General features: G+C 37.5%; 2 protein-coding genes across 2 annotated transcripts; both read left to right on the forward strand.

Annotated features, from left to right (window-relative positions):
* The first annotated feature begins 3,447 nt into the window (after positions 1-3,447).
* Positions 3,448-30,435, forward strand: LOC140236965 (delta(24)-sterol reductase-like). The gene is made up of 8 exons (XM_072316911.1): positions 3,448-3,702; positions 6,657-6,918; positions 18,262-18,380; positions 19,085-19,351; positions 20,190-20,330; positions 26,434-26,631; positions 27,872-28,050; positions 30,240-30,435. The coding sequence occupies exons 1-8, from the start codon at positions 3,448-3,450 to the stop codon at positions 30,391-30,393; spliced, it is 1,575 nt and encodes a 524-aa protein (XP_072173012.1). The 3' UTR covers positions 30,394-30,435.
* Positions 30,436-60,633: 30,198 nt separating this feature from the next.
* LOC140237119 (galactosylceramide sulfotransferase-like) lies at positions 60,634-61,602 on the forward strand. Its single transcript, XM_072317061.1, has one exon. It carries the CDS (start codon positions 60,634-60,636, stop codon positions 61,600-61,602), a length of 969 nt encoding a protein of 322 aa, XP_072173162.1.
* The last annotated feature ends 10,487 nt before the right edge of the window (positions 61,603-72,089 follow it).

Raw genomic sequence — 72,089 nt, forward strand, 5'->3', positions numbered from 1 at the left:
ATTCCATTTGCCCAATAGAGGGCGCCAAAGTACCACTAACTTTGCAGGGAATCAGACCAGTGGTGACAAATCGTTCCTACATTACACAAACAATAATATTTTTATTTCATATTTTGGATTGAAAATTTATCCTTTAGTGATCAGGTCGAAAGACCTTTACGTGATTATTGGTATTTTCAGCTATTCCAGTCAGAAGGTTGCCACTTCATAAAGTATTTTGCAAAATGAAGTCACAAAACAATTCTGAAATTATGCGCAGCTTTGTACCCGTCACTCTGTGCAATGTAACATTTTAGCAAAACAATATGTGACATCTCAGAGCAATTCTGACATCGTGCACTGCAATGTAAAATGTAACACATTTGTTTCCAACAAAACAATTGTGACGCCACAAAGCAATTTTGACATTGCGCACTGCTCGTAATTTACCGTCACTATGTAAAATGTATCAATTTCTAACAAAACAATTGTGACGTCATAAAAACAATTTTGACATTGCGCATTGCTTTGCACCGTGCGTTGCGCTTGATGTAATAAACATCACAAAGCAGTTCTGACATCGTGCGCTGCGTGCTACATGTTTCTTACTTGTCTTACGTCAATGTAGGATCCCTCCACAACATCGCATCTACCATACAACTTCTCTCTTTGCATTTCCCCCATTTCCCCTTCATTTTGTTTAAATTTTGGATCCAAAATATTAAACAAATATACTTTGCCTAATTTCGAGTTTCTTGTTCAAACTATAGGCCTCGGTGCCTACAAAAGAACTATTTTTTGAGGGGCTGCGTCCCCAGTGAATAGTTCTTTTGGAGTCACCTGCCCACAGTTTTAACAAGAAACTCTCAAGACAAAGTATATTTGTATAGTATTTTGGATCAAAAATGTATCCTCTAGTGATTGGTTGAAAGAGCTTCACTTGATTATAGATATTTTCAGCTATGTCAGAGTATTGGCATGTTTGACACTCCTTAACGTAGGCCTACTATTTGCAAAATGGCGTCACTCCTTTGACGACATTTTGCAAATAGTATACTAGTTGCAAAATGATGTTACAAAGCAATTCTAAAATTGTGCGAAGCTTTGCACCGTCACTCTGTGAAAATTAATGTAAAAATGTTTAACAGAACGTTATTTTGACCTCACAAAGCAATTCTGACATCGCGCACTGCGTCCTATCGTCACTCTGTGAAATGTAACAATTTGTTTAAAAAAAACAATTGTGACGTCACAAAGCAATTTTGACATTGCGCACTGCTTCGTACCCCGTCCGTCACACATTGATGTGTAACAGTTTCTCACAAAACAATTGTGACGTCACAAAGCAGTTCTGACATCGTGCGCTGCTTAGGGTCCCTTCACAACATTCATCACACGACTTCTCGCCTCGCATTTTCCCCATTTCCCCTTCTTTTGTTTAAAATATTTGATCCAAAATATGAAATAAAATATTTGCCTAATTTCGAGTTTCTGGTTTCCCTTCGGTACCTCCAAAAGATCTATTCACTTCGGGGCTTGGAGTCACCTCTGTAGATAGTAATGGTAATCAAAAACTCTTCAAGGCAAAGTTGTTGTATTTTGTATACAGCTGTACTGTGAAGGTCCTGGCCGAGAGATGGCGTGATTTAAGATTTGTTGGCGCTGCATCAGCTAATAGGTTCGTTGACTAGCGACTTTCACCGTACAAAAGATCTGGCTGCTGTTAGTGTGGCACTACAACTTTATAGTTTCTATTGAACAGTGCACGTTCGCCGGAACTGTTACTGAGATAATAATTCTAGGCGAATTGATATTCCCTTAAACATTTTCCTTCTGCAGGGGCTATTTTAAGCCAAGTACTCTTGCACATGCTGTATATTATTTCCATGTACTTATACTGTGCCTTCGACAAGGGGGCAAATTGAATCAAATCGACACAATTTTACAATAACACATATATCTTTGAACCTATTGTCGTACGTATTTCTTAAATCTCCAGGGGATTGTTTCAATAAGCTTTCAGCATTTCCTGCATTCTCATCAAGCCTACATAAGTCTGAAATAGGGGAAAATTTTCCTTTAATCGATTTCACTCAATAATGCTAACCATGCCATAATCATAGCACAGTAAATTTCAACAATATGGGTTTTATAATATGTCTGTTTAATGATGGTCTACAAAGTATTAAATGACTACCTGAACCCCTCATATTTTTTTTTTTTTTTCGCACGAGAGTTTTTCACCATGACAACGTCACGTAATTGACTTTAGCCTGGGGTTCAGTCACAGAGGGGGAGAAACGATTTGTAGGATAAGACCCGTAGTAATATTGCCTCCACTCCGCTGATTTGAGAGTGAGTGATCCAACCGACAATCCACAATTTTAGGGTCAACACAGATCAAAAATACTCTCTTCTGCTGTCTCTCTCTTTCATATTGATTTTCTTATCTTGGGGGGGGGGGGGAGGGGGGGGAGGGGGGGGGGGGGGGATGGACAAGTTGGTATCAGTATGCCAGCAGAATGTAAATCGTACCAGCCTGTTGAACCAGGGAGGTGGAGAGAGTCTTTTTCCACCTCCCTGATGTGATAGATTAATGCAAAAAAATACATCTTTACTCTCTTACTATGAAATAGCCTTTCGGAAACTACGTTCTTTTGTTAATGTAGGCCTGTTATTCATACGAGCTTGACGGTAGGCCCATACTTATATCCCTTTATAAAAACTGTGCCATATCACGCCCGCACTATCGACTCAGTCAATGGCTTGTGATCTCACGATACTGACACCCATGAATCATACGGCCCACGAACTCGACATCGAAAAAGTACAATTATGCCTAAGTACAGGTACTATACTTGATGAGTTACTGTAGTAGGCAAGCGAGAGTACATCTCATGAATATTCATAACGCCCTGGACGCGCACACAAATCGGATCGAACCACCGATGCAACACTCGCGCACAGTGCGCGGCACTTTGTACTCCACTTCGTCTTCCCGAGGTCGTCGACCGCCCTCATGTGCGTGTGTGTCGTCGTTGATCGTATGATTATGAGCGAATGTACAGTGTGTGTAAGAGTGCGGCTTCCATAATATCCGATCCATAGGTCTGTCTGCTACTGTACTTTACAGTGTATACACTCCGTTCACCGGTAAAAAAGTGTGTCTTGTGTGTGTACTTTTAACAGCTGGCACGCGTGCCGTGCATGGATAATGAACAGATTGTATTTGGTAAACATTTATACCGGTACGGTACGACTACACGTAACAGGATCGATCTACCTTTCACCCGGTACCGTTATACCTTACCCTGGATATTAGGCAGTATCTAGGAGCTACATGTATGGGAGTGAGGCGAGGCAAGCTCCAGCCAAGTTTCGAAACAGCTAGCTCCTTATTTCAACCCTTTTAAACTAGCGGAAGGCGTCCAAAATTTTGCTGAAATTTGGTCATAGCAAAGCGCCATAATGGATATGCGATACGGTCTCGGCACATGGATGTCTGTCCTTGCCGCCACGCCTCTGATCAGTCTGCTGTTGCTCATCCGCTTCAAGGGCCTGGAATATGTGATCGTTCACCAGCGATGGATTTTCGTCTGCCTGTTCCTACTCCCCATGTCTGCGGTTTATGATGTCTATTACTACCTCCGGAACTGGGTGATTTTCAAGCTCAGCAGTGCTCCAAAGATGCATGAGCACCGTGTGCGCGATATTCAGGCTCAGGTAAAAGTAGTTAGGAGTTGCCTGTTCATTATTATGTTGATGATACAAAATGTAGCTACAAAAAATAAATAAATAGGAAGCCTAGGGCCTAAATGAAAATTAAAAAGATTTAACATTGTTAGGTTTGTGCGTGTGTCTGTGTGTCTGAACTCTATAGGCCTAGAGCTTGACGTTTGTATGTAGACACTATTATTGAAAGTAAACACAACTAAGTTCACAACCATAAACGACGTAACGACACGTTAAAGGCAAAAAAAAAAAAACAAAAAAAACATGAATTATGGAAATTCATCACAGTTACTTTAGACCTTTTCTACATTCTAGATCATATCAACTGTAGGCCTATTAGAATTCACGTTGAAGGAAAAAAAAATAACAATAACTTTTCAAAGAATATGTACACCGGTATCGTATTAGAAGGATATTCAATGACACAATAAAACAAAAGGTCACATGATCTCATGGCATGGTCATGATTTATTCCCAGACATGATCGAGAAAGTCCTCGTAACTTGATAATGTTAGACCTTTTGTTTCAGCAAACCATCTTGCCAAATTATTTTGAAATACAAAAACTAGCTGCTGATATTAAAATAGACTCTACAACTTACAAGTAAATTACAACTTAACCCACTTAAAGGGTGTGTACATTTCTGGTTGAAGTGAGGATTTAGCTTTTAATGTTTGGCGAGATATTCAGAAACCTGCCAATGAGATGTCAAAGAGCACGGCATGCAAAATAGGGTTATCAAAAGTTTATTTGATGAAAATCGGTTTTGAAATGGCTGAGATATCCAAAAACAAGGTGAAACAAAAAAAAAAGAGATCCTAATAAAAGGCGTGGCCTGTCGCCTTCATTATTATAACTTTTTTTTTTATATCTCAGCCATTTGAAAACCAATTTTCATCAAATAAACGTTGAATCCTTCTTAAAACTACATGCTCTTTCATATTTCATAAGAGGTTTCTCATTATCTCACTTACACACACATTGTACACGTGTAGGAATGTTCAAAACATGAATCCCCACCTCAACCAGTACTGCACATGTCCAGTCCCTTTAAATTTAATTCCAGTGTTCTATTTGGTAATTAGGGTTTCCACTAACACTACAGTAGATCTAACAGTTACAACCGTACATGTACATGTATAACATTAGACCTAAACTGTCAGTGTATAGTTGTCAGTTGTCTATGTACATATGATGACCCCCCCCCCCAAAAAAAAAAAAAAAAAGTCATGATATATTTATATGTATGAGCATTTTGATAGATGAGTGCATCGTAGTTATCATACAATTGTAATTGGACACTAGCCTAAGACCATATTTCCAAATAAACGCAAGTGGGGTAATCTAGCAAAATTTGCAGGAAAAAAAAAAAATCAGAGAAAAAAGTTGGGGAAAGCAGGTTGTTCGCCTGGGAGGTTCCCCCTCCATCCTTTTTGGGGCAATCAGAATGACAAAATGATGTCAGTAGACTTTGTACACCGCAACCTCGTCACAAAAAACATAAATGCAGTCAGCATTAAAGGTAGGGAATCCCATTTGCATGCCTTAAAGGCATAATTTACCATTTGCAGATGAAACAAAAACCCAGCATTAGTGCTTTAAAATAGTTCTAAAATGTGAGTTAGGGATAGAAACGACCACTGTCAAAATTTGAATCCGTACAATCGATGTTAAGTGTTGTTTAATACACAAAATGTGAACAATAGTTATAATAAAGATGTTTCCAGACTAAACCGTATACAGTTACGGTTTATGAAGAAAAACCCTGATATCTCCTTATACTTTAGATTTCATTGCAAATATTTCATATGGTAGGATGTTTTATGATACAGCAGACCTACACATATGCATCAAATGTGATATCTTGAACATTTTTGAAATCACTGCTCCCAAAGGTAAACTGGACCTTTAAATGAAGAGTTGTATAAACACAGTGGTATGTTGAAGAGAGTATCATTTTAGAAACTCCCATAAAGTATTGAAAGTGGAAGGTAACATTTAGTACATTTTTATTGACCGTTAGATTTTGAATTGAATTTTTTCGGGGCTCACCGTAAATTCCAGTACATTACTAGGCTACCTTTGCAGACCCATGCACTGCATGTGTGTCCATCTTGTATATTTTGTGAATAAAGTTCATCAAAACTTACAAACATTTACATTCTTGCCACACACTCTATATGTTATTACATCAGCTCAGTATACTTTTAGATTTGTGTTTATAGATAAAAAAAAAAATACAGAAGACTGCAACAAAAAGGCTTAAGTGTGGCTGACACACAGAACTACTGAGTAGTTGAGTTTTGTGCATTATTCAAATTGTAGATAACTGTTGACTTCCAAATTTCTAAGCAGTGGCCTAAACAAGTCCACTGAGGTTCATATTTAATGTTTTGCTGCATTTTAGGAGTTCTGTAAAAGGCATCCCCTACCTTCAATACCCAATTCTTACACTATGCTTGAATGATAATGGTTTATGTACATGTACACCTGTAAACTATTCCTAATTAAACTGAAATGCAGATAATTCAAATGAAAGTCATAGACATGCACTGAAATATCTTTGCTCTGGATTTTTTTTTTCCTGTCTATTATTACCAATTAGTACAATGTATTACCCATTTGATTTGCTTTTTAAACAACAGGTGGACTTTTATTTTGCAAGTTTTCCATCACTTTTTTTTTGTGTGTGTTAGAAAAACAAACAAAAAAGTGAGCCATAAGTTTGTGCATATCTTTTGATGAGATGATAATTCATCTTACCCGTTTAGAGTCTCCTTGTCTCGGAGGACCTTAGGATGACCTCTGGAGGACATGGCAGATGAAAACAAGCACTTTAAAAAAAAAAGGTGTCAGTCAGTCAGACTACAGTTTGCAAATTGTTACTTGTTGCCTTGCGTTTGGTTGTTTCATTTTCCACAAATCGAATTTGAACTGAATGCAGGTGAGAAAGTGGAATGCGGACAAAAGCCAGCAGTTGATGTGCACCGGCCGCCCCGGCTGGCAGACAATCAGTCTGAGAGTGGCCAAGTACAAGAAGACACACCGGAAAATCTTCATCAACCTGGTGGACATTCTGGACGTGGACACAGAGCGACAGGTCATGCGGGTGGAGCCCCTCGCAACCATGGGTCAGATCACAGCCACTCTGAACCCCCTGGGATGGACGCTTCCTGTGCTTCCTGAGTTAGACGACTTGACCGTTGGTAAGCTGTTGTTGGAATGAAAGCATTGACTAGAGAGAAATCTTTAAACATAATTTTACATGATGAATTGTGAATTGATGGATCAATGTACGTTTGTAACTGCAGTCTGCATCCAAGCGCATCAGTCTGCATACACTTTTGATTACCGTATAATAATTGGTCTCTGTGTTGTTATTTCACCTTATCCTCACTCTCAGCGGTCCAAAACATCCCCAGCAGCCCATTATTATCATCTGAGGCATTTTAAAAAGTACTCCAGGAGTGCCCCCGATGGTCTGAACCCCTCTGAGCTCTGTATGAATAGACAGTTGGGACCTGGGGCGCTCTAAAGTTATGCCCCTCTCAGGCTTACAACTGTAGGTTCAGGTGCGCTCCTCAAGTGCCCTAAACTCTGTATACATGTGTACATGGTCACCAACGTTTAGAGCATTCTGAAAGTGGTACATGGTGTGGGCTGTGCATTTATAGTTTACACATTTATAGAAGCCCCCAGCACATACACCTGAAGGTCACCACAACATTGTGAGGCCCCTCTCAGCCACTTTGGGTGTGGTGTCGGCAATCAGCAATTCTCTGTGTTCAGTGAACAGACACAGAGGCATATTAAAGGACAAGTTCACCTTCATAGACATGTGGGTTGAGTGAATGCAGCAATATTAGTAGAACACATCAGCGAAAGTTTGGGGAAAATCCGACAATTTGTTCAAAAGTTATGATTTTATGAAGTTTCTGCTCAGTCATGGCTGGATGATAAGACTACTATAGCTTGTGATGTCCCATGTGTACAACGATATAAAGAAAGAATAAAGGAAATTCAACATATTTCCATTTTTCTTGCATAACAAAAGAGCACTCGACGTCTCTCTTTCAGAAGGCAGAGGGAATAATATTACCCTAAACATGGATACGTCAGTAACAAGTCAAAGGAATGTGCACTTTATTCAAAAAGTAAAGTTTTGTGAAATTTTCTTTTTTTATTTTCCTTGTTGTACGCATGTGACATCATACACTGTAGTAGTCTTCTCATCCAGCCGTGATTGGGCAGATACTTGAAAAATTAATAACTTTTGAATAGATTGTCCGATTTTCCTCAAACTTTCTCTGATGTGTTCTACTAACACCGGTATTGCTGCATTCTCTCAATCCTTAAGGTGGACTTGTCCTTTAAAGTGGAAGTGCTTCATGAGCCCTCCTGTGCCCAGCTGCATGTACAATAAATGGGGGGGGGGGGGGGGATAGGTTATTTTCTTCTTTCTTTCCAACTGACCTCACTCGTCCTTGGCCAATACACTGCATGCCTTGCCACTCTGCTGCACTCATCACAGCTCTGTTAATCACGTACAGTGTCTTGCCCTCTGATAAGCAAACATGAATAGCTTTATATTGGCAGGCTCCTTTTTTTTTTTTTTTTCCTGCTATTTTGTATTCCTGTCGTGGTTACATCAGACTTACCCACTCCCACAAACACATTTTACATACATGTACAAATGTACACCTTGTCTACTCCTTTAGTCCATATGGTCCTACAGTACTGTATACACAGATGTGCCATACATAATGTACAATGTATGTATACGAAAGGCACTTGTATTGTACATATTATACTCTGCCTGGATGAAAAAAAAAAAAAGATCTAGGTGAGAATTTACTATGTATGCCAAAATTATTTCTTTTTCTTTTTTTTGGAGGGGGGGGGGGAGCCTACTAAAATTTATGTTGTGCTGGACTGACATCTACAGTGTGTGTAGCATGTGCTAATATATGAAGGTGAAATGATTTTCATTGCAAATGTTTTGTTTTTGTGTTTGTGATTGTGTGATCTTGTATCGTCACTAACAAAAGAATAGTTTCCCTCATTTCAGTCTTGTTTCGCTGATGTGCCTTTTTCAGACACAAATGTCTTTGATAAAATCAGATGATGAGGGGCAGCAAAACTTGAGATCATGACAAATTTTGTGTCAAAAGATGGGTAATTGCTGATTCACACATTTTTGCACATGCATAAGACCTTGCCTAATGGCAAGATAAACCTGTTCTCTACCATTACCGTCCCTTTTTGCTCTGGAATAAGCTGCGGAAAAGTGAAACATTGAGATCACAAGTGACAATCATTCTGACAAATACCTTTCTTTTAAAAACTGCCTGCTTCTCCCAAGCAAAATTGTTTGAGGCATGATTTCTTACAGGCTTTCAAGTGATCCTACTTTTCCTACTTTTTCCTACTTTTTTACTGCTGTTCCTACTTTTCCTACTTTTTTGCTCAAAGTCCTACTTTTTCCTACTTTTTCCTACTTTTTTGGTGAAAAACCCCGCAAAAAAAAAAAATGTGCAAGTCTACTTGAATAGTTTATATTCAGAAATGATGAGTAGACTCTAGTTGCAGATGCTTACTGGTGGGGAGAGCCTCTGTCTTCAACATGAAAGAGGGATTACACAAACCAATCAACCACAAGACTGCTGCCAGCCTCAGCTTTTGCTCCTGTGTAGATGTGATTGAACCCACTGATATTGCAGCCTAGGACTTGGAGCAGTGCTCAACCAGCTCTCATCATTGCTCAAAATTACCAGGTAAGCTTGCCATATACTAGTTCTGAAAAGTAGAATTTGACATGTGACTTCCAAAGAATACAACTGAGGGAAAAATGCCACCTACAGCCAGTTTTAATGAATGTAGAGTTCAAGCAGATCATGTCTCATGCATGTGCTGGCATGCAAATCCTCAGAAACCAGAAATTTCCTTTGCTAAGATATGATTTACCACATCAATCGTAAAGGTCATATTAAAACAAGAAATAACACCTTCAGATCCCCTTTGCCTGAAATCCTTCAATAATATATGTTTTGATAATGATTAACAATGATTGCAATATGACAAACTTAATGTGAAAGTAAGTTTTTCACCACAGAAACTAGATCTGGTTGATGTGAGGATGAGTAATGCCCTAGAAAGCATGGCTTGGTAGGGACCCATTTGCATGAAACTTGCATATTACTGAGGCTAAATCAAAAGCACTCGGGTTACATCAGTTTGATCTTTTGGTAAGAGTTCAAGAAAAGAAAATGTAAGTTGCCAAATCTGTCAAAAGATAACTTGGAAGACTAATAAAGTTTAACATGAGACATATGACTTGTGATATCCACTTGAATCATGGGCAGGTGGTAGATACGACTACTAGAAATCTTCCTTAATTCATCTGAAGTTAAACAGCTGAGGAAGGTTAGTTGCTGAAAAATCAGATGAACAAGAAGAAATGTTTGATTAACAGATCCCACAAATCGTTACCAAGGAGTGAGAACAACAGTAATTTCTAAGCCATCTTGGGAGATAAAGAGCAGAAACCTCTTTATGGACAATCTTAAAAGTTGATGGCTTGTTACATCTTACAAATTGTTTAAGATGTTGAATTGTATCATAGGTAAGACATATATTACCTTGAAGAACTTAGAAGAAAGTAGGAAATGGAGGAACTTCATGGAAAACAAACATAAAAGCAATATTTCGGTATTGATTGATTGAAGTTGAAACCATGGGACGTTGAAGTCCACTTCCTGAAGACACTTACAGAACTATCAGAAATATATAGAGAGAAAAGCCGTCTAAAGCATACCTGAAAGAACCCCAAACAATCAGGAAAGATAATGAATGTACAGTATATTCCACAAATAAGATCAAGTGTGTGAATGTTTTAAATTGAACCGCCAAGAACAGTTTGTTAAGTTTGGAGGAAGCAACTTGCAGAAAAATTAGAAACCATGACGTTTTTTTATTCCGTAGATCTTGCAAATTTTAGTTAAGGCTGAACATCTTTTTATTACCCAGCTAGTTTGAACAAGATGCGAGAAAATGGTAGAACAGAAATCCCTTATAAGTGGTTAAAGTGTGATGGATCATCTGAAGTAACATACCCAAAATATTGAACAATTTGAAAAAGTGAATGGATGGATATGTATGCCAATTATGTCAACATACAAAACTGTAAGTTGAAGCTGAATACCCAAAGAACAGTGGAGAGTATCAAAATTGAAAGGGCACAAATACACTGTATTTAAGGGGGGTGGGAACTGCATGGTAAATTTACAGATCATCTAGAGTGTATTTGCATGGGCCAAAAAAAAATTGTTAATTGGAATTTGTTGAGAAATCAGAGAAGCTAGCAAGGACTTAAATAATAATGACAATCACCGTTTATTCCCCAGATCTTGCAAAGAGTAGTTTATAAAATTGACAAGCTGAAATACAGAGCCCCAAAATATCTGGAGAATGAAAAGCAGAATCTCAACCTTGTAAAATTTCAAAGGCTGAAGGATATAATATTCTCAAAATTATATGAAGAAGTTTGATTTCAAGAATACTGAATGAGCTTAAAAGTGCCTGGAATGATATTGCAAAATGGAGAAACTTCCTGAAAAAGATCAAATAGCTGTATGTGTATTCCACAGAAAGGGTCATGATGAGCTGAAAAGAAGTTGGATGTAAAGAATTATTAACTATCTGCAGTGAATTTGGCAAAGATTGCAGACAGTAGACAGTCATTGGAAAGTACAGAATGATAAGTTTCTACCATCTTTCTAAATTAACAAATGTAAGTTCATTCAAGAATACATGAAATCTAGCATCTACAGAACACCAAAGAAATGAAAACTGATTTATTTGTTATCCACAGAAAATTATAAAAAAATAGGAGTCACTTTTGCTAGGTCTATAAAGTTGCTAAGACTACGGACAATAAGAAACAAAAAGCAGATGTACATACATGCTCCTCACATTTTTTAAAGTGGAGTCATTTGGTTATCTTAGTCATCTGTTACTCTACATGTGACAATACTATATTTCCCTGATTGATACTGAAATGGAATGTATTTGCTTTTTTTTTTTCTCTCTCTCTCTCTCTTTGGATGTTTTGTGTTCTATTGGTTAAAGTGTTTCAAATTGAGCTTGCCTTATGTTTCCATCTATATCATATGATTATACCAAGATAATCTATATCACTGGAAATTCAGTTGTGGACACTGTGCCATAAACTCACAGTATTTGAGTGTGTAGATTTGTAGTGGACCAGGATTTGCAAAATAAAGATGTTAATGCATTGGTAGATATAATTTCACTTTTAAGGCCTCACTGTCACGAGACAACCCATTCTTCATGCATGTCTTGCCAGAAATGTAGTATGATAACACATGCTCTCAGAGACTAATACTGACTGCTACAAAGTAGTTTAAATTATCCTGTTATTTTAAAATGTTTGAACACATGTTACCTGTTACATGTTACATGTTTGGAATTGAAGGTCTCTTGAAAAGTTAGTCTATTGCTTATCTCATGGTCATTCAGCTGGAACTTGACAACATACTTGCCAAACATCCTTATTTCCAGTCTTAGTCACACTTTAAAATGAAAAATATCTTCACAACTTCAAATGACTGTAGATAAAAGTGCCATCTTTTTTTTAATTGCTTTTGTCAAATATCCTTATTTCCAATCTTTTTCACATTTTGAAATGAAACACATAAAATTATCTTCACAACTTCAAAACATTCAAATTAATGTAGATAAAAGATGTCATCTTTTGATTATGGAAGTGTTTAACGTACCTTTGGCATTAGTGTATAACTTACACATCATGGAATGTTTATGACATATTTTGTGGGATGATATGTTACCGTGCATCACAAAACCAACAATAAGTTGCACGCACTGATTTTGTGTTAGGACTGAAAATAGGTGATATGGGCCAACACAGCCAATCTTGAGTTTTTCATATTTTCTGAAAGACCAAGTCTTCTTCTATATTATACTTAAGTTTGGGATCATAAAACGAAAAGGAAATTGTGTTTGTAGCAAGTTTTTTCTTGAACACTTTTGGGTAGAATAGTGTGATTAGGTGGTTCTCATAGAGTCCTCTTTTCATTTCTTAAAAACCCTGTCCATACTCTTAACTTTCAACTCCAATAACTACAGAAAGGATGATGCTACTGCTTTGAAAACTGGCATAAATCATCCACAGAATGTGTTAATAAAGCATGCACAACGTAATCTGATAATCTCTTCATTGTTGTTGCTCCAGTGGTTAACATCCTGTTATTTATTCCATTCATTGCAGAGCTAGCACAGCTTGATAAAGATTAAGCACTTGGAAAGATGCTATACTACAGAGCCCCTTTTCTCAGTTCACATTTTCCAGAGTGTGTGCTTTCATTCCAATATTAGGATAGGTTAGGAGAGTCCATTTGAATGGAGTTATACATCATTTTAAAGCATAAAGTGTGCTCTTTCAGAATCTGCTCTTAACTAAAATCCATGTCTAGTGAATTTTTGTTGGTGTTATGCAGGGTGTTCATGTCAATCACAGAATGATGTCTTTTCTATGCAAGTAAGTTATCAAGATTTATATTGCCTGTACAGTTGAGCATGCATTTATGTTTGTTTCCTGACATTGTTCTAACGAATGTCTGCCTCTGTTGTATTTTTCAGGCTCTCCCAGGAGCAAAAGTGAGGCTGAGGCAGCAGGGTTGTGAGTACAAATTAAGATTTACATGTAACATCAAGAGTTCTGGTGAGTATCGACGAAAACTACTCCAAAAAGCCTGCACATGTCCTGATTTATTCCTACTTTTTTTCTCTAATGTCCTACTTTTTCCCTCTCATGTCCTACTTTTTCCTACTTTTTTAGAGATTCTGTTCCTACTTTATTCCTACTTTTTTACATTATCCCGCTTGAAAGCCTGTTCTTAACCCTAACTAGGCCGGGCTACTTAGGTAGTTGATAGAGCCGGGGGGGGGCCTCCCAGGCCCCCCCTCCGGATCTCGGCCGTCGACGGCGCGATCGCGACGAAAATTGGCACACACATTGCCTATGATGTAATCTAAAAGACCATGAAGTTAATTTTTCAAAAAATTATCATTTATGCTAAATTATGCTAATTTATGCATAATGATGCATGAAATCAGACTATTTGGTATAAATCACAAAATAAAGCTCAAAACAGGCACATTTTTTGTGTAAATATTCTTTTTAGTGTCCCTAGCAAATGTAATAAAAAAAAAATTGTGATATCAGAAAAAATTTTTAAGTATTTTATTGTTTTTTTGAATTTCTTATGTATTTCTTTGTTTTTTCGACTTTATGTTTTTCATTGTTTTTTCGATGGAATTTGTTCGCGACATCGCTCCAAACAAGAAAATATGTTATTCATTGATTTAAATCAATAAAACACCAAAATAATCATGCTTTTATGAAATTTGCCTGCAAGCACAGTTTGCATTGCAATTGCACACGAATTCACGTTTTTGAGCAATTTTTGGTCTGACATGCATGTACATATCTATGCGTAACTTCGGAACCACGTGCCCGGGCGTCGCAAATTTGGTGTCAAAAGATGCGGGAGACTCGAAAGAAAAAAGTCATGAAACGTCGCGGCGATAGCTTTTTGCGATTGCGATACATCGCGCGGAACGTCGAGGGGGGGGCCTCCGAGGCCCCCCCCCCCCCCCCCCCCCCCCCCCCCCCCCCCCCGGCCTAGTTAGGGTTAACATACACCACAAAGTCCTGCACATTCACGTTACTTGATTTTTGTGAGTTATTTTCTTCTGTGCATATGGTTTTAGATTTCTTGAATCCCCGTCTTGTTCTTCTCCTGGCTTGCTGGCAGTGACGATGATGGGATCAAAGCAGTGAAGCATGCTAAAAATGTCTTTGTGGCGCTTTTGGGATGTACAAGTGCATGAATTGATTAACGATACAATGAATGGCCTTGTATATTACACAATTTGTAGGTCCATGCTATCGTAAAGGGAGGTGCTGATAGTCTTATTATTAGATTTCACAAGTCTTCAGCAAACTTCGCACAAACTACATTTCAGATTACAATGTAAAACAAGATTTTTGTTCGAAAGTTTAAAAAAGGTGAAAATGTATCAGACCTGGGCCCTGTTTTATGAAGAGTTAAAATTGATTTTAAAGTTGACTTCAACTGTAAGTCTATGGCAGACTGTGTGGTAAGGAAATTTAAAATCGATTTTATCTTTTGATAAAACGGGGCCCTGGTGCAAAGAATTAATGATGACAGGAAAAGAAATTGTAGTTGTAGTTGAATGAAAATGGAAAAGTAAATTAGCGAACAATGTGGTGTACAAATCGTCAATGTGTTTGGATGCACTGCCACAGCGCAACAAGCTCTGATGTACCGACTTCATTCCTTATAATAGACTTATTTCAAGCTCAGAATGTATACATGGTACTCCCAAGTACCGTTAACAATGGGTTTATTGATCATTCACCAGCCATTTCCCATTATTGGTGGATTCGATCAATGATGGCATTTGGCATAATATAGCAGCTGATGCTGTTGTTTTTGTTGTGTGTGTGTGTGAGAGAGAGAGTGTGCTTGATATACAGGTAGCCTGTCATTTCCAAACTCAAAAGTACATATTTTTTTTTCTTCTTTTTGTTTTTTACCTTTTAGAATATGGAATGTCTGACATGATCTGGCAGTACGATGTAGATGATTGTAAAGAGGGAGAGAGAGAAAGTACATGTATGCACATGAGAGAGACAGAGACAGGTATAGAGTACATACATGTATTGTATCTAGGCAGAAACAAAGAGATGAAGATAATGTGTTCTGAGTGCAAGCAAGTGTACAATGTAGTGGCTCATGTTGCATGCTACAGTTCTACACCTACAAGTACTTGTACATTGTGTTTATAAGACACTTTTCAAACCTGCAGATACAATCAAGTCACCTTGGCTCATTTATATTAGTCCAGTGATAGAACAAAGATCACTAGTAGTGTTGTTTACTATGTAGGTTTCACCTCCGCCGATAGAGTCTCGTTGAGTTTTTGTGTAAGAAAATGTAAATAGAGTAATAACAACTCAAACAAACAAACAAACAAATGAATGCCCTGTACATGTCCTGTACATTGTAGTAAGGAAGCCTGTAGTCCAACAAGAGGTAGAACTTTCTAATAATCTTGAATATTGTACAAGTATATTAATGTAAGTAATTTCGTTAGAAGTGTTGTCCTATGATATTGGAGCAGCATGCTCAAAATTATGTGCATGGCAGATATATTGGTATTTTGTTTAATTGCTAGGGACTCTTAGGATTAACTAAACCAAGAGGCCTTTTTTTTTTCACTGACCATAGACTTCTCATTGGCTCATGTTTTGTGATTTTCTCTTATAGATTGGTTGGAAGGGCCATGTTGAGGGGAAAATGATATGTGCCCAATTTAAATGTAACAAAATATTCCAGTTATGGGATTACTTTGTTCATGTAGAAGACACAAAGAAATGTATACGCATGTAAAAAATGAAAGTTGTAAAATATTTTTAACTGTGAAAAGTTGCACTATTATGGAAGCACTTTCTTTATTGTCTAAAGAGTTTGACCTGAAGTTGGAATTTTTAAATTAAAATTCAGTCCAAAATCCAAGATGTCAGACATTTGCGATAACAGGTCATTTAGTGTGCACACTAATACAAGTTGACTATTTTACATGTACATGTATTAAGTCAATATGATTAATCATCAATATCGTAGATTGACGTTCAAAACATGGAAAAACAGTAATGCACAATGTTTGTGTTTCCAGCAATCTTCAGTGATGACTGTTAGAAGGATGGAATGTCACATACAGGGTCCAGGGAACATTGTAATGTCACATATCATCTATCAGTGGATATGTTTCTGTGGTTACATGTATATGTTTTTGTATCCAATATTGATGTTCTGACTGATTGCACACGATATTACTGTACACGTATGTGATTGACAATAATGACCTGAAAAACCTTAAACGCACAATTTACCTTTTGCAGATGAAACAAAAACCCAGCATTAGCGCTTTGAAATACATGTAGTTCGAAAATGTGAGTTTGGGATAGAAGCAAACACTTTAAAAATTTGAATCTGTATAATTGATGTTATTAAAGTATTGTTAAATTCACAAAATGTGAACAATAATATAATGAAAATGTTTCCAGACTAAACCGTCTGCAGTTATGGTTTAATGAGAAAAATACTGATATCTCCATATATTTTAGGCTTTATTGCAAAAATTTTATATGGTTACAGTAGGTAGGATGTTTTGTGATACAACAGACCTACACATATGCATCAAATGTGATATCTTGAACATTTTTAAAATCACTGTTCCCAAAGGTAAACAAGACCTTTAAGAGAATAAAGGGCCATTATCCTCAGTCCAAGGTTACACCCAGTATTAATGAATTGCCTGAGAAACTGTCACTGCAGAGCACCATGCTGTGTAATTAGATTGGATTGATAATGAGCTGCAGTATCATGTTGTAGTGTTTGATGCAGATACAGCTCATTGTGTAAATTAGGGAGTTGTTTGCACAGTGTAGATTAGGAGAGACTTAAATGCATTCCTCATAAGGCTGCTGTCATGTCAGTGCACTGGAAATCAACAAGTTACAAAAGTTCACTGAACTTCTCACGAACTTTGGAGACCTGGTATTGATGTTTTTGTGAGCAGAAACGTATTTTGAGGTTTGAGAGAAACTGGCAGAACCTCTTATCTAAAGTTTGCATAAACTTTAGGCTCCCCATAAAGATGTAATTCACCAAAACTAAAAAAAAAAAGAAAAAAAGGAAAAAAAAACAACGATGAAAGTACATATTTTCAGAAGACATTGGAAACTTGTACTTGTATGATTGCTTTGTAGCTTCTGTCATGGAAAGGGCAGAAGACCTGTATTGGGCAGGAAAAAGTATCACATGTATACAACGTACATGCAAGTGTAGCGGTACTGACGGTGTAGGTGCCTTCTAGTAGCACACTTTAAAGGGATGGTTTAGTATTGATGGAGATGAGGATTGGGCTTTTAACTTTATGTGAGATACCAAGAAATCACTTATGAAATAGTACAGAGCATACAGTGTACCATAAAGAGGAATTCATAGTTTATTTGATGAAAATCAGTTTTGGAATGGCTGAGACGTTCAAAAACAAAGTATAAGACAAAACAATCGTATTAGAAAAAAAAGAATCGCCTTGTTTTGGATATCTCAGCCATTTCAAAACCAATTTTCATCAAATAAATGTTGATTTCCTCTTAGAATTACATGCTCTTTCACTTTTCATATTAAAGAAGTTTTTCAATATCTGACACACACACACGCACACACACGCACAAATGTTAGAAACCTCATGTTACGTGTAGGTCTCAACCAAAACTATACAATCTCTTTAATTCATAGGAAGCTGTGACACCAATACTTTCCACCTCTTCTGATTTTTAACTGTCATTGAAGAAATGTTCCTCACCAACTCTTTCCTTGTCATCATTGAATATTGTATCTCTCGTTTGCTAGGTGGACTCATCATGGGTGTAGGTATTGAGAGCTCCTCCCACAAGTATGGCCTCTTTCAGCACGTCTGTGTGAGCTACGAACTGGTGCTGGCAGATGGAAGCGTGGTGCGCTGCTCCAAGGTAATCTTTGAACCTTTAGCATGGGGTGATGGGGCGGGTATCATTACCGCTAGAAACCCAAGTGAAACATACAGAGGGAATTGGGAATGCACAGGACAACACTGTTTACCTCACTCTGACAGAACAAGTGAAGAGTTTGTTTGCAAAAACCGATAAGTCCATTTTTGAAGATTTTGAAGTATGGTCTCTGTAATAAAGTACGAAATAATACCTTTTAAATGATATATTGGTCACTACATATAAAGGTATATTTTTGAAGTTATGGTCAAAAGAAGCAAAAATTTTCTTATTATTCTCTCTGTTTTTCTTGACCTTTAATCACAAATATCTCCGTTTTGCAAATATGGACTTATCGGTTTTTGCAAACAAACTCTTCAAGTGCTAAAGTTCATGTTGTATAGACCTGAATACTTCTGCATCTTTTGGAATGAATATTGAAATGCCTTTACTGTGATATACTGGTTTCATCATGTAGGAATAATCATAAATATTTGCTGAGTGCTTATGCAGTCCTTCCTAATCTCATTTCAGACGTTTTACTTTACCCCAAACCCACTTTTCAGACTTTCTGCAGTTCAAGTGCATTGAAATATTCATAGTTTTGATGCACTTCAGACTTTTTCTTTTCATAAGTTTCAGATTTTTTCAGACTTTTTTCTGAAAGTACACTCACACCCCTGTAATCTGTGACAAATTTGCACCAGGATGAAAACCCTGATCTCTTCTATGCTGTACCATGGTCCTACGGCACCCTTGGCTTTCTGGTGTCTGCCGAGATCAAAATCGTGCCAGCCAAGCAGTTTGTCCGGCTCGAGTATAAACCAGTGCACTGCTTCGACGACATCTACAATGTCTTCGCCGAGGAATCCAGGCGTGGTGAAGTCAACGAGTTCGTCGAGGGCCTGATGTATTCCAAGGATACAGCTGTGATCATGACTGGTAAACTGACAGATGATGCCGAACCAGACAAGGTGAGAACTTTCTTTTTGTATTCAATTCTCTCTCATTGACATATGTTAAGGGTAATATTATTCCCCCTTGTCCTCTGAAAGAGGGAAGTCAAGTGTTCTTTTTTTATGCAAGAAAAGTGAAAATATGTTGAATTTTCTTTATATTTTCTTTTTTTATCGTTGTACATGTACGCATGTGACATCACAAGCTGTAGTAGTCTTCTCATCCAGCAGTGACTGAGCAGAAACTTCACAAATTCACAACTTTTAAATGGATTATCCGATTTTCCTCAAACTCTTGCTGATGTGTTCTATTAATATTGCTGCATTCATTCAATCCACATGTCTATGAAGGTGAACTTGTCCTTTAATGTTTTATTTTTGTGAATTTGGCAAATTAGCTTTCTATCAGGAATTTAAAGATCATGAGAAAACAACATTGCAATTATACATCTTTATGCGAAAATTGCAGCTCATACGTTATGCTGTTTTGAATTCATTGCTGGGCAAGAATGACTGAGGACTTATACGTGAAAAACTTTGAATTATTTTTAGTTAAAAAACACTTTGTACCATACAATAAACAGACAACAGCAAGGGGAAAAAAAAGGAACTTGTTACTTTGATATTTCTTGTCAATGCTGTAGAGGGTCTTTTTAGTGTTTTTGTGCTGTTTCAATTTTTTTTGTGTTCTGCTCTGAAACTTACTCAAAAGCACCAGGATTGAGCTATTGAAAACTTTAAAATATTATCAAATGTATAAAAGACACATACATTTTTCCGTTTGTTTGGTTAGTTTGACATGTTATGTATTTCCATATGTGACCCATTGCTTTTACTTTTCTTTGTTGTAATGAAGATTAACTCCATTGGGAACTTCTGGAAGCCCTGGTTTTTCAAGCATGTTGAGACCTTCCTGAAGACTGGTCCAGCCGTTGAGTACATCCCCCTGCGACATTACTACCATCGACACTCCAGGAGCATTTTCTGGGAGATCCAGGTGAGAAAATGCAGGCATTGGAGACATCAGGGGTCTGTTACAACAATTATTGCAAGTGACAGTAACTGCAGTTGTCCCGGTAACATGAAAAATACTTTAAGCTTATGAATTGTCATCCAACTGTTACATTGTACAGTGCTAAAAGCCAATATTCCACCTTGCTACAGTTGCATGTGTATAAATGATTACCAGTAGTGAAACAGTGATGATATTCATAAATTATGAAATACAGATAAATTACATAAAATAGAAATACATATGTATGTTTCAATTCACTACATAGATGTCATTGTTGAGGTATCATGTACACTCATGATATTAATGAAGACACGCTTAGATAAGCTCTCCTAAGCTGAAAGACTGAAGTTCACAGGCTATTCCAAACATTTGCCATTTGGTGTCCATTATCCATCTTCCAACATGGTGTTTGCAGTGTGCAGTGTGGTTGTGCAGAAGCTTTTTCAGCAATTTCAGCTACTTCTTGAAAGCTGGTGGCTAGATTCTGGCCAGAATTGACAGGAATCATCAATGGGGGAGGGAGAGGATTACTGTAGTTTGTACAAATGGCTGTTGCGCCTCCAGGGGGTTGCTTGGGTGTAGCCCAAATAACCAAACTAATACAAAAAGTGTATGAGAGTGTTGCCCAATGGGCCTGCAGCAATCAATCCCTCGTTCTCAAAATTTTGAAATAGATTTGAAATAATTTGTCTCAGGTGGAGTGCCATGAAGGTAAAGTGTATTGCACAGGTGAACGCAATCTGGAAGTCTTTTCGTTTCTTTGTGAGGATCCTTTTTCTTTACAGTGTTTTGCCTTTCAAAAGAGCATGGCAGCAAAGACTGATGTTTTGTGTCATTGTTTCCTTGGATTTGACTATAACTCAGCCCATGGAGACTATAAACAGAAAAGAAATCAACAACAATGAAACCGTACAAACAAAATCTCTCATGAAAATACAGAGAATTCTAGATAAGATCTGGACTATTAGTTAACCTGTTGAGGTCGGGCTAATTTTGCTACAACGTGCATTTCCCATAGACACTTGCCCCAGTATACTCGGGACTCTTCCTCGACTGGGTAATGAAACATTCCTTCCCCCTTTATTGTGTGTGTGTAGGGGGGGGGGGGGGGAAGGAGGTTAATAGCACAGAATGTGTCGTCCTTGGATGATGAAATTAATAATCAAGGAAGGTAATCATACCCTGGGCGGTGTGTTTTAACTCTTAATGTGCCAGGCCCAAAACCCCTAACGTGCCAGAGGTTTTTACCTAACGCCAGAACGTTTCGAAACTGGACTGACAATGAAATTTAAAACCGCCATATCTTTGAAGCTATTGACTGTTTTGAATTGAGTTCTACACAACATATATCAAGAAATGTTTGCTCTTTCGTGTCATGCAGTCAGTTTGCCTCAATATCTATCTGAATCTGAAATATTGCATAAATATTTGATACATCAAAAAATTTGTTAGAAATTTTTGTGTAGTATGGACAAAAATTGTCAGTCTTGTTTTTTCTTCGATGAAACGCTCCCTTGACTCTGTGAGAAAGTTTTAGAGCAACATTTCCTCTTTCAAATGACAACAAAATTGCCTTCTAGAATTGTATGATTCCAAAGATACTAGCAGTTTATTTTGTCTTAGCAATTTCTCTTTCTGTCTCAGTAATTCATTCCCAAATCTGAGTCCTTTAGTCCCAGATCCTGTACTTGAAACTAAAGTAATTGTCCCGGGCCCTGGAAAAGTGTCTTTTGTCCACCTCAGAAGGAAGAACCTGCTAATCCTCCTTTTGTCTAAGCGGACCGCGGGCGGGAGTACTCTATTGAAATCGGCAGGCCTTTGTCCACGCGCAATTCCTATGCTAGCATGGGGACGATTAGTGACGTTCACCAAAACAAAAGGATGAAAGACTTGACCGACGAACGAAAGCTGACCCTCTTTGAGGGACAAAATCAAAGCAGCTTCCCGCAGGACAGCGTCCAAGCGGAACAATGCGAGTGGAACCGCATAGACAATACACGCAGAGTCAATAGCATACACACGCGTGGTTTACCTATGAGACTTCTGATCCATACACATCTCGCAGAGGGTGCGCCCGCTGCGGATTTTCCCGATGTGAAAAAAAATACATCTAGCTGAAAAATCATGTATTTACTCAAAATTTTCCTATGTAAGCATGCTCATATTTTTAGTGGAAGCGATGGCTATGCTAATCAGCTACCAGTTCATATCATTGGCAGTTGCTTGGTGTAACACATTACGGTACCACAAGAACTTAAATGATCGATGCTTTTCTCGCTGTTCTTAGTCGCCGATCGGCGACCATGGCACGTCAGGACTAAGGTCGCCGTTCGGCGACCATGGCACGCTAAGAGTTAACCCGTTCCATACGGGAACCTGTTGGCCTGTGTGTTAAGTCTATGGGCATTTCAGAATTGAGTATGGGACAGGATAAGTCTGCAAGCACTCTGTCTTGTGTTCTCCTGCGATCACAGTGCTTTTTTTTTTTTACAACAGTGAGGACACTGTAGTGTGAAATGTCCTCCTTGCCAGTCAAAAGGCCATGGAGTGAACATTGTGGTATGTAACTGGTCATTTCGCTGTTGCACGGAAAGAACAGCTGTCTGAAGGACAGACAAGACATGTGGCTGCAGCTGATAGAATGTGGTCAGTGCAGTGGACAGTACAGCAGAAGGGCTATTATAAACACTGGAGAGATTCCAAAGACCCTATTAAATGAGTTACATCACTTCATGGGCAGTCATATGACCCTGTGTCACAAAACCAACATAAAGCGGCCAGACATGGATTTTTAGGTACAGTCAGATTGAGCAGACTTCAAGCGTTAAAATGATGTGTAGCTCAATTTCAAATGGACTCTCCTATTAAAACCTACCTGCAAATGTAGATACTGGAAAGAATGCACACACTCTGGGCAAGTGTGTACCGAGAAAGGAGGCTCTAAAGCATGGGGTCCATTCATGCGCTTTAATCTCACCAAGCCATGCTAGCTGTGCAATGAATTCAAGGGACAAAAAGTAAGATGTGAAATGCCATAGCAACAACAATGAAGGGATTATAGATTAGACTGAAATTAAGCACACTCTATCAATACAATCCAGGACAAATACTGACTGTCAAAGCAGTAGCATTACACCATGTATCTGTTTAAGTTGTTAGAGTTGAGAGTGACAAATGTATACAGGATTTTTTTTTTTTTTTTTTTTTTTTTAGAAATAAAAAGAAGCCTCTATCAAAGACATGTAATCACACTATTCTACAAATTAAGTGTTCTATAAAAACTGCTAAAAAAGTTCCCATTCGTTTTAATGATCCCAAACTTTATCACGAAGAAGAATGAAAATTAATGATCCAAAACTGAATAACATAGAATTGCCCTTTCAGAAAATAGGAAAATAAAGATTGATTAGTTTGACCCATTTTATTCCTCATGTAAAATCAGGACGTGCAACTTTTTGTTGGTGTAGTGATGCACAGTCACATATTATGGTTTGATAGCACCTTCTTCCCAGACTGAAAGAGATTAGATAGCATTCACTTGCAGTATACAGTTCTTGAGATCCTGTATATTCTTCTATCATGGAGGATTCTTCTACTAACCATGCATACAATTGTATAAATCTTAACATTTCCTGAAGACTTGTAACAGATAGTGCAGTCAGATCATTAATGTGCAGAGGACATGTAGCATGGAACCATTGTTTGTCTCTGCAACAGTGATAACACATTCAGCCCCATAAAAATTCTATGTGTGAGTAAAGTTTAATGTGAGAATGTAGCTAAAAACCCAAACTGCCAGTATGCTGTAAAATGATGACGATCTATAAGTAAAGTTCTTTGACACTGGATGAGGATACTCATAAATAAGTTCCACAAATCTGTTGAATGTTTGAACAACAAGCATAATGATTAATTTGTTCCTGCTACACCATTGCTACTGAATACAATCTTAGGCATTTTGTGTCTGCAACCATTTACACAATACACTTACATGTATATTATTTCAAATTGTTAGTGTTCTGTAGAACACTTTTTTGCTCCCTTTTGACAAGTTACCTCTTTTTGTTGTAAACATATTTAATTTTGCACTGAGTGGCTCAAAATATATTTCAGGGCCCTTATATTGGCATTGTGCAAATGGTACAATATATGTTACTTATGTGTGTATTTTCAGCCAATTCACAAAAAGAAAGGATGTGATTGGTAATTTCCATTTGCACAAAAATTTTTTATTTACTGCGTGTTTTGCACTGGTGTCTAAACATGAATTAAACTACCATGTAATGTTTATAGAGGAAACAGACTTGTGATATTAAATATGGTACAATGCTTATCAAATTTTGCCTATAATAAGTATGAAGTGCTAGTACTTTGACACATACAAACAACTACACACACATTGTTCAATATCTGACAAAGCACACAATACAACTCATTCTAAATGTACATAGAAAGTTTTAACAATATTTTTGTGGTTTTAGAATTTGTGCTAGCCAAGAGTAGCGTAAAATTCACGAAAATGAGTGTTTAGCGAATGTCTTTTTACAGTTTCTTGTATGACTTTGAATCATACTTGGTGTATGTTGGAAGAAGTGTATCACATGCATCAATTACACGTAGATGCATTGTGCAGAATTTAGTTGGTCATAAAGGAGGTGGAAGCTACAATGTATTCATACAACAACATGGACATGGATATAATTGCACGAATGATAAATTGTGGTTTTCTAAAAATCATGTTTCTGTTATTTCTCAAATCAGCAAGTGCGGACCCAATCTGCACCATGATAGCTATTCCAGTGTGCATGTTACAGAATGCTGATCCAGTTTGTATGTAACATTCACCTGTAAGTCAACTTCTGTTGACTTTTAAAGAGGAATTTTTACCCCACTTACACTCTATTTCATTCAGAAATAGTAGAACACATCAGTGACATTTTAGGGAAATCAGATGATTCATTCAATTTTTAATGTTTCTTACTTTTCATTTTTTCTTTACTTCTTCTGAAGGCAGGGGGAATATTATTACCCTCAACATGTGTCAGTCATATCAGGTTGAATGAATGTATACTAGTACTTGTCTTATATCATGACATTTTGTCGAACTCTCTTCGTACTTTCTTTGTAGTTTGCCACTATTGTGACATCACAAACTATTGAAGCAGTCTTATCCAGTTATGATTTCTCATTGATCTAACCAAAACTTTACAAATTCATAACTTTTGATTGGCTGATGTTCTTTAACTCTTTATGTGCCATGGTGAAAACCCCCTGTGTGCCACGTTATTCTGAGACACGAAGGTATAGTCATGCTTTGATAAAGAATTTTGTTTTTCCAACTTGTATAACTTCTACAAATTTCTATTAAGCTATTAAGCTATTGAGGAAAGTTAAAGAGGAATGTCAAACTTTACTTCCATCTTCCATATACAATGTATAACAATTCTATTTTCAATATTTCTTTTGCATTACCAGTTGCTACATTACTGTAAAGGCATGACTTTTGCACATAAAATAGTGACAGAAACTTAGAATGTAAACTCAAATCTAGTTGCGAACACCACTTGATAGTCAATCACCGAATAGAATGCAAGCCGTATGTGAGAGGTACAAAAGCGCGAGAAACGCTTTGATTGTACCGCGGGATTAGCGATTTATTGATCGGTTTTGTAGGCTTTGTTTGTTGAGCAGAATATACGAAGTTGGCACACCGTCAACTGAGCCGGACGCGTGAACGTGGCACATAAAGAGTTAAACTTCACTTACTGTAAACACTCATGTACATGTACATATATAAGGTGCAGTTTGACTTTGGACATTGTGCGAAAAAAAAATAAACAAACAAGCAAACAAACACGGACTCAAGCACTTGCATTCGTGTATAAGGCACAGCTCCAACTCTCGATATTTTTCAGGACAGAAAGGGTGCAGTTCATAGGTGAGTGTTTATGTTATATGTTCTACTATTAGCAAATATTTCTGCATAATATACTCAAGCCACGTCTATACATGTGTTGAGTGAATTCCCATTTAGATGGTGATTATAAAATATCTTTTCATTATTTCCCACACCTTGTTCTGTCAGGACATTGTTCCGTTCGGCAACCACCCCATCTTCCGCTATCTCCTGGGCTGGTTGACCCCACCCAAGGTGTCCTTGCTCAAGCTCACCCAGGGAGAGGTCATTCGGGAGCTCTATGAGAAGAAGCATGTGGTGCAGGACATGCTGGTCCCTCTCAAGGACATGAAGAGCTCCCTCTCGTGTTTCCACAAGGAGATGGAGGTGAGCCCCCTGGCCGTCCATTCCCAGTGCCACCATACCAGTAGCCTTTTGTCAAGGCCCTCTCGCTGTACATGTATGGTGAAGAGAGCCCATGTGAGAGGGGTTGCGCGAGGGCCTTTTTAGATCTGCTTTGCATCCTTTTGTTAGCCCTTTGAATTATCAACTGCTGCTCCCCGATTTCGGGAGCAGAAGTCGACCAATCAGCGTGTCTGTCTGCTCGAACCTGATTTGAATACAGTGAATGCATGCCAAAGACCTCCATGGGTGGTCAGTGATGCATGCGAACAGGCTTGACAACACCAAAGCTGAGGATGTGGGGAGCGCGCCATTCCATTGGTCGACCTTAACCCGTTAATATGAATATTCAGTAGGGTTCATGTGTCATGAATAATAATGTGTGAAGCAGATCTCAAAAGGCCCTCGCACTGTCGCGCTCAGCGAGAGGGCCTTGACAAAAGGCTACCATACCAGCCCATTTGTTGTAGTAGCAGTGATAGCGAAATGATGAGACGATTGACAGGTCTTGAAATCACAAAAATGAACAGATACGAACCCCCAGAAAGTCAAGCTCTGAACCGTCTTTTGAATTTCAATTTCATTTTTGTAGCATATACAGTACGCGCAATAGAAAACGCCCGACGAAAGTGCGTCCAAATTTCGTCCCAACGCTTTTAGCGTTGTTGATTTCGCCTGGGACGTTTTCAACGCTTTTTGCGTCCAGACTTCATGGACAGCTGGAAGCTGTGATCATTTGTGTATTTATTTTCTGTGTTACTCTCAGGTTTAACAACAGACCCTTTTGTCCTTTTATTTTGTTTTTCTGTTGTTTGCATTCTAAGTAATAATTTAGCTTACCAGCTAGGGAGAAATATATTTTTAAAACATCTCAGAGGTCAGTATTGTGCAAATGTGGCCTATCACATACTGTAGAATTCTATTTCAGAAGACAATCTACATAATTGTGTACATGATTTTCAGACATGCATGTTTATGGAGCTTTTTTAATTGATTTTATGCTAAATTTTATGCTAAATTCAGCTGTTGTGTAGGAAAAGTAAAATAGAACTTCAGTGAGTTTTTGTCAGAGGGAAGAATTCTGGAAATTATGTAAGGGAGAAACAAGTCTTTCAATGAATTTCTGCAGCTGAGCACAAAGCATATCAGTTTATGTACATGCATCATGTTATCTTCCTACTGTCATGATGGGCATCCCTTTCTCTCTCCCCAAAAAACAATTCAGCTGTATCCCCTGTGGCTGTGTCCATTTGACCTGCCCTCCTTTCCGGGCATGGTTCATCCCCATGGCGACCAGGATGAATTGTACGTGGACATCGGCGCCTACGGCAACCCCAAGAACCCCGCCTACCATCACAGCAACACGACTCGGCGGGTGGAGGAGCATGTGCGGAAAGTCAACGGGTAAGAAAAGAAATGCAACAGCACCTGCAGTCTGAAATTCAGTGGCTTTCATGTTGAGTTGCTTTCTTCAGATTGATCCTTAGCTCTCCACAGTTAAAGGCTTATGGTCCCGGTCGTTTAGTCAAAATGCGTACGCGGGCGCATGCCGCAAGTTTCCTATAAAGACCTACGCTATCGACTCCTCTTTAGCGCTTACGCTTTGGCCCATTTCCCCGAGTCCGAAGAAGTCCGATCCACTGTAGTCAGTGGTCTGGTCACAGTTCGGCTCATGATTCGGCTGAGAGGGATGACAGCTTTAGCAAACATCTTTTGTGATGTCATAATAACAAGCACATATGTACGCACCCTAGCATTACTACAGACTGGGTGATGCACAGAGAAGACAAAGAAGGCAACGTTACTAATAGCAACACCTACGCGCTTTACTCTTGATGACAGCTCAACTTCAGCAAACTACGTATCAATGCTAACGGTGATCGGCAGTATCATCAACAGCGTCCTCTACACTACCGGGACTTTGCGCCTTTAAAGTGTATGCAGCCATTATATTCTATGAACCATATGGACTATTATATCTCATTGATGGCCATGGAAATGTAACAACAAAAGTTCTAGGCTAGAAGAGGATATCTTACATATTTATCTCACCAGCCAGACTGAGAGTTTTGGTTTACTTCAACATAACAGGCATATGAGTCACTGACACAAGCCCTCATGGTTTTTCTTGCCCAACATTTGTGCCTTCTGTAGACACAGTTTCGCAGAGTAGGATATTCAGAATGAAATATTGACTACTTTATAAATTACTTTTAAATAGCTTTTCAATAAATTTGTAGGAATAAAAATCTGGAGGCTTTTAACGGTAAATACCCAGTGTTTTGGGGATGACAAAACATTGAATACCAATTGGGTGTGTGCTTAACTCAGTAAAAAAAAAAATTTTTTAAATCACATTGCTCAAGATGATTTCAATGAAATTGTGAATTGCTGGATGATAACAGGACACAACAAAGCAAAACAAACAAAAAGCAACAAAAAAAGCAAAGCAAGAACAACAAGAAAATCTAACAATAATGATGCTTTTGTGTGGGTCCAAGCAAATATTCTTGAAAACATACAACACAAAGCTTACACTGGTCAAATCTTAAGTAGTTTGATAGGAAGAAAGATAGAATGTATCAACATTATTTAGATGCAATTCAAGTCACATTAAACTTGTCTAATGTCCAGGTGAACCCGATATTGACAGACCTACTTTGTAGTTGTGAAGGGCGACGAGTGTTTCGTAGATAGAGGAGCTAACATCAGGCAGTATGCCAAGTCTATTCAACAGTCCAGACTGGACTGTCAAATGTTTACCTGCTACTCTTGGACACAAATCACTGTGTTTGTCATGATTTGTGTTACATGTGTCAACAAAGAAAACCAACACATAGTCACACATATTGAAGGTGAACTTGTTGCACAGAAATTATTCTGTCAGAAAGAAGTCTTCCTGACAGGTGTTTAAAATGAGACCAAAGTGGCTTTAAAGGGGATGGCTAGTAACTGATCAGTGGGAATCAGTGGGAATGCTGGGGGATGATTGTTTCAATCCCTTGTGGGATTCATTTAACAGTACATTGTATATCTATTGTTGTGTGAAAATTATTTGCTTCAGAATGGTCTCATATTCGAGTAAAGTGCAGTTAAATGTTTCCAGGTTAGCATGCCTGTACAGTGACAGGGCATTAAACTGCACATTACTTGAATGTGAGACCGTTCTGAAGCAAATAATTTTCACACAACAATAGATATATAATGTGCTCTTAAATGAATCCCACAAGAATTGGAACAATCATCCCCCAGCATTCCAACTAATTCCCACTGATCAGTTACTAGCTCTTTTGAATTTATTGAATGTGATACTTTTGTTTCTGCAATAACTTAACTCCACTGATTTTTCTTCTTCACTTTATCAGTACAGCTGTATTATCAAACATTCTCTTGCTGACACCTGTCACCTGTATAATTCCTGCTACGTGGGCCTCTCTTTTCCAATAATTATAATAAAATGATTTTTAACAAAGTTTTGTATGAATGTTTATGTATTTTTGTTTTACATTTTTTGTGTGTGTGTGTAATTGTATTGGAAAAAATGTGATATTAGAAATGACATTTTATATGAATGTGAATTGCTATCCGGACAGATTTCAGATGCTTTATGCCGACAGCTACATGACGCGTGAGGAATTCCGTGAGATGTTTGACCACTCCCTCTACGACAAGTTGCGCAAGGAGCTGGACTGTAAGAGGGCGTTTCCGGAGGTCTATGACAAGATCAACAAGTCTGCCCGCCACTGAGCATGGACACCTTAGTAGAGAGATGCAGAAATTCCTTAACTCCATGACATGCTGTAAATGTTTAGAATTATGGCACAGCTTTAATTGTTTTGTTTTGGACATGCCCTTGTGGGACTAAGAATTCTTGTCTGCATGTCATTTTGACATAAAAACAGAATATAAAAAATTTGAAGCATCCACTGAATGTACTTCAGAAATATTTCAAAAACCTTGACCATGCCAAAGTAATTTTTTGATTCATGATATTTTAGGGAGAGGTATTTTGAATGTTCATTAAAAACTGAATGGTGCCAACAGCCGTAATATCCTGACCTTGAAAAGCATGCTGCTTTAATAGCGAGTATGACTGAAGTATTTCGTCGCTGCAGTGACAAGACCTTGTATCTCAAATGGTGAAAATTACTTTCCTGCATTAATGGTCAGATAATCAGTTAAGCGATGTCCTGTCCAAATCCTAGCTGTCTTACCCCTGAAATGAAGCCACCACATCTTGTCAAGGAAAGGCTATCCCATTCAATATAGTTCTTTGGCTGCCATTTTTTTTTTTCTCTCTCTCTCTCCTGAACATTTGACATTTTGTAGATACGAGGTCTTGCCACCCCAGCAACGAGGTTTCCTTCATGGGGGGTAGAGGGGTTACTTATGCTAATAGCGCCTGTATGACGGTGCTGCAGTTTGACTTGAGTCAAATTATCAGTCGGGTAGTTGTGGATAGTACCACATATTTAATCCATGGGAGATTAGATATCAAAATGTTATTGGATATGAGTTGGCAACATTTGGCAGACGAAGCAAGGCCAGTTAATACACAAAGATTTATCTCAGAGGTATTTTTCGTCTTGATAATATTGAAGTCATATTGTGGATTTGATCTAGTGGGTTTCACCACCTAAATACTGTACAAGCTGTTATTTTTGCGTACAGTTATTTTAGCGAATGAGAAGGTCACAAACATATTCGCAAGATGTGGTTTTTGAGAATTGACACCGAGGCTGTTGTAAATGCACTATTACTGTGGCGCATGGCAGCATTTTCACGTGTTGTGAATTCGCGACCTAGTATGCAGTAGCTGATTCTAAGGCAATGCTTGCATGCTTCAGTGTTCCCTCGCGTACCTTGCTTGAAAGCAAGGTCCCAATAGATGTGCTTGTCAGACTCACTACACAAAATACTCCTGGTGCAATCAGCATAATGAGACCTCAGACGCAGACACACATCAAATGGTGGTGTGGCAAGTCATACACTAATGGTGCTTTCCTGTAACTCTTCGCTGTACTTTTGTGCTTCCCTGTGCAGCCTTTTCTTGTCATGGTTTGCCACCATTCTCACTGAATTTAAATCAGAATTTCTTGCTACAATGTAGTTTGCACAATATGCAAAGGCAGGCTTGATTTGTGATGAAGCGTCCATATGCAGAACTAGAGTGTATGTGTGTAAGAGATATGATGACATATATCAGTGCAAGTCACTTGTTCTTTCTGCGGCTTCCAATTCTTGTTTACATGTATGTTTTATTCATTGAACTGCTTGTAGCTTTGCCCTACATGCTAAGCATGTGTAGGAGAGTATGCGTGCAGATCAATATCAAAGTGACGTAGGGGGGAAAAAAAAAATGGTTGCTTTCCTGAATGTCTTATTGATATATTATTGAAATATGTATGTGATGATGTCAAAGACTTGTCACCTCCGCCAAGGGAAGAGGTTATGTTTTCGTTACCGATGGTTTGTGTATTCGTTTGTTTGTCATGGTGCAAAATAACTCAAAAAGTAGTTAACAGATTTGGATGAAACTAGTAGGAAAGGTTGAGAATGACACAAGTAACAAACGATTAACTTGTGGCAGTGATCCAAGAATTTTGGGGGAATTTGTGAAGGATTTTTGATATTTTGGCAGGTAGGGTCAATGAACTTGGGAGTTCAGGCTGCGCGTATTTGAGGTTTGCATGCGCGCACTACAGTGCGTGCTCTAGTTTCTGCTCAGGCGAGGCGCGCCGTACAGCTGAGGGTTTATGACGTAACAAAGGCTTCTATATTGGGAAATCGGGCGACTTTCAGCACACAATACTATAAGTAAGTACGGGTGGAAATCACTGATATCTCTATGGAAGAACAAGATCAGTGCGGGTGGAAATGGGCTGCATGCTTTTCACATCAGTATGTGTAAAGCACTGTGGTGTCAGTCTCATCATGCCCCAATGAGAAAATATGAAGGAAATGGGCTGCAAGCTTGTCCCATATTTCTTTTTCATTTGCATTTGTTATTCATACGATTGCACACTTTGATGGCAATTTCGGTGGAGGGCGAGATTCATCTATACCAAAAACTGTTCATATCCATAGGCTTTCATAGTTACCAGGTATTTATTGAGGAGCTCAGTTTGATCGTGTATTAAAAACATTAACAGCGCTAACTTATTGAAAACTTCATGCTGAGCTGAATATAATGAATGTGTAGATAGTGGGTCTTTGTTTTTAGCTTTATGCTAATTTGTGTGAAGTGTTCAGTTCACATCACTAACCACCTTGTTCAGCCCAAACAATTTGACTTGTATCTGTTCTAGGCAGGCAGTGTAATTTTGCTGATTGGATAATCATTTGTCCACTTGCAGTGATCTGTCCGTGAAAGTGGCAAGATTTTTTTTGCTTGTATAATTCAGGTGGCAATAGTATGCTCCCATCCGGTTTTGTTTGTATGAAGTGTAAAAGCAATTTTTTTTTTCTTTTTTTGAAAACCTAGATTGGAGCCCCAGCATGGGAGACGTTCCATCTAGGGGCCAGCCCATGCATGCTCACCTCATCTGATGAGTTGAATTCCGGTGAGCGCTACATTTTATGACAAAACAGCCAACTGCATTTCACATGGATTTGGGTGATTAACCATGCATGGTCACAGTGCTCCATTCACCTTTCAGGATACCAACTTTTCACATCAGTATGTGTAAAGCACTGTGGTGTCAGTCTCATCATGCCCCAATGAGAAAATATGAAGGCTCTCCAGATTTGTGAACAATTTTTCTCCTTTCCAAAAGCCTGTTTCCCCACAAATTTTTGCATTATCGCTGTTTAGAATCTGATTGAAGAGTGTGACACACAAGTGTACATAATTACAAAGTGTGTACAAAGTGCAGAACAAAGGAATGCTACCTTTATAGTGACACTTTTTTTTCACTATTCTCTTCTCACATCTCAACCCATCATATAAAAAATCAAATGTATTTCTGTGGCTAGATGCTGTATCGTTTTTATCATTAGTAAGAAATTCTTGATCATTTGAACCCTTTAATATTCATATAGAATTGGATTTCATGAATATAACCTAGATAATATACAGTATGCAGTGAAATTTGGTGTTGCCACCTGATGATGACAAAGTGACATCAAATTTTGGATCTAGAATTATCCTTGTTTTCATTGGTTGAAAGAGCTTCTTGTGATTTGATATGTTTTTGACTGTTTCGGAATGTTGGCATGTTTTACACACCGTGGTACACTGTTTTGAAAATTATGTCACTTATCATTTCAACAGTTTGCAAATAGAACACTATATGTGAAATGATGTCACAAAGGGATTCTGACATCACTCGCTGCTTCGTGCGGTCACTTTGTGAAATGTCACAAAGCAGTAACTGACATTGCGCCCTTCTTCGTACAGTTGCTGTAGGATCCCTCCGCAGCATCACATCCAGCACATGACTTCTGACTTCATTTCTCCCCCTCGTGTTTAAAATTGGTGGTTCAAAACATAGAATGAACATACCCTGCTTCATTTCGAGTTGCTGAATAAAATTATGGACCTCCTGGCCTCCAGTGGTACTATTTTGTAGTCACCTCAGCCCATAGTTTTAACCAGAAACTCTCTAGGCAAAGTATTTTTAAACTCTTTATGTGCCATGGTGGAAACCCCCTGTGTGCCACGTTATTCTGAGACACGAAGGTAGTCATGCTTTGAGAAAGAATTCGGTTTTTCTAATTTGTATAACTTGTACAATTTTCTGTGGACACAATAGTGAGCAAAGTTAAAGAGGAATACCAAACTTTGCTTCGATAAAGATTGTATGACAAATCTTATTTTCAATTTTTCTTTTGAATGACCAGTTGCTACATTACTGTAAAGGCATGACTTTTGCACATAAAACCGTAACAGAAACTTAGAATGTACATGCAAATCTAGTTAGAAACACCACTTGATAGTCAGTCACCACATAGAATGCAAGCCGTATGTGAGAGGAACAAAAGCGCGAGAAATGATTTCATGGTACCGCGGGATTAGTGATTTATCAATCGGTTTAAGCGGCTTTGTGTGTTGAGCAGAATATGCGAAGTTGGCACGCCGTCGACTGAGTCGGACGTGCGAACGTGGCACATAAAGAGTTAAATAATACCTGCAGCCTAATACCCCTAAGACTTGCTAGGTTAAGGGTGAATCTTGATGGTTGACAAGTATAGTTTTGGACTAATAATATCTTACTTTTGGTATTACATGTTTGGGTAGGCTTGTCACAGACATTATAAGATTTTTAAGATAATAAGATAATTTATAGAATGAAATTCACCGCAGTATTTTTTTAGTTTACACTGACTCCGATTTGCCAATCAAATGTTGGCATTAAAGATCAAAAAGATGTTATATAAAATGTTTTTTGATGTCCCAAGTATCTTTCTGAAAGGTAATGTAAGTGTCACATGTCAAAGCATCTAATGATGACTCTGTAATTTTCACTGTGAATGTTATATTTATAACTCGCAAAAACTGAACATTTGATGGCGAGTTATGATGAGAAACACTTGATATAGGTTAAACCTGTCTATGTATGTGTTTATTTCATTGAAAGTATCTGATTTCTTTCACAAATAGAAGAAAATCTGCAGTATTGTAACAATTCCATGTTAAACAATATGTTTATTGTGGTGTCAAGCAAATATGTGTTGATATAAAAATTGGACATAGTGGTTGTGCTGAAAGGAACTAAACCTTTTATATAGATCATCTTAAGCCCGCCGCACACTACACGATTTTGCCCCGATTCAACGGTCTTAAGACCTTAAGACTAGAAGTGTGACGTCACAGTCTTGCCATTTTCTAGTTGTACGACTGGGTCTTAGCGCCAGTCGTAGAGATTTGACATTTTGAATTTCTACGACTGGTCGGTAGGCTTTTAGCCATTCACAATGCAGTAAAATGCAGGCGCACACAGTGCGCACTGCGCGCGCTTTACAGTTGGGTCGTATAGTGTCCGGTGTCCGGTCGTACGACTGGTCTTAAGACCCAGCTTGGCTAAGACTTTAAGACCAGTCTGATCGTGTAGTGTGCGGTGGCCTTTACTTGCCACCAATTTTGGTATAAGGTTCCAGAGCATATGATATTGTATGAGACAAATTTTAGAGCAATAGGAACCAGCAGAACTGTGAGTTAAATACAACAGTAATGCACAAAGCTCTTGAGAATTTCTCTGATCTCTTGAAGTCCATTATAGTAGCCCTTAATGACTGGTGAAGTAACATATCCTCTATGTTACTTTCTGACCATGAATTGAATACTCTTTCTAGTTGCCGTGCTGAAAAAAGCTTTTTGTCAATTTGATGTTGGACTGCCCCTAGCCATTGATCATAAACCATTCATGGTTTCACTTGAAAAGAAAACCATTTAGCTTTCATTTTTTATTTCCTCCTATAGGCTTGTATTCTTGTTACTCTGTATTATTATCATGCAATTCATTGGGTAACTACTTCATTTTGTTGAGTTCGTGTTGGACGTATATAAATATGCAATTTTTGGCATTAACATGCAGTGTTGTGTAAAATTATTTCCCGTTCTTGACTTTCTCAAGGTGAAACGAAACGGGTGTTATCATTTTTTTTTTTTCTTGCAAAACCATTTGTTGGTTTAAATGTTGATATATTACCGAACAGAATTGAATTCTGGGGCTATTGTTTATCGCTTTTTCTGCAAGGGAAGGTCTATTTGTTTGCATTGTCAAGAAGAAATGCACATCTTTGTGCAAAAAAAAAATAAAAAATAAAAAAAAAATAACAAGAAAGAGTCATTGAACATGTACAGATATACATGTACATGGGATAATCCTGATCCAGTCACAAATTAACGTGTCAGCTTTTAACTGGAAAGATGCAGAAAAGGAGCAGTAACATTACGATGTGACGTTCATTTTGGGTAGAGCGTACTATCTTAGAAGACATCTTTGTAGTGTTTGCAGCATGTCCACTCCCTGGCTAATCATTTCTGTGGCTGGTTCGCATCTTTACCCAAAACTTGGCATTATGTACATAAACTTAAGGGTGAAGAAGGGTCATGTGACATTTTTCCTGTTATTGACTTTCGTAATGAAATGAAACAGGAACTAATATCCTTGCACTTCCTACGATATTTCTGTACTTTTCCTTCTTTTTTTTCTGTGTTGTATTCTTCACTTCCTTCATGTAATGATTCTGCAATGTATTATACTTGTAAAGGTAGAAATAATCATGTTTTTGTGATCATGATTGTAGCCCAAGCAGTGCACCGTGTACCTCGTGTGTTTTATTATTATTATTATTATTATTAATCTTTTTTTCTTAGCTTCTGACTTCAGACTTTTAAAGGCAGTACAAATGTCTTCCATGGAAACTTGGGACATATTGTTCAGGGTCAGGCCCTTTGCCCACTAAGAATCGGGCATTCAAACTGCCTAACCTTTAGATATCCATACAGCTAGTGAATTGAACCTCGTATGCTTATAATCCCACATAATTTATTGTTTGATTGATTGATTGATTTGATTTGATTTGATTTGATTTGATTTCTGAATTTCTTTTTCATACATAAATGAAATACAAAGTCAGTTGAATGAACTAATTGAGCACAGTATCATTTGAATATGACAGTTAAAACAGATAAATGATTTATTCAAATATCCAACATTTTTTTTAACACAATTGTTGAACATCCTCCCTTTTTTTTTCTTCTTCTTCTTCTTTTTTTTAAAGTGCAGTTAAGGTGCTCATTGTATAATGTGATTTAAAGCAGACTTAACTGGTTATTGCAAGGACTTGACAACTGAAATGTTAGCACCACGTCACATGCATATATGATGGTAACACACCGTAAATCCTGTTGTTGACTCTCATAACGAAATGAGACAGGTATTGTACCGTAGTGTGACACTGTGTATATTCAGTAATTGTCTTTGTGTGATGAGAATTCTAATTTCATCTGTCATACTCTTCTTGCATAGAAACTGAACTGTGTGTGTACTAAACATTGTCATAACTTGAATAATAGCAAGTAGACCCCCTCAAAAAAAAAAAAAAAATACAAAGTAGGAAAAATTGGAACCCTTTTGAAAGTCACCTTGTGTATCTTTAGTTGAGTTTAGTACATTATCATGTATACATTGTACATTGAATCTACATTGGATTCATTTGATTGTGCAAGTGCATTCATATATTCTTATTCATTTTATGAGGTGTCATTTACATATTGTATTCAAAATCCTGGTGGATTGTCAATTGTAATAGAGCTTTAAAACAATGGCATGCTATTGTCAACTAAGTGGGTGCTCAGTGAAAAAAAAAATAGAAGGTTTTTCACACATAAGGGGAAAAGTTAGATATGGAGAGCAAAGTATCTGTGCAGCATCCTCACCCTACCATCTTTGAGGTTAGATAATCACTTTCCTTGGCCACAAGAATTGTGTTGATGAGAACCTAAAATGACGAAATCAGTGAGTGCAAGAGGAGACCACTTCATTGTACGTTCTGATTTCTGAAGGGAAGCATTCTCATCGTATGCCCAATGTCTGTGGATACTCTCGATTCATCGGCTGAAAATAAGAACTCTGGCTTCATCTTCCATCACTCAATAGTATAGTGGGTGTGAAATAAGTTTATTATGCACATTTTCTACGCTGTTCACAGTATTATCCATCTCTGTCTTCACTTGTATTAACACTGTAAAAGAATTATTTAAGATGTATTGCTTTGCCCTTGGTGGTCTCATTCAGTAGATGTGCTGTATTGACATTGTATTTGTGCTTTGTAATGTGATAACCTGATAAGAAAGATGTGAAGGTATTATAGTCGGTATATGCCTCCCAAACTAAATTGGAACTAGGGGATTTGACCGAGAAATCAAAATGATTCATAACAACCATATAATGGCATTCGTTTGGGCATATTATCATAATTTGTATTATCATAATTTGTGTGATCTCCATTGAAGTTTGACTAGTTTTGTTGAAGTTTTGTTTGTTGAGTGTGTGTGTTTTAACAAGCTCACTCTGAGTGCTACTTGAACATTAATGAGTACTGTTCCCCTCCACATTTTTATGGAAATGGTGTTTGGTATTATTTTATGAAAGATAGTTTCAGACTAGGGAGGTAGGCATCCCTTGTTACACCATGATATGAGGACCGTTTGTCTTGTTAGGGGGAAACTCGTATGACAAGTTATGTTCAAGAAAAACAAAACAAAACAAAATAATGGACAATGATTTGGAAACTGAATATTTATGAAGTGATAACAATGGCATGATTTGAATTAGTGCATCTCATTAATGTAGCAATCAAAGTATAACATTTCATTAATCTCTACAAAGAGCAGCAAAAAGTTTGTGATGTGAATAATACATGTAACTAAATGCTGAGTATTTATTGTACTGTGAAGCATTGGTACATTGTCAATAAATTACACAAAGCTCACAAAAAATGAAGAGTCTTTCTTAAACCCCGTTTAGAGTCCCTCAAAACACGGCACAGCCTTCAGAGGTTGTGCCATGTTCATGCCAGACAACAGGGATTCTGAACGGTCACAGCACAAAGCATCTAGCACGAGTCTGGTGTGAGTCTGGCGTGTTAGATTTGTTTTAAAGAGCTGCAGGCTATAAAAATCAACTATATATGGTAATGCTGGTTGTTTTGTAAGTGTAATAAGTATCATGTCTTTAAAACAAAATCTATTTTAATTCATAATTTGTATGTATGCGTGTGTGTACTATGTGTGTATGCTTGCATGTATTAATGTGTATACTAGTATGTGAATGGCAGTTGAAAGCTTGTATATTTATTAGCTTTTGGACCCACACACCAGGGCCCCGTTTCATAAAAAGTTGATAGCAACTCTTCCTGGAATGACAATTGTCATAGTAACGACAAGAATCCAGCTTCCTGATTGGGTGTTGCTATTGGAAGTTGTCATTCCACCAAAAGTTGTCATGCTAACATCTTTTATGAAATGGGGCCCAGAAACCCATGACTTTTGAAGTATCCACTCAGGATACTTCCCATCGTGGAAGAAGGGGTAGGGGGACGGGGCGGGGGGGGGGGGGGGAGCACTGACATAGACCCAACCAACTTCGGCACTCCCTTCCCCCTCCCCCCATATACATGTACTTTAAAAATGTTCCGCCCTCCCTCCCCCCCCCCCCCATATTGCTTTCAATTTTACTTATTTGAAAGTTTCAAATCAGTACTATCACAACATTTATATTTGATTTATCTTCTTTCTACATGCCGTCACGCCATATGTGTTCATTATTTTGTAAAACCAGTCAGAATGGCCATTAAAGGGGAAATCCAGTCCAAATGTAAGTTAGGCTGATAAGAAAGAGTAAACTATTACGAGTTCAATGGTAACATTTTGATCTAGATCGGATGAAAAATAAGGAAGTTATAACATTTTGAAGCTTGGTCTTTTGGGGGGGAAACAATTCTTGAACAGTCAATATGAATAATTATGCAAATGGCAAAGTGAGCATGTCATTCCCTCACAACTTACCATATAGTTTGTACATAAAATTTTGAAATTTCCAGTTTTTCATTAAAACGCATTTACGCCCGAGGCTCAAATCCTCGTACATCTAACTGATCACTATTCTGAAGTTATTCAACCAGGAATAACGTCATATTTCAGACTTCAATGACAGAAACAATGAATTTTCGTCTTTTTTTTTGTACACGATCAATGGGAAATTGTGAGGGTATGACATGGTTGGCTCACTCATTTGCATATTCATATCCACTGTACAAGAACTGTTTTGCAGAAATTAGCAAAACTTCAAAATGCTATAACTTCTTATTTTTCATCCGATTTCAGTCAAATTTTTACCGTTGAACTCTTAAGATTTTTCTCTTTTTTATCAGACCATGGACCCTTTTGTGGTAGGGTCCATGATCAGACTAACTTATATTTGGACTTGATTTCCTCTTTAAGAGAGCAAACCTTTGTAACGGGGAAACTCGATTTGACTTTTTTTTTTTTTTTGGTGTGTGTGTGTATGTGTGTGTGTGTGTGCGTGTGTGTGTTTGTGTTTTAACCGTATGGCCTTCACTTTTCACATTTAAAGGGCATCCCAAAGTTTGAGCGCTGGAGAGATACAGTGTACATGTACTTCAGTAAGAAGCACAAATAATTAAGATGAATCATCACTATGAAATACGCGGTAGGCCTATATTTCCATATAGTATTCATCAGGGATGTATATTTATATGATGCGTAGAAAGTGTATTTCCGAAGAGATTCTATAGGAATGTAATATTGATTTTTACAATTATGTCCGTGGGAGCTACGAATGCGCAACTTTCATTCACTTTTCAACATGAAAACAAAACAAAACAAAACAATGAATGGGTCGAGCCCAGGTAAAAAGAACCCATAGAACCTCTTTAGGCTGTTGTCCATTTATAGTAGAAATCGCTGATATGTATATTGGTTTCAATGTGGGAAATGATTGTATAATTATGTGAAACCCATAATGTTATAGGAGTCCATAATTATTTGACGGATCCGAAGAAACCTTGAAAAATTAATCTTAGACCATCAGAAACCCACAGGCAACAGGGGAATCCAATAAAACCAAAAAGGATTCCTAATGAACCATTACAAACCCTCATAGGAGAGTGAATCGATGTAGACCTGCAAATTACAATAAATAATAGTTGAACGTACTGGCAACCCAGCACTGTTTATATTAACAGCATTTGACTAACAGGTAGCAAACACAAATAAAGAGTTACCCAGGCTTATGACTACTAATTCAACCTATCAAACCAGTTCATGTATTTCATTCGGTTACAGCTCGTTATTCCGAAGGTTCGTTATTCCGAAGGCTTTTAAGTCCGAAGATTCGTTATTCCGAAGGTTCGTTTTTCCGAATTTCATTTTAGGATTAACAAATCTTCGGAATAACGAAGCTTCGGAATAACGCCACAAATGTTCGGATTAACGAACCTTTTTTTATTTTCGGATTAACGAACCTCTAGGTATAGGGAATTTGTGTGTTTCGGATTAACGAACCTTCGGAATAACGAACCTTCGGAATATCGAACCTTCGGAATAACGAACAGCACCCATTTCATTCATTTATAACTGTGCATAACCAATGACTGCACTGTGTGGTTTGTAGATTAACAAAACATGCCGTAGTTATGGTCTTCGTTAATATCATGGAATTCTTCACAAAATAATATGCAATTGTGACAAAATATAGAAAAATTAGTTTGTGTATATATAAAATATAAACCAATGCCATGGGGGCGCTGTGGCAAATAATGGATAAGACTCCCGACTCCCGTTCGGAGCGGGACCCGAGTTCGAATCCCGCCCAGTGCTTACGTCCTTGGACAAGATGTTTTTACCCACTATGTCCCTCTCGACCACAAGTGTATAAATGGGTACCTGGCAACGCTGGGGTAATAATAATAGCAGGGCCCTCTGGTAGAGCAGTGGCAACACTGAAGAGGCTACCCTGGGTAAATAAGACATTATTGTTATTATTATTATTATCATTGTTATTATTATTATTATTATTATTATTATTATTATTATTATTATTATTATTATTATTATTATTATTATTATATGGGACCAACAGAATCCTACAGATGTTTTGCATGGTGGGAATTCAAATAGAAACCAACGCTATCAATAGTATACAATAGGACAATGAATGCCCAGTTGTTACCAACAAGAGATGAAATGGTGGATATTTGGTTTCCTGTTGGTCCCGACTACACGTACCAAATACATACCGTTTATTGGTCCCTATAGGAAACTTGTATATACGTAGATACCAATAAAGCCAGCGGAAACCATTTTCTTTTTTTCATAGAATTCTTTTATGCCGAATCTGGGAGTTTTGTTTGTTTTGTTTGGGAGTTTTTACAGAAGATGAAAAGAATAATAACGAAGTAATGTTCGTTCATTTTTTGTTTCGTTGACGAGAGATTTAACCAAACTCTGAAGTGATACATCTTTTTATACAAGGCATATGATATTATGATACGCACTTTATATAATAAATTGCAAATAACTATAGATTTAACATAAACTAAACTCGAAAGACACCATGACGTTGTTTTAAGTAAAGCCATGCAACCATCAAACATAGCTTTATTTGATCCGAACACTAAACGCATTGTTACGTCTATTGGTTCTAGGGCAATTACCACCTGGACAATTACTCCAGACCCTTCCCCTGATCCTAACCCTGATCCTTATTCTGAACCTAATACTAACTGTAACCCAAACCCTAACACTAAACCTAACAATAACCAGAATCATGGTATTCTTTACTCTAATCATATCACTAACCAGCATAATATATAGCCGGGAGTAATTGTCCGGGGGGGGGGGGGGGGCGGGCGGTGGTAATTGCCCTTTTACGTATATATTTGTTTGCTATCTATGTTTGGGTTTCAATTCAGGTTTGATCCCAAGCTGAATATTATACAACAGGACCCAGAAGGTCTACAATCATTAACCATTGCCCCTGTCTCGCTGGGTATCCATATAGTAAAGAGAGACGAGTCGTGCTGGATTTGTAACCCAATGGTAACAAGTCGAAGCACAACTTTGAAGCCACCGCCTACTGTATTATCGTGATTATTATACACGAGGACTGACAAATCCAGTTGACGTGTCTGCTGATAGTATCAATATTGTTTGTGACCGAGATTATTACTAGCCCCTCTGCATCATAGCCTGCATAATAGGTAATTAATATAGCGGCTTGTAATACGGAGTACACGTAGTTCCAGAGACCCACAGTGTGTGCACTTATCGTACCCGTAAAGTGGTAAATGTGGAGTTCAAAGTGCATGGTGATAGTAACAATTTTCTGTATAAACCTTTTTTTTTTTCGTTGTTAGAACAATGAGCCCTATGAACGAAATATTTATGTGTATTGTAGTGTACTTGCGACCATAATATATTACGCCTTCCTCCGTTCCTGAATGATCCCCGTCAATAACATGCAGTTTTATTTTCATTTCACATGTTTGTGAGAGTAACGTTAACAGCTACCATTATTATACATACTTACCTCGATATCGAGAATTTGTTCATATTATGATATCTATAATATTAACAGTACACAGATTAGCAGATGGTGCAGCATTTATATATTCTCCTGCAAATTACACCTTGAACACGAATTACGAAATGCTGGAAGAGTACGCATCACTGCCCACTATAGCTATCTGAAGATGCCACATGAGATTTAAACTTCTACACTCAGAGGTATTTCAGTGACATTGTCAAATGTGATTTTACTTATATTGCAATGTATTTCTCAGGCAATATCACTTTCGGAAGAAATGCACATGTCTATGCGTTTTATATTCTTATTTTCTGTTGTAAGTGGTATTTAAAAGGAGATCAAATTTTGTTGAAAAAAAAATATGTAGATACTACTATTTTATTTTTCTGTCACTTTACTGCAAATCTAATTTCCTTCATTACTCAAAGTTCAGGTATCACAAGGGATACGACCAATTTTTGAGTGTGACCATGGTTTCAGATAGCTGAGGTTTTCACGGCAATGGGAAATAATATTCGACATTTTTTTTTTACAGTGCATCATATACAAAGCCACAGTGAAGTGATAGTAAAGTTGATACTGTTAGATTTCTCACAAACTTATTCAAGCCTCCTTTATTTTAATAATTTGCTTAATTGATCAGTCTGCTACCATGCAATATCTCTGAAACTGTTATCTTTGAATCCTTCACTTTATATAACAGTAAACAGACAGGTCTGGATAGTAAAGTTAATTAGGTCATAAACAACATATTGGATGACATTGGTCGGGGAAGGGGGTAACATTTAAAAATACACTATGTTAAGATTACCACATGCAAATGGTACTAACTTTGTAAGCCAAGCTTACCTATGTAAACATATATTTTATAAAATGTGTATACTCTAAAAAAAAACAACAACAACAGCAAACGAGTGAAAATAGAAAATGTTCACTCTTCAAGGAGTAAAATCAGACTTGAAGATTTTTGAGTGATCCCTGAGGTCACTCCAAAATTAGTGAAAATGAACATCATTTCTCTCCAAATTCCCTGTAAATCCACTCTAAACTCACTCTTTTCTAGTATTCACTCCTTCAAGAGTGAGCATTTTCTTAAAGAATTTATATATATATATATAGGTCCTAATATATATAAATTTATATATTATAAAGTATGTGTGTGTGGGGGATGTACATAATTCTGATTGATATAAGACAAGACAGTTCAGAAATTCGACAAGTTCACTTCAAAACTGTAAGAAATTTACGAAACCATTATTGATTATATCAAATGTATCATTTCCAATAATACATAGTGCTTAATATGCTTAACTGCATATCACGATATTTTGCATTTGTCCCAGCACTTTATGGATTATGTTTATATTATGTTAATCTTTGAAAAAAATACAAACACAAACGAAAATACAAAAGAAGTCATTAACAGGCAGTAGCTATAAGGAAATCCGACAAATAAGCCTACATGCAATAACAACCAAAAAGGAAAAACAAAACAAAATAAAGCATACTGACAAACAAAAAGCGGGAGAAAAGAAAAAGAATAAACTTACAATGTCACAATGGCATGAAGATATCCAAATCATAAAGGAAAATAATAATAATCATGACAAATACACTTTTACCTAAAAAGATAAAAGCTTAGTGTACAACCCTCACCTGAGGATGGGTTCTTTTAGGTTAAAACATTCATGGCTCATCGATTCCGAAATCATGACTCATTTTATGGAAGACATCATAGGATTTGCCTCACGACATCGGCTTTTTTTTTTTTTCAACATAATCAAAAGAGAACGAATCATCTTAATGACTCAGATTTCCTTGAGGACAGATCGACCGTGGACATGTATGATCAAATCGCGTCATGATACTTACTTGTTTTCAATCACCCGTGAAATGACGCTTTCCGGATACCTCGTCCCCTCCTTTCCTCTTCAAACCTTTTCCCCCTCTCCCTCAGTTTTGCTACATGATCACACCCACACGCTTCTTTTCGGTATGAGTTGTTCCGCTGCACGGACGGTTGCAGTGATGAACACAGGGTGCAGGGCGTGACCATGCATTAGGCGTTAATTTGAACGCTCAATTACAATAATTGTAATTTCAGTAGATATCAGACTACTCCATACAAGCATGATTTAGGGGGTCTATTGTTTTTTCTCTCTCTCTCTCACTCCCCCTCTCCCTCTCTCTCTCTCTCACTTACTTTCACGTATCCAGTAGTGAACATCTCCTATATCCACACTCCCATTTGTGCTTTTCCATGGTTTTAAAAAGAAAATCTGCGAGCAAAAAAAAAAGAATATATATTTAAAGTGTTTAAATGTAAAGCAGAGATATTTGAGATTAAAGCTGCTGAAAAACAAAGGAAATAATCAAAATATTAACCTTTGCAATAACTTTAATAACATCTTTCAAAATATTTCTTGTTATGTAGCGATTGTAGTGTCGTTTAAAACATTTTCTCCACTTTATGATGACCTTATTTTGAAAAAAAAATGGCGTTTATCTGTTTTTGCATTCAAACTCTTCACATTATATATTTCACATTATATATGTCCATTCTTGTGAGAAAATTAACTCAACGAAAAAGAAAAGAACATGAACAAAAAAGTGTAAAATGACTGTGTGTACCGGAGAGTTGATAAACGAGGCTAGAATTCGGATATCGGATACTAGGTGATTAGTTTCGCCTTTTTGAATCTGTTAGTGGCCACCTGTCTTACATGATAACGGAGCTGAGAATGATTCCAATCAGATATTTAAACAAGTTGCTGCAATTACTGTGGGTTGTTTGTTTACTAATCATATCTTCCCCATGTGCTAAGCTCATCACCGTGGTGAGTATTCGTTGTTTATTGGGGATGATGACGTGTTTGGCAAATTACATACTTCGATTGATGTTACGTTGCCTAGATAAATTGTTCACCTTCTAAAACAAAGAAAGGATAGCAGTGAGAAGGAAAAAATAAGACTGGAGGCGAATTAAAATAAAAAAGAAAAGAACAGAAAAGAGAAGAAAAGAAAAGAAAAAAGAGAAGGAAGGATTAGTAAGAGTTACAATGCAAAAGAAAATATACGGTTAACGTCAACATCAGAGTTGTGGTACAATAATCACAAATCAATGTAAAATTCAATCAGCAACATTCTTTCATGATTTAATCCTGTGGCCATACCTGTAGGGAATTGCTAAAATATGATGATTATTTATTATAAAAAGTGTTCTACCATGCACTGAAAAGAAAGAATAAAAATGTGATGTTTTAATTCGATGGTTATACCTGAAGACATCATACGGTCTACATTTTGCCCCTATCTAAACGAATACCAAAATCCAGACAACACGCATAACTGTATAAACCCAGATATCAATTCTGGTACACACACACACACACACACACACACACACACACACACACATTCACACACACACACACACACACACACACGCACACACACACACATACACACTTTTTTGTTTTATAATATTCTTTATTTGAGTTTCATTCAATATCAAATCCATATTAACAATGAAATTAATCTTACCAACAACAGAAAAAAAAGCAGCTGTATTCTTCTTTCTTGTGCTGCTGAATTATTTTTCAAACATACAGTACAATATATTTCGGTTTTTTTCCAAATCAAACCATGTTTTTATTTTTTAAAATGACATAATATTCTGCATAACTCTCAGAAAAAGCCATTTTGATCAGCCTAATCAAGCCAATCCAAAATGTGCCTTATTACACACACACCCAAAAAGAAATTGTGCTACTAAATCACTTTTTTTAAACATAACTTCCTTCTTTTTTTCTTTTTCTTTTTTGCAGAGCACACGCTATATACATAAATACATCAGATTAAGAATTACTCTTAAAAGGGAAAAAATGTCTTGATCAACTTGATCAGATTACTCAATATCCGCTTCATTACATAAATTCTCTTACACTCTCTTGAGAATACAGCATTTTCCAAAACATGTCATAAAAAAAGCATGCTTAAATTAACCGAACAAAACTCATCATTTTTATTTAATCTATCAACCTACCCCCCCCCCCCGTACAAAACAAAATAACAATATGTGTATATTATCAAAACAAACCATATTCCTGCCTAACCCCTTAACCATTACTCTACTATTACCTAACTACATCTACCTAACCCCGACCATCCCACTTATTTCCCCACTAACATACCCCCCCCCCCCTTTCCTGGTAGCCTCCCCTCAACACATTCACCCATATATACACTAAACATCAACAAAAAAACAACAACAAACATACCCAGAAGTGCGCACTCACAAACACCAACATTTGCACACCAAATCACACTACTATACATGTGGTGTCATGGTTACCTGTTTCCTTGACAGTTAGACACACATCAAAAACCGAAGTTAACTAAACGTTTGACGTGGGAAAGAAAAAAAAAAGTGACCACCCTAATGCTGATACATACCGATTCCTAAACATTAATACGTCTCAAACCTAAACTGACCATACATCTGACGTGGGGGAAGAAAGATTAAAAAAAATGACATATTATATAATTCATACTATCAATGTGACATGGGCACCTATCCCCTGCCAACAATGTGGATAAATCAATGAAAAACACACACACACACACACACACACACACACATCTGTCGTTTTTCACCAATTTCTTTAGTGTAATATACGTACGACAATATGACTACAACAATCTCTCGTGTCGAATTTAGTGACATGACTTTAATTCAAACAAAACTAATAACATTGGAAATGAAGTTTCGGGTTTCATCCAAAAGATGAAACAATCTTCAGGTAGAGGGAAAAAATGGTTGTTTATACGGCTCATTAGTGCTGGTAACAGACAGATAATTTGTCAATTGGGAAAAAGGAGGCATTTAAGAATGTGAGATGCCATGCAGAACATATTAACATCCGGAGAAAGGGTGGGGGGGGGGGAAGAGGGGGGATGATTAGACGGACCACGCCACTACTGTATTATAATCATCTCATGGATAAGATGACAATGTCCAAGGTGCTCGGAAAGGTATAAATACTGGCATCTCGGTAGCAATGCCAAGAGCAATTTTGCAAAACCAGCAAGACGTTGAAACGGTCGAGACTCTCATTTTCGGACCAGAAAGATTGAGAAAACACCTGATATTCTACTTCAAACAATAACAGCTACATAACAGTGAGTATTTGTGATACTTTTCTCATTATTTTTATCGACTGTCATCACCTAGTTTCAAGCCTCTGAATATTGCTTCCTTGATACTTTGAAGTATTTACGGTCATTTTTATACAAAGTGAATCGATGTGCAAAATTTTCGGCCGCATTTGATATCAGGCAATTCGGATAAACGAGCTGGAGATGAGACCACTACAAACAGCTGAAGACGTAGTCACCTCCGAAATACTTTTGTTTTGATATTTTGGTAGTTTTTTTTTTTTTTAAGTGAACAAGTTGTCCGTATAACCTGCTTTTCTGTGATTTTTTATTTTGTCTTTACCTGAATTACATGCGTGTCATTCTGAGATGTCATTTTTTCATGAAAATGTCGAAACAAAAGATTATAGTCATCTTCTTCTTTGTACATGCTGAAGATCTGCGTTCAGGGACGCTTCAGCGGGTACAAATGTTTTAGCGGGTAAAATTTGGGAATGCCCCGTTTTGACAAGCTCTATACCGGTGAAGAATAGAGTAATTGTATCTTCTCTAGGCATGAACTATGCCACCTTGTTGAAGGATCCATCCTCTTATGCCCATGTCAACACAAAGCTTCCTTTCAGAGGGAAATAAGTTAATCGAAGCAAAAAATGTGACGACGAAAACACGTACGCAGAGATCAAGTGTTATTCCACTCACTATGGGCGAAAAGCAAAGACAGAACCTATAACGTTTGTTTGTTTGCTTGTTGTTTGTTTGTTTCTTTCTTTCTTTCTTTCTTTCTTTCTTTCTTTCTTTCTTTCTTTCTTTCTTTCTTTCTTTCTTTCTTTGATTTCCATCTGAGAAGCTGGCTAGATAGCCCATACTCAGTTGCAATAGCTGGTCTTCCATGGGGTCCAGTTGGATGTGAGGTGGGACCACTTCGCCGGGTTAAACACCCTGCTCTTTGCGATGAATAAATGAAGTGGGATCTTTTACGTGCATGAGTTGTGACTCTCTCACACACTGGACCTCAGGATTGTATGTCCTATCCGAGGGACAGAGTGTTAAAGTCAGGCAATCGGGCACTTTGTGCATTATACCGTCATAAGGGGCAAATCCCTCCACTCTTCAATCTTTGTCCCAAATACATGGGATCTCGCTGTTTGTCCCTAGAGCTTTTTATTATTTTTTTTTTAACCAGTCTCCTTCTTTTCAGATCCTGAACAGAATGGCGCCAAAAATCACATTCCTGCTCCTGATCGCTACCGTCGCGGCCGTCGTTGTTGCTGCTACCATCGACGTCGATGACTTTGACAAGAGACAGGCCGCCGACGACGGAGATATCGACAGGTCCGTCGAAACATTCGATTACGCAACTAACATCATGAGAAGATTCAAAGGTGAGCAGATTTACTTACATCTTCGAAATGTGTATATCATGTGATGTGGTTTTCTGTTTGAATTTTATGTTAAAATGCCAAATAAATAGTAGTAGTAGTAGTAGTAGCAGAAGTAATAATAATTATAATGATAATAAATAACATGAAGCAATGGCATATATGGTAAAGAAAAAAACATTTGTTTAAATTCACATAATTCAATCGAATATCTTATTTCTGACACAACCTGGGGTAGACAGTGATTGCATGGGCGCGTGACCATGGTGGTTGATTTGATTCGTAACTTACATCGATTTTACAAGCACGTGGTAATTCGTAAGGGCTTTTTTTTTTTTTGACAGAGGTGCATGGCTACGAATACCATGATTTTTTTTTAAATCTTCTTGATGGGATATTCTTAATTGAGATTTCTGTCTTTTCTTGCAGAATGGAGCTTATGTTGATAAGTTCTTTTGCTCTATTGTTTAATTTTTCTGTGTGTTTACACACACACACACACACACTAGCTGCTTTCGATGCTTTAGTCGAATCTGGTAATCAAATCGCTTTTACGTCGAAGTATTCTAAGGGTTAAAACACACAATGTATAGTGAAAATTTGATTTCACGATCTCCAGCTCTCAAAAAGATATACAGTCTGTTGTGAATGACACCTTGCATGTGTTCAGGTATATTTTGCAGCAAACAATTCGCCTCGTTGACCGGATGCTCAATTCAGTTATGAATGAAAATCATTCTTCGATACAACTAGAGCGTGTATAGCTGTCAATTGCATTTTACGTCAGAAAAATGTTTGACATTCCAGCAATTTTCATTTTACTGGGTCAAAACGGCAATCTGGTGATGACATTACATACGGTATATAGCGTTGGACAAAATTTCAGTAGCTTGAAGCCCGTAACATGTGGCGTAAGATCTGTTTACCCAGTTCAAGACAAACTTTCTGGAAGTTTTGTTTCATGCAAAATATCAACAGTCAAAATTGCAAACATATCTCACCATGAGTCAAACGACAGTGTCATAGGTTTTCCTGTTTAATGTGTTGCACGTGTCATATTTACGACAAACTGACTTTGTAATAATCATATTCACAGTTTGCACACACCCATTCGGCTATACTTGCTGGTGTGACAGGAAGCTGCGAGGTTCGCCCAAGTATTACCGCGTCTGCGACTTCGCCAGCAACCCATGAGCCAATCGCTCCCGAGGCCAAGATCGTCCGAAATCAACGGAGCTCAAATTTACTCGTCTACCAAACGTCCGACATTATTATATCTGTACGACACGTCTAGACCTGATCATTATTAGCGTTATTGTTATTGAATTAAAGTACTACCAGGGAGGTGGTACTACCCTACGTTTGTTTTGTGCTGTGTAATGTCGTGTTGATCCCAGTTTGTGCGTCACGTTTTATGTCTTCATTTTGTAAATACGTAACGTCGACATCAGTTCCATGTATAGTTTTAAGTTGCACATAGCTTTGTAACGTCCTGTGAAGAATAGCGAGCTTTACATCTGCGACGCTAATGTTTACGACGCTCCTCATCCGGACTGCACAATGGTAACAGCTCTCTTGCGCATGTGCAGAACATTTTTTTTTTCTTTTTTGCTTCATAGCCGCGTATTTATAAGTATAGCGTCGCATATCTAAAACTAGCTAATGTCCGCTGCGTACCTCATTAAAAACGATATTTCGTTTTCAATACTTACATACAAGCCTTATTCCATATTTGGCGACTTAAAGGACAAGCTCACCTTCATAAACATAAGGATTGAGAGAATGCAGCAATATTAGTAGAACACATCGGTGAAAGTTTGAGGAAAATCGGACAATCCGTTCAAAAGTTATGAATTTTTAAAATTTATGTTTTGAAACCGCTGGATGAGGAGACTACTAAGGCTCGTGATGTCATATGAGTACAACAATATAAAGAAAATGTAAAGAAAATTCAACATATGTTCACTTTTTTTGTATAATAAAAGAGCACTTGACTTGCCTCTTTCTAAAGGCAATGGGAATAATATTACCCATAACATATGTCAGTAACGAGTCGAGGGAATGTGTACTTTTTTCAAAAGATGAAATTTTGTGAAATTCTCTTTATATTTTCATTATTGTTGTACGCATGTGATATCATACACTGCAGTAGTCTTCTCATCCAGCGGTGACTGCACAAAAACTTCAAAAATCCATAACTTTTGAACGGATTGTCCGATTTTTCTCAAACTTTCAATGATGTGTTCTACTAATTTTGCTCTCAATCCTTATGTTAATGAAGGTGAACTTGTCCTTTAACAACCAATAGCTGAAAGCATTAACCGAAGTATAATCGCTCCGTCTTTTTGCTGCTGGAAGTCCATGATCAACTGTGTATCAGAAATGAAGCCAGTATATTGATATGTCATTGCAGTATTACGTATTTATATCAGCCAGCACTCAGACCTTTAATTCTGAAATAAATGAAGGATCAATCTACCCTGGTATCTGTATTACACTTCATTGTATTTTCTGTCTGATTATGCTGACAAAAACTCAAGGTGTGTGTGCGTGTGTATATGATATAGAAATACATTTAGATTATAAATGTATGCATATACATATGTATACATTATAGATTATAAATGTATGCATATATTTATATACACATGTTCATATAATAGTATATATATATGATATATTATATCATACTAGGTGTTACAAAAAACATTCCCCACATTTGATCTGTAATAGTTCAAAAACTTTATATCAGATAGGATTGATATTGATATGAACAATAGCTGAATGGTGTACAATTTTGTTGGAGGTAATTTAAAACGAAAGGATCGCGGTATTCATATCTATTGTTCAAGGTCATTGTAAGCACACACTCACATACACATCATTGGTTCTTGTATAAATTTCAATTTTGTACAGAGGGTTCAAATTTGACCAATAATCTGGAACTTAACTTTAAAATTAATCATGGATTTAAAGAAACTGATTTATGCTTTCATATTTAAATCACCTTCAACTTAATTGTACACTATTCAGCTATTACTCATATTAATGACAGTGTTTTCTGATATATAATATTCGAACTATTTAAGGATCAAAAGTGGGAAATAATTTTTGTAACACCTAAAACACTGAGAAATAGCATGTATAATATGTATACATATCACATGTTTAGTGTGCAATTTTGTGATCGATCTAAAAATCAGACACAGCAAGTTCTGAGAACAAACACTAAAAATGGCAAATAAACATGTCGCAGTGTTTTAAATATGTAACAGCAAATACACGTGTCTCAGTGTTTACATCTTAAACTGTGCGTCATGTTTATTTTTTGGTTTAGTGTTTAGATCTTAAACATTGTGGGCAATTATGTGACTATGTGGCGTTAAGTATTTCAACACTGTGTGTGATTATGGTGTAAACGTTTGGTGTTTAGCCTATACATAGAGCGATGTTTAGTTTCTAAACCGTTTAAAACTTAAACATGTGTGTGTGCTAAGCTCCAGGGGCGTGATGAAAATAAGCACAGCATGTGTTTAGCTCATAAACCCGTTTAGTATATAAACGCGTCGAAGTGATCTAAAACTTTCACAGAAAAGTGTTTAATTAGATGTTTAGAAACTAAACAAATTTTTTATAGTGTAGGTTAAAATATATACCCATCAATTATATTCTTTATGTATATGTATATATATATATATATATATATATATATATATATATATATATATATCATATAGACCTACATTTCTCGCATACATATTACATATATATATATATATATATATATAATATATATGATACATATTTATATAAACAAGAGATTTGGATATGCTGCTGAAGCAGAAAGTAAACAAAGACATCAAACTTAACAAGGACTTTGTCATGTATTACAATATACAAAAAAAAAAATATTGACGGAGAAGAAAAGTGAGAGAGGGCTATACACAGAATAGATGTATAAAAGAAATATTTCTTTATTACATTGTTGTACTGATTTTGTATCATTATTTGTATTCATTTTTTTATTGTATTTATACTATGCTGAAGATGAAATAAACAGCGACTTGACTTGAGGGGAGATTAGATGGGGGAACAACAGGAAGGAGAAAAGTGGGCGGTTACCCCCCCCCCCCCCCCCCCCGAGCCAATCTCTCTTGTGGGGGTACTCTTCTGCACCCATCGTTGTCCATCAATTTTGAAACGATGCAATGAAAGGACAAATCTACCTAGGTGGTATATAGGAGGCAAGCGTCGTGATTAAGACTTATGGGGTTGTTTTGTTTTTCTCTCGAGTTTATATTGTTCAGTGTCACTCTGGCGTTTCCGGACAGTGGTTGGTTGATGGAAAAATCCTCATTATGAAGACAACCTGTGGGATCGTTCAATGTTGTCTCTTCCCAGGGATATTTTCAGCTTTTCTTTTGCTATTTGGTAAATCAGAGCATCTGCATCAATTCCTTTTCCTTCCCTGACCGCATGGAAACGCAAACAGGTGTGACGAGAATATTGCTTTGGATTTTTCGATTCTGTTTACCGATGACCGACTTCAACTTGACGACTTCCTTGTCCCCCACATCTAATCTGCCTTCCAGATCCATTATCTTCGCTGCACTGGGCATGGCATCAATCCAATGAATCACTGATGCAAAATGTATCATTCATCGAATTGAGGCCAATGATACCAATGATATGAGGCCAATGGTATGAGGGTCTAGGACAATTACCCCTGGGCAATTACCCTGGACCCTAGCCTTCCCCTGGCCCTAATCCTAATCCTAATCCTGAACATAATCTTGACCCTAACCCAAACTCCTAACCCTAAACCTAACCCTAACTCTAATCTTTACTCAAACCTTACCACTAACCAGTAGGCCTATTTAGCCGGGAAGGGGGGGGGGGGGGGGGTAATTGCCCTCTTGGGGTAATTGCCCGGGTACTGTGATATCATTCATCGGATTGAGGCCAATTAGATCAATGATATTTTAATTTCAATTTCAATTTTAATTTCGTATTTCTCGATGGCAAATACATATAGAATATAACAAAATAACGAGAATACATAATGTCTAGCTTGGATGTATATATATATATATATATATATATATATAATATATATATACAAAAACAAAAACGCGAACATAGTACATAACGGTCGATGTATCAGTTTCAATCAAAGCAAAAGGATACTATAGAGAAATAAGATGGAACCTACTGAAAAGCAAAGCTTGTTGAGTGTAGGTCCCAACAAAAGCCTAGTGTGAAGAACAAGATGAGGAGCACGGGTACAACTAAGACAAACTAAAAAAAAAAGAAGAACATCAATACTCCGGGTACAGAAGATTCTTCTATAAAAAAAAAACAATTAAAGGCGAACAAGTAACCACATGCTACACACTAATTAACAGTTGCTCTGGTAGCAGTTTTGACAGAGGAGTGATAATGTTAATGCGACATGGCTTTAATTCCATTGAAAATACACGGGAAGTGTCAGAAAATGAACAATTCCTGTATGTGATATACCAGCCAGCTGTAATGCAGCAGGAGAAAAAAAAAATGAGGTCAATGATATGATATTATTTATCGGATTGAGGCCAATGAGACCAATGATATGAGGCCAATGGTATGATATCACTCATCGAAAATTGACAGGCCAATGAGGCAAAGATAATAAACAGTCAAGAGCAACATTCTGTCTGCGTTTCAACGGCGTCAAGGAAAGCAGGAGATGATACAGAAACGCCAAACAAATCACTCAGATCCTCGTCAGCATCTTCCCTGACCGTTTCCGGGATAGTATAAAGAGGAACGAAAATCCCTTTGTTTAGCACTGAATGTCTCCGTTGGCAATAGATACAATGAAATCACGTGACGAGAATGGTGCCACGTTCAGAGAATCACGTACGCAGTGTAAAATTGTCACAAACAGTCAAAATGCACATACGATTTGAAAACGTTTGCTCCGATGAAAACAAGTATCAAGGCGACGCTTCCAAGGTAATTAAACGAAGTGGCAAAGATTATAATGATTCGTAGACAGACATGACAGGGTCGGAATCCACAGCAATCAAAATGGCGAAAGTCACGCTGTCATTTCTGGTTGCTTAGAGAACGTTTTTTGGAAGTACGAAGCTGGTGAAAACATCTGATTAAAAGTTCTAAGCGGGCATTGAAATTACAGGTACATCCATAAAAAGTCTTCTAAATGAGATCTTCAAAAGAGGGTCTCAGATTTACATTATGAGGGTACCATTCATAGCTCACCGGTTTGCTGACCAGCTGAGAGATCCCCTGACCATCAAAAACGCGATGCCGGGGAAATTTTGGCCGAAGCGTTCACTGGATGTCTGTTGCCTCTGCCAGCTTTCTGGTAGCCAACCAACCCTTGTCAAATCGCCTTCCCTTTCTAACATTGTAGTTTTACCAGTCCTGTAATCAGAGATGGAGGGCTGGTCCTTCAGATTAGAATCAGTCACATAAACTTCATCCATGAGAGAGAAGCAACACTTTTTTTATTTTTTTATTTTTTAGGTCAACTTACTTTCATGTTCACATGAGCAGCGAAAGTATCGATGAGGTTATCTTACGTATAGTTTCTATTTTTATACTTGCCGTTTGAAATTTATTGTGTGAGCTATGGCTTTTTGACATCATGACATCAAAATTCAGTCCCCTTAAAAAAATGAGATATGTTGTGTTTTGCACGGTGTTATGTTCTATATATTAACCGCGATTCAATAAATGAATGATTGATAAACGGATTAATGATCCTGCAAACCAAACAAAAACAACGTATATCACACAATTTTTGTTTGGTTTTGTTTTTTGTTTTTGTTTTTTTTTTAGCTCTCAGTGAGATTATCACCCTAGAATGGCATCACAGATAATGGTGTTGTTGTTGTTGTTTGTTCATCGGCTCCGAAGATGACCATGACTAATAAGTCTTTTTTCTTTCTTTCTTTTTTTTTACCGATTGGCCGAATGTATATTCGAAGGTGGCTGATAAGTCCAATCTAGCGCGGAACTGATGATAATGTAGTTCGAATATATTTGTTAAAAATATACATTACAGAATAAAACTTGAATCTTCTTCGGTAAATGGGAAATGGAACTAAAATTCCGTTTAGAATTTCTATTCATGTCCTATTATAGATAGAAACACTTAAACGTGATTAGGTTTCTTTTATTCTACGTCCAACTTTAAAATGGGAATCCTATAAATATTCAAATAAATCATCTTACCGAATTTTCCTATGAATCACAGGTACACGTGCTTTGATAATATACAAATGATTCTGAATAGTCATTTCCTTTGCTCAATTTCGTTCTGCTTGCACATGACACGGGGTAGCACGCGCGCTTTTTTCTCTCTTTAAAAAAAAAAAATAGATTACATGTACGTATACTGACCAATGACAGCAATCAACTTTTATTCTCGCTATGTATTACTCGAATTAGAAACTTTCCTCACCGGTCCATTTGAAACACAAGTCATAATTATTGCTTAACTGTAAAACTCTAATTCTTTGAATACGACTTCTTAGTTAAGTAAATTTACCTTTTTCTTTCTTGAATATATCCCCAAACTCCGAAGCACTGTATACTATCGCTCCTCTTCTTTCAAGTTTTTCCTATTCAGGTACCCCCCCCCCTCCTTTCTGTCTTGTTATATTCTCCTTGTGTTGTCCTCCTTGGAAGGGTGATATTAAAATACTCGCATGTTCAAGTTGTTGATCTGTGTGTATGTGCTTAGTTTCTTCAGTTAAAAGTAAGGGAGAATTATAACAGTGTATGTTAAAGGGATGGCACAGTATTGGTGGAGATGAGAATTGGGCTTTTTAACTTTTTGCGAGATACCAAGAAAACACTTATATGATATAGTACAGAGCATACCATTTCAAGAGGAATTCAAACTTACGGCTGAAACATCCAAAAACAAAGTAGAACAAAGCGATCGTAATAAAGTGTGGGTCCCACACTTTATTAGAATCGCCTTTTTTTTTTGATATCTCAGCCATTTTAAAACTGATTTTCATCAAATAAACGTTGAATTCCTCATAGAATTACATGCTCTTTCATATTTCATAAGAGATTTCTCATTATCTCACCAAAAAATGTAAGAAACCTGAAATAATGTCTCAACCAAAACTATACGATCCCTTTAAGATACCACATCGCATATGGACCGATATCCCGTTCATGCAAACTGCTTGTTGATAACGGTCTCCCATATCTGTATACCTATGTGAGGAAATTATGTATGTAACCTTTAAACGTGATTATTTATTTTTTTTTAGTATTCTTGTTTATATTTTCATGTGAAAAATGTTGATTTCGTCATAATGATTTCATTTGTACGAATGGACCAAAAGATAAGACAGATTGAAACGAAAATTGAAACTGAAACTAGTTATTTGACCTGTGTTCCTATATTGTCTTATTTTATGTTTTCTGTGTCCGATTTGTTTTGGTATTTATGGTGATATTATCTGTGAATGACCATCGTTTTTTGTAGGATGAAACCACGTGCATGCACGTGCCAACGTGAGAGAGAAAGAAAGAGAAAAAAAGAAAAAAAGAAAGAAAGAAAGAAAGAAAGAAAAGGAGAGGGAGAGAGAACTTTTGACTGGTTTTCCTTTATATACAAATAAGTGTGTCCGCCGCCGGGTCTAGAACAGATCCCCGAGGCTCATTACAGCGTGGGAGGTTGAGAAGAAGAACATAAGGCATCCCCTCACTACCGTGGTACCTTTTCATTTGATGAGCATAGCTATCCATCAAGAAGCAAGGACAAGATGACTAAAAGTATCAGAAAGGTTAGTGTTTTTTTTTTCTTTACCACAATATTATGTGCATTATGGTGTTACAAATGACTATATATCACGGCGGAGTAACCTAGAAGTGCAGCTTTGTTTTTACTGTTGGTCTGTCTAATATACTAATAGAAATCTACATGTTTAAACACAGCAGGTGTTTGTGTTTACATTTGATACGAAGATGGAGTATCTCTGATTGTGTTTAGTCTTTGATTGTAACGATATATATATATATATATATATATATATATCTTATCAAGCAAGTTATAGGACAGCCGGGCGAGTGATCTAAGAAATAAAACTGAACTGAACTGAACTGAACTAAATTGAACTTTGCGTTTTAATATACGACCAGTTTCAGTGAGTTCTGCTGGCAAAAGGTTGCGGAAAATCACTATAGTCAATTTAAAACAACAACAACAACAACAACTGGGTGTCAAGTGGTCGCTGAATGTTTACAACCTTTTATCAACTTAAAACGCTGTTTCATAATCTCTGACGGGTCAAGGGCAATTACCCCGGACCCTTCCCCTGGCACTAATCATAATCCTAATCCAGAACCTAATCCTAACCATAATCCAAACTCCTAACCCTAACCCTAATCTTTACTCTAACCTTACCACTAACCAGTATTTAGGGGGGGGGGGGGGGGGCAAGTTACCCTCTGGGGGTAGTTGCCCGGATACGTCTCTGACAAGCAACTTTTGACCACAATAACTGATATTAGGCCACAGGTCTTAGCTTATGTGGCTAGGGCTAGAGGATGTACAGTATTCTTGATTCGGTGGGCCTTGCAGGTATGTTCACAACTATGGACGTTCTAAGGGTTATCACTGGTTATTCTGCACTTTTATTTTCAGTTTGATTTAATTTTCCCCCACGAACATCATACATTATCTATGACACATGTACAGTGTACATACAGAACTCCTCCGGTGAGAAAAACACGAAAAAAAAAAAAAAAAAACGCATCGCTCTTTAGTCTCTGTTATATACCAAGAACAGGTCTGAAGAAATGTTCTCGGAAGACAAAGTACATTTGGTAGATTCTTCTTTTTTTTTTCTTTTTTTTTTGGCGGGGGAGGGAAACAAGGAGCTGCTCAACATATTGATGACATGAAGTTGTCGACTTACTTTGCTCTCTACTCTGAACTTTCATAGTTTATAACTTTTTTTTACGTGTCCGATTTTTTCCCAAACTTTCACTACTCTCCTCCGATGCTCCTGTTTTCATACACAGCAACACATATAACGTCAGGTTTATATTTGCCTTTCAGGCCTGACATTACAATTTGGTTCCATTGTGTACTTGAAGCTAACAGATCTTCTTTTAATGTCGGCCTTTCACAGCATATGCTCATCCTGATGTGCCTTTGTTTCTTCACCATATCAATACTAACTATCTTGATGACCCGGACTACCCCTTGGAAAATGAGACCTCCGCCGATCAGACACAATACCTCGATGACTGGTGGGATTTCAACATGGACTTCAGTTGTATTTCGCAAATCGGTGAAGTCCATGCAAATCAGAATAAGCTCTTGCACACCCGAAAACACTTCAGCAAATGGTACAGATATCATGCAGAAGCAGGCACCGAAGGCCCGTGGAGGACGCTTAGGTCAGTGCACGAGGCCGCTGGTCTTCGTTAAAACGCATAAGACCGCCAGCACGACATTGGCTAACATCATCAATCGTTATGGCTACTCCAATAACCTCTCGTTCCTGCTGTACAAAAACGACCACACACGTGGTCATTTCCGCCAGCTCAAACTTAAACATGAGAGGGATGTATTGCCGCCAATAGGAGTGCAAACGTTGGACTACAAACACTACCGGGAGTATGACTTGATGACGTCACATATTAGACTCTTGCCGAATCTGAACTTCTTGAAACATCACATGAAATCAGGGGCGAGATTTGTAACCATTCTCAGGGAACCAACCAAACAATTTATATCCGCGTTCTTCTTTTTCGGCTGCGCGAAGAACTACCATATATCCGGTAAGAGACCATCTCAAACAGTGGACATATTTCTTTCACGTCCATTGTTTCACTGGCAAAAAAGTGGAGACTCTCATTGCAAGTATTACACTCGAAACGGAATGTTCTTTGATTTAACCGCCAATGGACAGATTCACGATAATGTGGATGTGATTAACAACACGATTCAAATGTTAGATGGCGTGCTGGACCTAGTCCTCATCACGGAGTACCTAGACGAGTCACTTTTGCTTCTAAAGAAGATCATGTCGTGGAATTTCGAAGACATCCTTTACTTGCGAGCCAATCAGCGATTGGACAGCTTCGGTCCTAACAGCGAGCAGCAAATAAAGATACAAAGATGGAACATGGCGGACACTCTCCTCTACAAACATTACAATCACACCTTGTGGAAGAAAATTGCGAAGTATGACGGGGATTTTGAGGCGGATCTGGAACACTTTCGCAGCATGCTTCAAGAATACCACGTTATATGTAATGTTCAAACCGTTGTGGCCGACCGTAAAATAGTTCGAAAGATCGAACCAAATGCTCCAACACGATGAACAAATATTGATAATATTGATATTGCAAGAATTGTCACTCACCAGAGAGTTGCCTAGAATTCAACACGATGTAATTCGTGGGTGTTACGACAAACCCCAGCTTAGGCAAATTGTTTTTACGACCTTCGATTCTCTTTCCCAGTTCATTTTATCACTAAGAATATAATGACAAAAGTTGCAATCAATTGTAATTCCCGTATAAAGTAGATTGCAAGTTATATCGATTCTGTCGCAAGAACGATGTGATCCATTGCAAATCAATTGCAAGATTTGCAAGACTAGTATATATATCGATTACAACTCGGCTTTCTTGAAACGCCCCCTAAGATTTGTATGCTAGCAAAGTCGTAAAGATATCCATGCCTTCATAATCTTTAATTGAGCTACTTTTGTGTAATTTTATTCTTTTTTTTATATCACTGTATCATTAAAACTTCAAATAAAATTGGAAGATACAGCGTTAGGTACGGCAGTTGCTCTGAGGATCGAGGCCAAAGCTGGAACAAATGCCGAAAAATCTATTTTTGCGCCAAATTTCATTAAATTTCATCTTTGGTTGTGATTCACTAATATGGTCCACAATAGCACTGTATTTCTTTTTCCTTTTTTTTTTTGGGGGGGGGGGGGGAGAATACAGCCTTGTTTGCAATTTTCACAATCTACTGTATATACATATATATACATATATATATATATATATATATATATATATATATATAGACAGAAGTATTGGAACAAGTTCACTCTGTTGACATCAGGTTCATCCGTATTTTATTGCTACTCGGAGTTTCATGCCACCTTCATTTAGGGGCAAATGCATTTCTGGGATGTATTTAATCATTGCCTGATGATTGCCCCTAAATGAAGGTGGCATGAAACTCCGAGTAGCAATAAAATACGGATGAACCTGATGTCAACCGAGTGAACTTGTTCCAATACTTCTGTCTAAAGCTCTTCCTTTGAGGATATCGAGCACTCTTCATAGAAGGATAGAATCACCAAGTGCATATATATATATATATATATATATATATATATATATATATATATATATATATAGGTACAGTATATGTATATATACATCTCTCAACATGCTCAACATGTAATGGTCTCACAATTTCTTGTTCATTTCATATACAGAATGACAAAAATCTCATATTTCTGCTACATTAACTTGTCTTAAAAAACACCCAAATTAAAAAAAAAAATGTTAACGCTGATATATCTTGGTATGTGAGCATGCTTTTTCTAGCATTAGATAAAAACAATTTTTCCGAATTTCATATAGGGCCTATAACATACATGAAAAATTGTTAGCGTATGACATCATCTACTCGCTCATTTGAATATTCACAGGGACTGGTTAAGAAATGTTTTCAAACAAAAAAAATGTGAAATTTCAAAATGTCATATCTTCCTTATTTTATAGCCGATTTTTGGAATTTTTTGTATCATTCTTTAGGGAATATTTGTCTCTTTCTTTTGAAAGTTCATTAATTTTGTAGGACGATTTCCCCTTCAATGAACTGCGTCATGGAGACACTTTATCTAAAAACTCCTATACAGAAACAATAATAATATATTGTGAGGGCTGGCGTCCACTAGAACGCCGACAAGATTAAGAATGAAAGCAAGAAATTATTAAGCAGATTAAGGATCTTTTTAACAATCTTTCTTGTCTGCCTTGGATGACTTAACATAACAATGTCGGAATTTTGGAGCTTGGGTATTTGTTCCAAGTTCATCGTGTTATCTGTGGTACCTAATTTATTGTGCTGACAAAATATCACGCATGACTGAGCACAATAACTTCAAAGACAACAATGACAAGCTGCATTTTTCCAAGTATCATAAAGGATGATTAATTGTCTCACTGAAATGAATGAGATTTGTAAATGAGAATGGTCAAACAAATAGGCCAGCCTATACTCGACTACACTTTTGTGTTTAGGGTTTCCTCTAAACTTTAATGGTCTACAACCTTTGACATGGCTACCGGTCCGATAGCTTAGTCACTCCCACAAAGACCAACCTACACAGTCCATTTTCCTCAATTCATATTCAAGGCAAAGCTAGTATTAACTTGCTGTATAAACAGACCATGTCTTGATAATTGAATATGAGCACAGAAAAATGGATTGTGTTGCTTGGTCTTTGAGGGAATGGCCAGGTTATCGGACATCGGCCATATTGAAAGTTATGGACCAAGTTATCGGACAGGTAGACATGCGAGGTTGTGGACCATGCAGTCGTGCAGGCTGACCTGTTAGTTCGCCACTTTCATCTACAGATCTCATCCATGTTAGAGAGACATTCAGTGTTCTTTCATGATAACACTCACACTTGAAAATGTGTAACTTGTCATTGTTATCTTTAAAGGGGAAATCCAGTCCAAATATAAGTTTGTCTGATAAGAAAGAGTAAAATATTACGAGTTCAAGGGTAAAATTTTGATCGAAGTCGAATTAAAAGTAAGGAAGTTATGACATTTCAAATTTTTGCTATTTTTTTCAGGAAACAGTTATTGAAAAGTCAATATGAATATGCAAATGGCAAAGTGAGGATGCCATTCCCTCAGAACTTGCCATATTGTTTGTACAAGAAATTTTGAAATTTCCAGTTTCTCATTCAAAGGGAGTAATGCCCGAGGCTCAAATCCTGGTATACCTAACTGATCATTATTCTGAAGTTATTCAACCAGGAATAACATTATGTTTCAGACATCAAAGACAGAAACATTACATTTTTGTCATTTTTTTTTTTTGGGGGGGGGGGGTACACAGTCAATGGAAAATAGTGAGGGTACGACATGATTAGCTCACTCATTTACATATTCGTATCCACCGTAAAAGAACTGTTTTGCAGAAATTAGCGAAACTTCAAAATGTCATATCTTCCTTATTTTACATCCGATTTCAGGCAAAACTCATATCATTTTACTCTTTTTTTTATCAGACTAACTTATATTTGGACTAGATTTCCCCTTTAAAGTTTATGTTCTCAGGCATGCGTGACATTTTGTCAGCACAACCTACCAGAACCCTGCACATCACATGATCTCCACGATTATAACCCACGTGCCAGAGCCTGTTTTCTGCAGTGGCTGGGAAAAGTTTTGCGACACGAGAGAAGAAGAAGCACAATTAGGTACCAATAGATGGAAGAAGAGCTCTCCTTTCCTCACACCCAACACTGCGCTCTCTATAGTTGACAATTATGAAACGGTAGCGTTCTAAATTTGGATTGCACTTTTTTTTTTTGGTACGCACTGCATTGTATGAAAGGAATTGCAGCAATAAAATGAATCAATCAATCGTTCCTTTAAGCCCCGGTCACACCGCCAGAACTTTGCTGGAGCGTTCCTAGAGCGGTGAAAAAAAAAAAAAATATCACCGCTCGTTACCGTTTACCACCGTTTAACAGAAGTTGGCCTCCGTTAAGGCAACGCCGTATACGCTCGGCCACCGCTGATGGTCCCTCCTTCTGCTCCGAAAGTTTTGAGCTGCACAAAATATTGCGAGCGGTGAGGAGCGGACAATTTTCCGCTCCGGCAAAGTTCACCACCGCTCCAACAACGCCCAGTCAAAGTTTGGCACCGCTAGGCGCAAGTTCGTGGACGCTTGGGTCCGCTAGGCCAACGCAGAAATCTTGAACGCTGGACCACCGCTGCTTCGTCAGCTTTGCCCGGGCGGTGATTAAACGTTGCACAAACTTTGGTGGAGCGGTTGTAAGCGTTTTCCGAGCGGACACGGGATTGCTTGAACGGTGTCGGGCGTTGAAGCAGCGATCCATTGCGGTGATGAACTTTGGTTTGGCGTTGGTATGGAAGTGTCGGAGTGGGACCAGAATTTGGCTATAAATACTGGGAGAAATGGACCAGGAGCCCATTTGGACTTGAGCTGCCGTTGAGTGCAGACCTCATTCATATCGAATTTTCTCAAATGCAGAAGTAAAATACATAACAGTATTTTTTCACAGTTGTTAAATATTTCTTGACACAACCAGTGAAACAAATATTTACCTGACTCCATTGGTTCAGCTGCCTGCTCAGTAATGATCTTCTTGGAGGCTGCTTCCTTTCCTTCTTCCTTTCCTTTGTCCATGTGTCACTATGAACTTCAATTATCGACTTCTATCAAAAATCTATCAGAACTTCTATCAAAACTGATCCGTTCAGCTCCGTAGTCCAAAGCGGTATGCCGCTAAACCAACGTTAAACCCCCGCCGAGCCAACGCCCGCATGCGCAGAACGCCGCTCTATCAACGCTCGCGTCACCGCTAAACCAACGCTTCCTACCGCTCGCTACCGTTAAACCAACGCTAAAGCAACGCCGGCTTCAGCGGTGCACGGCTAAAGGCAACGCCCGTGTTTTCGATTTTTTTTTTCCCATTTTGTGCGCGGTGACGAGCGTTGTCGAAATTCGGCCCCCTCTCCCTACCGTTCAAGGAACGCTCCAACAAAGTTCGGGCGGTGTGACCGGGCCTTTATAAAGGACGTCTGTTGCGACAAAGATTGTCGCCTCGACAATCTTTGACGGAGTTGGCGTCAAAGATTGTCGCCCCGTCATAAATTGTCGTCTGGCGACAATCTTTGACGCTTGTGCAGTTCCCAATTTTTTTTTTACCTCGATGGCGACAATTTATGATGACATAAATTGTCGCCCCGTCAAAAAATTGTCGCCCCCGGCTCGGGGTGGTTGCTCCGGTGTTGGTGCGACTGGTAAGTTATGTATATGTGTGGGTGGGTGTGTGTGTGTGTGTGTGTGTGTGTGTGTGTGTGTTTGTTTGTTTGTGTGTGTGTGTGTGTGTGTGTGTGTGTGAAAAAATTACTAAGGAAGAATGTTGGGAGTGTTTAAAATGTATGAAATTGAATAAATCACCTGGGAATGATGGATTTACAGTTGAATTTTATCTTACATTTTGGCCACAAATAGGAAGTTTATTGGTTGAAGTTTTCAGTGAAGCTTTTGAGAAAGTTTGCTTAGCAACGTCTCAAAAACAAGGTGTAATAACATTGATTGAAAAAGAGGGTAAAGATCCATTGTTTATAAAGAATTATAGACCGATTACTTTGTTGAACACGGATTATAAGATGCTTTCCAAGATAATGGCAAAGCGAATAAAGGGAGTCTTACATGAGATTGTTCATTTGGATCAAGTTGGTTATATAGAAAACAGGTATATTGGTGAGGCTTTCCGTTTGATAGATGATATGATTTTTTATTGTAATAATTATTGTGAAGAAGAGGCATATTTGATAGCAGTTGATTTTGAAAAAGCGTTTGATTCAGTTTCGCACAAATTCTTATTTAAGGTGTCAGAATTATTTGAGTTTGGTGAGTCGTTTTGTTCCTGGGTAAAAATCATGTATAATGGAATTAGTAGTTGTGTTATGAACGGAGGTGTTTCGACAGGTTATTTTGATATAAAGCGAGGGTGAGGCAAGGCGACCCATTATCACCATATTTGTTTTTATTGGTAATGGAAATTCTGGCGCAGGCGATGAGAAGGGATAATGGGATTAGAGGTATTCAGTTTGAGAATTTTGAGGTTCGACAAGTTTTATATGCTGATGACATGACTTTATTTGTTAGACAAAGGTCATCAATTATCAGAATGTAGGAAATATTTAAGGATTTTTATGAATTATGTGGTTTGAAGGTTAATATTGATAAAACAAAGGTAATGAGTATAGGGAAGGAAAAGGGAGAACATGAAAGATTACCAATGGGTAATGTTGTAACTGAAATAAAGATTTTAGGAGTGTATTTTGCATTTGATATTAAGGTCAGAGAAGAATTGAATTATAAAGAGATATTGAGTAGGATTAAAAAACTTTTGGGATGGTGGAGACAAAGAGATTTGACTGTAATGGGAAAAATATTTTTGCTTAAAACATATGCTTTGTCTACATTATATTATGTTTCTTCATCAATAGAGGTTCCAAAGTGGGTAGTGGCAGATGTTAATAAAATTTGTTTTGAATTTATATGGAATGGTAAATATCGAATTAAAAGGGTTATTTGTTATCAGGATTATAGTGAGGGCGGTCTTAGAATGACAAATTTTGAATTGTTTGTTAAGAGTCAACGAATTATGTGGTTGAAGCGATTGTTATATGGTGAGAAGCTTATGGGATGGAAACTTTTTTTTTAATTATATTTTTAGGACTGCGGGAGGAAGATTCATATTTTTGTGCAATTATGATATACGATTACTAAAGTTTAATGTACCATTGTTTTATTTAGAAATTTTGAGGGCATGGCAAGAAATGGAGAATAACCGGAATTATCAAAAAGGCAAGATTAATCCATTTTTTTTTATAACAAGGATTATTTGTGTAAAGGGAAAATGATTTTTTGTGAAAATTTATATAGGAAGAATATTTATTTAGTGAAGCAAATTTTGGAAAAAGATTGTATGAGATCAGCAGTATATTTTCACAGGTTAGGATTAGATAGTGAAAACATAGTTAAAGTTTGGGAAATAGGGGAGGTTGTTGTAAAAAGCCAGAAATTTGAGGGAAATATATTTGATTTTTATTCTGTTGATAAAGAGGAATATAATATTTCTTTGAAAATTTTTGAGAATGTAATTTTATTGAAAGACGTTTCATTTAGAAAGGTGTGTGAACTCGTTGCAACTGATTGACAAATTGCCCTACATCGACGTAAATAGGCACTGAATTGATCAGTGCTTTTTTAGTAGTAGCCATGATAAAAAATCATGGGCGTACATACTCGAGCAGGATTTGAACCCACGACCTCCTGATCACCGGACAGGCGTCATCTCCACTAGACCACCGAGCTTTCGCCCGAAAGCAAGTGTTGGTTCTAATCCTTATAGCATGCAGCGGGTACTGCTTTGTTATTCAAATTCATGATTTTCTTCCGTCGAGATGTTTTCATTGCAACTGATTGACAAATTGCCCTACATCGTACGTAAATAGGCACTGAATTGATCAGTGTTTTTTTTTTTAGTAGTAGCCATGATAAAAAATCATGGGCGTACATACTCGAGCAGGATTTGAACCCACGACCTCCTGATCACCGGACAGGCGTCATCTCCACTAGACCACCGAGCTTTCGCCCGAAAGCAAGTGTTGGTTCTAATCCTTATAGCATGCAGCGGGTACTGCTTTGTTATTCAAATTCATGATTTTCTTCCGTCGAGATGTTTTCATTGCAACTGATTGACAAATTGCCCTACATCAACGTAAATAGGCACTGAATTGATCAGTGTTTTTTAGTAATAGCCATGATAAAAAATCATGGGCGTGCTTATTTACGTCGATGTAGGGCAATTTTGTCAATCAGTTGCAATGAAAACATCTCGACGGAAGAAAATCATGAATGTGTATGAACTCTTTGTTACAAATTTACAGCAATTGTATATTTTACGAATGAAAGATGGCCAAAATGATTATTTGTTTTCGAAAAAGGAAATTTACATATATTTTTAAGACCAAGAATGACAACACTTCTAACAAAACTTTGGGAATTTCAGTATAAATCATTACATGGAGTTGTTTATACAAAGGAAAATCTTTTTGAGTTTGGTTTCGTTGCAAATAACCGGTGTTCTTTTTGTGAGCAATCGGTAGAAACATATAAACATTTATTTTGGGATTGCGTGTATGTTAAGAATTTGTGGCAGGAAGTGATAGATAGGTTTGAGATGGCAGATCTTCGAAATATAGAGTGGAGAGATGTTCATTTTGGTGTTACGGGAAGGGATCCAAAAGTAAAATTTTATAATACAATAATTTTTATTCTGAAATATATCATTTTTAGATCTAGGTCGGAGGGAAAAATTCCTACTCTGGAGGAAATTTGTAAAAGAATAATAAGTTTTCGGGATGAAGAAAAAGAAATTGCTATAAAAAGAAATAAGTTGGGATTACATTTGCTGAAATGGGAAAATGTTTCTGAAACGAGAGCTTAAGTATTGTTTTGTTTCGTTTTTCTTTTTTTAGTACAGTGTAGTTATCAGTGGTCAAGGCAATATAATATGTCATTGGCCGCGCGCGGGAGGGGTATTGCATAAAGTTATAGGATTTTATCAGCAGTTAGGATTTGATGGAGTTTGTTTGATGAATTTGAATGTGTATTTGGAGTGGAATTTGGGTGCGGGGCGGACGATGCTTTCTGCATACGGCCCATTACACGCTTGTATGTTGTACGTATCAATCATCATTTGGAAGTCGTTTTCATTAGGAAGGAAGGTGGTATCGCTTCGGGTGTGTTTGTGTGTGGGGTGTGTATGTGTGTATGTGTGTCTTGGTGTTTGGTGTGTATGTGTGTTGGTGTTTGGGTGTATGTGTGTGCTGGTGTGGGATAGGTTTAAGTGCATCGGGTGTTGGTGGGGATGGGGATTTGATTTTTAATGAAATGATTTCATTCTAGTTTTATATAACGTATTTTTGTTGCTTTTTTTCATGTATATACCCTTGTATATAATACCCTTACTTGTTTATAATCGTGTTGTTATGTTGAAGAGAGATGATTGGCAGTAATAAGTATACCATAGTCAAAGATATATATATATATATATATATATATATATATATATATATATATATATATATATATATGTACATGTCAATACTTTCTCATGAAAAATGGTCAGTAGGATTGATTTATAATAGAGTTGTTATGTTGAAGGGAGATGATTGGCAGTATAATTGGCAATGGATTTGTCTTTTGAATGGCATTTGTACTGTTTTTATGTTCATGTTACACCCAGAATGATTGATTTATGAATGATTTGAATGAAATCAATAAAATATCACTGAAAAACAAAAAAAAAACAAACAAAAGTATGTTGGGGGCTGCATGGTATGTGCTGTGTATGATTTGTAGGTGCGTACAATATGTGACTTGTGTATGCGTTTGCGTATAGCTGTGTGTGTGTGTTTGGAGTATAATAATACAATAATTATGTAGAAACTGTGCATGTGTGGTGGTTGTATAGTGGGAGTGGTTTGTTTGTTTTTGTATATCCTGTGCCTGTATGCGTACGTGACTTTGTCTGTTTGTGATTGTGTTTTGATGTTGTGCGAACGAACTTTTTTGAGCAGCAGGCACTACTGTGCGACAAGGATTGTCGCTCCCGGCTCGGGGCGACAATCCTTGACGGAGTTGGCGTCAAGGATTGTCGCCCCGTCAAAGATTGTCGTCTGGCGACAATCTGTGACAATCTGTGGCGGCAAGGATTGTCGCCCGCCCTCGAACACACTTTGCTGGGTAATATCGTTTCTTGACATAGTCTTGAAATACCAACACATAACTTCCATGGCTACATCCTTGCAAACATGCCATGTAAAAAGTCATGGTCAGGTTTCAAGGAAGTGTGTATGTGCGCGCGCACATGATAATTTAGTGTCCGTGTGTGCGTGTGTGTGTGTTGTTAGTGTATATGATGGAAGAATGTGTTTATTATGTCAGCGTATGTGTTTTGGCTGCGCGTGGGGAGGGATACCTAGTAAGCTGTTGCTGGCATAAACGTTATATTGATTTATCAGCAGCTTTGACTTTGATGTTTGTTTGACGGATTTGTATATGAATTCGGACTGGTGCTTGCGTGCGGGCGGGATGCTGCTTTTATGCATACGGTCCATTATGTCTTATGTATCAACATTTGGGATGTCGTTCATCAGGAGGAGGTGGTAGCGGTTCGGGTTTGTGTGTCGGGGGGGGGGGGAGGGGTTACATTTCGTCATTGCGAAGGTTCGTTATTCTGAAGGCTCTTTAGTCCGAAGGTTCGTTATTCCGAAGGGCGTTATTCAGAATTTCATTTTCGGTTCAACGAACCTTCGGAATAACGCCACAAATCTTCGGATTAACGAACCCTTTTCATTTTCGGATTAACAAACCTGTAGGCATAGGGAATTGTGTATTTCGGATAAATGACCTTTGGAAAAACCGAACTTTCGGAATAACGAACCTTCGGAATAGCGAACAGCACCCGTGTGTGTGTAGATGTGTGTATGTATATGGGTGTGGGATGATATAGGTTTTGTTAATCGGGGGTTGGTGGGTTGGGGATTTGATTTGAAGAAGGATAGATATAATGGTATGACAGATTTCGGTATAGGATTTAATATTTAGGATAGACCTGATATATGTAGATTTGTTTCGGTGGGGGTGGTCGGGTTTTTTATGACTGATTTCATTTTAGATTTGTAAAATGTATTTGTGTGTGTTTTTTTATTTTATGTATATGCCCTTGTAAGTAAAAGGTGTTACATGATCCAAACCAATATATTCAAGGGATATAGGTTTGGTAGGGCCCTACATGTCAAAACTTTCTCGTGGAGAAGTTTGTAGGGTTGGTCTATAATCGAGTTATCTATGTTGAAGTGAGATTATTTGTAGTATAAACTGACAAATGGATTTGCTTGTGATTCGAATTGCCATTTGTAACGTTTTTGTTCATGGGTATTGTTACACCCAGAATGGGTCGGATTATGAATGATTTGAATGAAA

Source organism: Diadema setosum, chromosome 13 (genome assembly GCF_964275005.1).
Source record: "Diadema setosum chromosome 13, eeDiaSeto1, whole genome shotgun sequence".
In the NCBI taxonomy this organism is placed as follows: Eukaryota; Metazoa; Echinodermata; class Echinoidea; order Diadematoida; family Diadematidae; genus Diadema; species Diadema setosum.

What these genes read in the sequence shown, in the direction of transcription:
- LOC140237119 (XM_072317061.1), top strand. Translation starts at nt 60,634, where the DNA reads ATGCAGAAGCAGGCACCGAAGGCCCGTGGAGGACGCTTAGGTCAGTGC.
- LOC140236965 (XM_072316911.1), top strand. Translation starts at nt 3,448, where the DNA reads ATGGATATGCGATACGGTCTCGGCACATGGATGTCTGTCCTTGCCGCC. An exon ending in TGCGCGATATTCAGGCTCAG is followed by an intron (nt 3,703 to 6,656) that starts GTAAAAGTAGTT and finishes AACTGAATGCAG; the next exon opens with GTGAGAAAGTGGAATGCGGA. An exon ending in GCGTGGTGCGCTGCTCCAAG is followed by an intron (nt 18,381 to 19,084) that starts GTAATCTTTGAA and finishes AATTTGCACCAG; the next exon opens with GATGAAAACCCTGATCTCTT.